The 72,089-nt window shown below is 34.6% G+C and overlaps 4 protein-coding genes across 7 annotated transcripts; 1 reads left to right on the top strand and 3 right to left on the bottom strand.

The window, feature by feature from the left end:
* Window positions 1–17,971: 17,971 nt before the first annotated feature.
* Window positions 17,972–28,311, bottom strand: LOC106780644 (acyl-coenzyme A oxidase 3, peroxisomal). The gene is made up of 13 exons (XM_014668941.2): window positions 27,766–28,311; window positions 26,200–26,317; window positions 25,987–26,094; window positions 25,682–25,854; window positions 25,496–25,595; window positions 25,309–25,383; window positions 25,057–25,187; window positions 24,605–24,740; window positions 24,408–24,527; window positions 20,791–20,937; window positions 20,600–20,704; window positions 20,418–20,519; window positions 17,972–18,478 (listed from the first exon to the last, which is right to left on the bottom strand). Exons 1-13 carry the CDS (start codon window positions 28,227–28,229, stop codon window positions 18,233–18,235), a joined length of 2,025 nt encoding a protein of 674 aa, XP_014524427.1. The 5' UTR covers window positions 28,230–28,311; the 3' UTR covers window positions 17,972–18,232.
* Window positions 28,312–35,682: 7,371 nt separating this feature from the next.
* LOC106780642 (ras-related protein RABA1f) lies at window positions 35,683–39,068 on the bottom strand. Its single transcript, XM_014668938.2, has 2 exons — window positions 38,564–39,068; window positions 35,683–36,527 (listed from the first exon to the last, which is right to left on the bottom strand). Exons 1-2 carry the CDS (start codon window positions 38,782–38,784, stop codon window positions 36,095–36,097), a joined length of 654 nt encoding a protein of 217 aa, XP_014524424.1. The 5' UTR covers window positions 38,785–39,068; the 3' UTR covers window positions 35,683–36,094.
* A 2,995-nt stretch (window positions 39,069–42,063) lies between these two features.
* LOC106780613 (formin-like protein 20) lies at window positions 42,064–43,790 on the top strand. The gene is made up of 4 exons (XM_014668908.1): window positions 42,064–42,321; window positions 42,921–43,131; window positions 43,279–43,440; window positions 43,756–43,790. Exons 1-4 carry the CDS (start codon window positions 42,064–42,066, stop codon window positions 43,788–43,790), a joined length of 666 nt encoding a protein of 221 aa, XP_014524394.1.
* Window positions 43,791–46,873: 3,083 nt separating this feature from the next.
* On the bottom strand, window positions 46,874–64,244 carry LOC106780634 (GTP-binding protein TypA/BipA homolog). Of its 4 annotated transcripts, XM_022777046.1 has the most exons (20): window positions 63,900–64,243; window positions 63,718–63,792; window positions 62,838–62,988; window positions 62,315–62,383; window positions 62,040–62,208; window positions 59,109–59,181; window positions 58,768–58,905; window positions 57,639–57,764; window positions 57,123–57,221; window positions 56,773–56,893; window positions 56,604–56,667; window positions 55,831–55,885; window positions 55,622–55,746; window positions 49,340–49,413; window positions 49,008–49,057; window positions 48,805–48,891; window positions 48,106–48,156; window positions 47,947–48,030; window positions 47,302–47,352; window positions 46,874–47,148 (listed from the first exon to the last, which is right to left on the bottom strand). In XM_022777046.1, exons 1-20 carry the CDS (start codon window positions 64,215–64,217, stop codon window positions 47,065–47,067), a joined length of 2,064 nt encoding a protein of 687 aa, XP_022632767.1. In that variant the 5' UTR covers window positions 64,218–64,243; the 3' UTR covers window positions 46,874–47,064. The 4 variants fall into 4 exon arrangements, 3 of the variants coding, with proteins under 3 accessions (XP_022632767.1, XP_014524414.1, XP_022632768.1); XM_014668928.2 differs by lacking the exon at window positions 59,109–59,181 and having other exon boundaries at window positions 62,036–62,208; window positions 63,900–64,217; XR_002666606.1 differs by lacking the exons at window positions 46,874–47,148; window positions 47,302–47,352; window positions 47,947–48,030; window positions 48,106–48,156; window positions 48,805–48,891 and adding an exon at window positions 54,616–54,803 and having other exon boundaries at window positions 49,006–49,057; window positions 63,900–64,244.
* Window positions 64,245–72,089: the final 7,845 nt, after the last annotated feature.

Genomic DNA, 72,089 nt, shown 5'->3' with positions numbered 1-72,089 from the left:
TTCACGAAGGATGAAACACCTCCTCCGAATACTTCACGAAGGATTATCCTCTTCCAAACACCTCCTCAGACGCACCAAGGATGAACCGACTATTTCCTCTGTCACCGTAGCAGCACTTCACCAGCTCCACAGACAAGAGTTTTACAAGCCGAACAAGAACACACACTTTTCAAGAGTTTCTGAGTTCTTAAGCACAAGGGAAGAGTTGTTGTTGATGGATAAAGAGAGCCTATTTATAGACTCAAGCAAAAACTCTTCCATTTTTCGTAACTGGCCTTTTAACGCTTTTGATTGATTAATATTAATGTTAGTACAACGGCTAGTTTTCAAAAACCAGAAAACTCCAACGGCTAGTTTCAATCGATTATTCTCTAGATTAACTAGTCGACTAAAAAAGGTATTAATCGATTATTCCCTTGCTAGTTGACTTTTCAGTACCTGTAATATTTTAATCGATTAATACTTGATTTAATCGATTAAAACCGTGTGTTAAACTGACTTTTGTCGCCTAAAATCAGAACAAACTAGATTTCCCCACTAATGAAGTATAGGGACAACCTAGGTATCAATCCAAGGACTCGGTATAATTAAAATTAAAGTGTAGAGTTAATCTTGCTTTTTATTCTATTATTTACTATTAACTAACTCAAGACAAGGTGGGGAAAAAAATGAAACTAAAAAGAAAATTAAAATGAAATGAAATGAAATAAAAGAAATCAATATTCTAAACTACCTAAAACAGACATAGAACCTAAACTAATATGTGAATTAAATGCAATCAAAATAATCAAAAATCAGAACTGTAAACAAACAACTGGAATTGGAAATTAAAACTAAACAAATCCTAAAAGCTAAATGAATATCTACAAATGAGAGGTAATTGAAATTTAATGTTGCAGACAGAATTGTAAAATCTACAGTGAAGAACAAGAAATACCTAGAGCTAATGATTAAAGGCAAAGAATCAGGTGAGAAACTCATGAATCAGAACTAACTCCAATCATTGCTAACAGAATATAACCTAAACTACTAAACATAACAAGATCAGTGAGTAAAAGATCACAATTTTGAACTAAACTACTAAACAGAATAAAGTTGTTGGATAAAAGTCACAAAGTTGAACTAAATTTGCTTGCAATGGCATATCAATTGAATTATTATTATACAGGAAGACATCGCGTTCATAAATTGCCCACCTCGGGGTCTCAAGTTCTAATATAGAACATAAAATGAATAACAATCAATTGATTTACCAAATCAAAACAAATTCAATTCCAAATCTACAAACAACAACTCACAGAAACTAAAAGAACATGAATTTAAATATTTTTTTCATTGATTGAACTCTTATCTGGCTCAGGAAGACATCTCGTTCACTTACGCCCACCTCGGGGTCATATAATTCCAGAAAGGAATTTCAATATGCAGATTTATGAGTTCAAATCAATTTTCCTTTAAAAACAACACAAGAACACAATCACATAAGAACACAAGAACGAAAAGCAATCATCATAACAGAATAGTAAAGCAATTAACACCGAGAAAATTAAAGTAACCGAGAGTTTATTGATAAGAATGAAGTTTACAAGAGAGATTACCGAAGCAATTGCGATCATCACGGTTGTCACTTACCGTGAATGTTCGGTCAAACGCAAGAGAAACGAGAATCTACTCTTATGGAAAGCGTAAACTCAAACCCTAAGCTCTCGATCACTCAAACTACTCTTCAGAAACTAAAAACTAAAAAATGTAAACTGTCAAAGAATGTGAAAAGTGTCTAAGAGTCTGTGTAAAAAAATCTCTTTATAATACAAAAGCCCCTTTTTATATAGGGTCAGAAAAAGATGAAAGAAAATAAAACTAAAAAGGGAACCTTGCTTCTCTCACACGCTTCAATCTTTGCCCTCCACGTGGCATTTCCGGTCAGCATCTTCTTTCTCACCAGCCATCTTCTCCGGGTAGCTACTTTGGTCACGTGCCTCCAACTGTTGCTTCTCTCGTTCTCTCATGAACTAAGCCCTAGCTTTGGGTTTTCTCTCTTTTCCTCCAATGAATTTCTCGAGAGCTTGTGTGAATGAAGATGAGGTTCAAAGACCCCTGCAACAGCAAATTCAGTCTCTTCACCAAAACGGTGTCGTTCTACTTAGGCCCGTTGTGCAATCAATAACCTGCCAACCCAATTCCATTTTCTTCAGATCAGCACCAATGAATTGTTTAAGTGTAGTAGATGTTCAGTGTAGCAGTCCAGCAGCGGCCCAAGTTTCTTTCAATAAACCCAATCTGCTTCTCACTAAATCAACCAGCCTCCAAAACGCACAGCAACGCAGGCTTAATTCCCCAAATGTGTGGTAACAACATTTCTTTTTCTTCAGAGCAGCAGCTACTTAACTCCATGCATTGGCCCAATCTTGAAATCAACCCAATTATTAAAGGCCTATCCTGCAGTAAAGAAAAAAAATTGAATTAAGGCTCATCAACAATTAAAAACATATTTCAGCAATTCAAAAATAAAGAAAACAATTAAAAACAATTTTTATTAAAAGATTTTCTAAAAAATTAAATACCTAATTATTTACAAATATCAAAAAATACTCCTAAAAACCTATTTTTAACTAAAATTTTATAAAACTACAATTTTAAAGAAAAATTCTAAAACTAAGCTAACTCTATACAATTAAGAGCAAATAGAAGTTAAGAAAGACTCTCTAAACACAAAAAAATATGTAAAGTTGGAGAGTTATCACCGTGCGTTTATGATTCTGAATAACAAATATAAAGTATGAAGGTACAAGAATCAAAACCTACTACAAATCTAAGTCCTAAACATTTAAACTATAATTATTACAAAAACTTTTAATAACAAAAATAAATCTTCAAAGGATCTTCGTGAATCTTGATATATCCTGACTTGATTTGAACATTATCAAAACTTCATCTTCATCATTTTGCTAACATTCTCCCCCTTTTTTATGATGATCAAAACCTCCTCTAAATTAAAGCTTTTAGTAATAATCTGAGTAAAAACACAACTTATAGAGGAAAAAAGCATTAGAGAATAATAATAAGCTTTAAACCTTTTCTCCCCCTTTTTTATCATAATTAAAAAGTTGTGTTTCATGTTGTCCCCCTAAGATAATACTCCCCCTTAGTAAAAGCATGTATGCATATGAGCTAAATATATTCCAAAATTAAGGATTTATTCAAACATACACAATAGGAGATTTAAAACATTTAATTTTAGGATAAAGAACTTTAAAAATCATACATTGAACCATACAAGATAGGAATTTTAAAACACACAAAAAAATATGGTTAGTTTTTTTTTAGAAAAAAAAATACACAAGAATGCACAAAATGGACCAAAAATGCAATCCTAAGAGATTTATAAAATTCCTAGATCTCTTGTAAAGTTTACCCCTTTAGATATGTCTCCAAATTCGTAAAGATAAATTGTTGAGATCTTAAGGATTGTCATAATTTTTCTCTTCTTTTGTTGTCTTCTGCAAGTCTTCATCATTACCTGCATCTAATTTAACTGACTCAAGAGGTTTTGTCTCAAGGTCCACAATTTTATCAAAGACAACATGCTTGGAATAAGAAATTTTCTAAAATTGTTTAAAAAAAATTAAAATAAAAAAATTTAAATTGTAAATTTTATATTTTAAAATTCTTGGAATGAAATCATTTTACAACCCAAATATATCTAACACTTGGAACACCGAAATGCTTAATTTTACATTTATTTGAAGTATGACCCTTTTTCATACAATAAAAACATGATATAAAATTTGTGTTCCTATAAGCTGTTCCTTTTTCTACCCATGTTCTATGGATTATATTATTATGCTTATTTTTAATTTTAGGAACATACTTATTTTTAACAACCTTATTTTCATTATTTTTACTGCATTCTTCTAAGGTTGTGTTGTTTAGGAGTTTCTTAAAATTTTCACAAGAAGCACATTCATCACTACTAATATATTTACCTTTTTCAAAAAATAAAATTTTTTTTTTCAAATTTTTATTCTCTTCAATAATATTTTCAAAATTTGATTTTAAATTTTTATTTTCCTCATAAATATTTTCAAAATCTAATTTTAAATTTTTATTTTCTTCTGAAATATTTTCAAAATTTAATTTTAAATTTTTGAAATCCTTTTTCAATTTCTTATGAGCTTTATCTAATTTTCTGATTCAACTATTAAAGCAGCACAAGTTTCATGCAATTCACTTTCACTAAATTGACTATAATTATCAGAATCGCTAGATGAACTTACTTGGCTTCGAGCGTCGTCTTCTGCCACTAAACAAATGTTTGCCTCTTCATCAGATTCGCTCAAATCAAAAATTGTTTCATTGTCATCGTCCCATGCGATGTAGGCTTTCTTTTTCTTGAAGAATTTATTTTCTTTTATTTCTTCATGCTTCTTTTGATTTGGGCAGTCAGCTTTTAAGTGCTCCCTTGTTGTTGATGGATAAAGAGAGCCTATTTATAGACTCAAGCAAAAACTCTTCCATTCTTCGTAACTGGCCATTTAACGCATTTAATCGATTAATATTAATGTTAATCGATTAAAATGAGTACAGCGGCTAGTTTTCAAAAACTAGAAAACTCCAACGGCTAGTTTTAATCGATTATTCTCTCGATTAACTAATCGATTAAAAAAGGTATTAATCGATTAATACTTGATTTAATTGATTAAAACCGTGCGTTTATGATTTTGAACAACAAATATAAAGTATGAAGGTACAAGAATCAAAACCTACTACAAATCTAAGTCCTAAACATTTAAACTACAATTATTACAAAAGCTTTTAATAACAAAAATAAATCTTCAAAGGATCTTCGTGAATCTTGATATATCCTGACTTGATTTGGACATCATCAAAACTTCATCTTCATCATTTTTCTAACACTACGAAGGTTGAAATTAAAACTGTCACAGTAGAAAAAAGTTTGTGAAAATTGTCCTGCTCATATTGAAAAGATAAGTTACTTGACTAGCACGCTAGCTAAGTCTACTCAAGGTAGAGACAATTTAAATGTTGTTTTAAAATCATCTGGCAAAGCTATATACAAGCAAGAAATTGGTTACAAAGCTCAATCTAATAGAACCAATGCTAAGAAATTTATTGATTTAAGTAAACCTGCTAGAAATGCATGTTTCTATTGTAATTGTGTTGGCCATACTATTAGAAACTATTATTACAGAAATTTTGTTGTTCCTAAAGGATTATATGTTTGGATACCAAAGGAACAAGTAACAAGGACTGACAATCATGGACCCAAAGTTAAATGGGTACCAGCATCCAAAACTTAATCTATTTTGCTGGATACATTGCACATGCAATTGATCTCAAGGATGAATCAATTAGGGAATACATAAAAAATCTTGAGTATCTACAACTGGTAACACTGTATTAATCTACTGCATTATGTTTGATATGAATGGTTGTGATTATGTGATTGCAAAAATATCTAGTTTGAATTGATTGTCTGGTTGTTTGATTGTTTGAATTGAAACTCTGTTTTTCATGTGTCTTAGTCGACTATCTGAGTAATTCATTCAATTATGTTCTGAATATGTCTTTATATTTTTGATTCGTGTCTATAAAAGATCTGATGTCTAGCACTGACTCATATCACACAACCATCCTAAACCCTTGTTTACTTTGAGAGACACTACTCTGTTGTCCTCTGAAATGACTTCGTCTTCATCAAAGCGACTCAAGAATATCTCAACTGCTGAAAGAAAGGCTGATCCTACAGGATGGATAAGTGATGATGATGACCGAGAAAGATTTACTCATGGAGCTATAATGATTGTCGCTACCCCAAAGTTCATTGATCTAAGTCTATTTGAAAGAGAATGATTCATATTTCCAAGTTGGTTGCAGTCTCATGATCTTTCATTATTGGTTCAATTGAAAGGTTGGTGGTACCCTGACCTTGTGAAAGTATTCTATCACAACTTGAAACTGATAGACGAGAACATTCACTCTAGAGTCAAAGGAGTTGACATTGTGATTGACAACAATACCTGGTTTGATACAATTGGTTTAACAGTCGAAAATGAGCCCACTCACTTAATGTTATCTCAGGAAGATAGTTTACTAAGGAAGAAAGACATATACAAAGAATGGCAAATACTTCCTAACAATCGTTATGTTATAAGAAACTTTGAACATGAAGGGCTCAAAATTGAAGAAAGAGTAATGGCTCACATTCTGGCCTCTGTAATTCTACCTAGAAGAATATTTGATTCAAGAATGACAACTGACAACATCTTTCTGCTATATGTGCTTAAGAATAATATTCCCACCAATTGGGTAAGAGTACTAAAAGATCATATGATTAAAGGTGCATTGAAAAAGTCAATTTACTTACCTTATGCAATATTGGTAAGTAAGTTCTTGAAGAGCAGGGAGTCAACTTGATAGAAGAAAGAAAGTCCAAGTGTAACTGTTTAAACGCAATAAATCAGAATACTCTGATCTCATTTGGACTAACAAGAACACTGAGAGGATAGTGCTACAAAGGTGAAGAAAATATATTATATTAGTATGGAAATACTTCTGTCACTCCTAAATAGAGAAACATTGCTCACTCCTACAATTGTTGTATAAAGTTTGCTACCAATCAGCTTTAGAACATTGAGAACAAGCTTGATCGACTTGAAGAAAAAGTTGATTTGTTAGTACAAAAGGGAACTAAAGGAGAAAGAAATGAAGGCAACATTATGCACTCTCATGTGTAACAAGAACTTACTTGGTTGAGTGATAGGATCTGAGCTATCAATCAGAATAAAGTTCTGTTTACCCTGTTTTGTCTAGAGTCATAGGCTGTCTTTTGTTTCCTCTTTTGTGCATGGCTTATAATGCCATCTTTTGTTGTTTTTTTTTTCTTTTCCTTGTTTGATCTTCTCCTTGTAATATCTTCTTCCAAGGAATGAAAATAGTATTTTGAATCAATATCAATTGCTTTAATACGAGTGATTAATATCTGATCTACTGATTGATTAATTCAACTGTGTTTTGAGTGAAGTCAACTATGCTTAACTTGTTTTACATCTTTACATTTTGACTTCTGTTACTATTAATTATATTTCTTGCTTAACTAAACTGCTTGATCTGGAAAAGATCTTTGAAAGGAGGGACTAAATCTAAAATCTCATGATAGTTGGGGGACTAAAAACATATTTACCCCTAATATTTTTCAAATATTTTATAAAATGAAAAATATAAAATTAGGTCCAAATTTCAACGCATGGATAAAAATTAGGTTTAAATTTTAGTTTATTATGACTAAAATTTTGACTTAAAAACAAAGTTTAGTTGGGTAATTCTTTTGACAAGGGGTGAGTTTTTGGGATTTTCTTTTAAAATAAGGTTTAATAATCGATTAATCATTGGCTTTTTGTTGTACTTCAGAAACTCTTTCATTGTTTAGAAGTCTAAGTAATAAATAGTTTTATGTAACTCTTATGAGACCAAATATTGTGTGCTTGCTTCTAAAACCAATGAACTATAGTGGCTCACGTATCTTCTTCAAGACTTTGGCATGTCCTTTACATAATGAGAAATGCCTAAACAATGAAAGGAGAAGGCATGAGTAATGGACCACGACATTAGTAATGGAGTAAGGCACGACCTTGATGAACATGCGACAAAGACTGAAACACGTCACCAACAATGGCAATGGAGAAGGGCTTTAGAGAGTAAGGAGACCGACAATGGCCTATTCAATAAAAATGGAGATGGGAGAGGGTAGTTTTTCACAAGGGTAGGAGATACAAAGGTTCTACATTAACACAATGTTGTGGCAGGGAAGTAACTTTTCTAAAAATTTAACCTTAGGCAGAAGAATAAGCTTTGGTTCTTTGGAGAACCGAAGCTTATAGTTTAGCAAATGTTTTCAAAAATGTCACTACGTCATTATAGGCTTTGGTTCTTTAAGAACTGAAACCTATAGTTGTATAAATAATTTCAAAAATGTCATTACGTTTTGAAAGGTTTTGTTTTTCTTGAAATTGAATCCTATTAGGCAAAGTTAAATCATCATTATGCACTAGTGCAAGCATCTACAGTCTAAGCTGGGAATGAAAAACATTTATTTCCAACTTAGGGGGATGATAAACTCTTTTTCTATTCCTTTGCCCAACGACTTTGCGTACCACCTAACAACTTCATGCTTAGCTTAAGCATATGTGTATTCACTGTGCGTTTTCTTTTTTATTTATTAGTTTTTTTTTGTTGCCTTTTTTTCTTTTATAAACTCTTTTATATGTATATGTGAGATATCTTGCATTTTATGTTAATTATGGAAACATAGACTTTTGATATTGATAAATATTGTTTCTTTAACAATATATTGTATTTACCATATTTATTTTTGATTTGCAAATATATTTATATCATTCTTCATTATAAATATATTACCCTATCTGTAGTTTAGACACAAGGGAGATTAACGATATACCTAGTTTAACCATATTCAATATTATATCAAAGCCTAAAGCTTTTGATAGTCAACATTTGAATTTGAATTCATTGAGAGAGGATTATATTGGTTCTTATCATAGAACATGAGTTCTTATCAAAGATTGAGATCTTTGTGGAAAATCTTCTGTGACTCATCAATTTGCTAGATTATGACATCTCCATCTCTGTCTTATTTCTTCGTTCTTTTGTGTTATTTTATCCTACTGGAGGAAAAAAATTCAGAAATGATTGTACTCTTTCCTAAATAAGATTGTAGCATTTTTGCAACAATCAACTACGCTGAAGTTGCCTCCTTCTCCTCCTTTAGGATTTATGCTTATTGCCTTTATTGGAAAACTTAAGTGTTTTAGGGATTTCCTCTCTCTTCTTCCGTGTTGTCTTCCAGCATCTCTTCTACCACTAAGGTGTCTGACCCATCAGTCTTTACTAATAATGTCAATGTGCACTTGACCATTGATAAGTTAAATGACATTAATTATGCGACGTAAATGTCAAACATTAAGCTTTGGCTTGAGAGTCACGAGTATCTTGATCATCTAATTCAAAAACTGACTGATATTGCTCTCAGTGACTTTTAAACTAGAAGAAAATTGATGCTCAATTATGTATGGTTCTCATGAATAACATCCAATCTTCTTTAAAACAAATGTTTCGTGCCTACATTACATGCTTTGAAGTCTAGGAACATACCAAATTATTATACACCAATGATACTCAACATCTTTATGGTGTTTGTCACGATCTTTTCAATGTTTTTGGTCCTTAAAATCGGGATTCTATGACTAATTATTTGGATACGATCCATGCTCCTTTTCATGAATTTAATGAGGTTTTACCTCTTGCCTCTACTTTAGCTTGAGAAATAGAAGAACGATAAAAGTTCTTCATGGTATTGGCTTTACATGAACATGCTAATAAATATTTTGAAGTCCGTGATCAAATTTTGGGTTCCCTTATTATACCCAAATTTATTTCTACTTGTTCCACCCTTTTGCATGTTCCAAGTAAACCTATAAGTAACATACTTGTTTTTGTCGATGATTCCTCTACTTCGGTATCTCAATATGATGATCTTTAAAATGTAAGCAAGCCCAAAAATCAACTTGGTTTGCATTCCACTCAAGAATCAAGTTTAAAAAGCCAAAACTAACATTTTGTCTTGATTGGAATAATAAATTATTTGGTAAAATAATCAATTATTTCAGAGACCGATCCTAATAGATGGCCAAAATACACTGGAATAATCAATTATTGGGAGAAAAAATAATTATTTCAAAGGCTGGTTCAAAAAAATGGTTAGAATATAAGCTTAAATGAAATGAAACCTTGGCCCAAATACAAGGCCTAAAGAAATTACTTATTTACATATTTATAAGGGTTAAAAGAAGGGAAGATATTTTAATAAAGTATCCTCCATAAGAGTTGAGTTCTTTGAAGTCCTTCTTTCTCTTCCAATCTCCTAGCCTTGGTTCAAGTTGTTGTTCCTTGGATGGGTCTCCATCAAGCTTTCTCGATGTGTCTTCGTCATACCTTCCCTCTTGAAAATGATTTTTCCTCAGATTGGAAAGATATCTAAGGGACCACAACTTTGGTTATTTATTTCCTCTAGAATCAAAGATGTACCTACAATAACCTTCAAACAAAAATTGAATGAGTTTTTGTACCAAAGTAAGAAAATATCTAAAGTAAATAACAAATGAATAAAGCCTTTTTGTATTTTTGAAATGATTTTTCTTAAGAAAGTTTTTTTTATCCTTCGTGAAAGAAAGTTATTTTATTGGTGTACATGGATAGACCTATGGTCATATTGTCACGGCCTACCAAGTAAGGTATGTTTAGTTTCCATAGCAACAATGTAACATAAAAAGCTTTCATCAAAATTGCCTATAGAAATGGGTATATTGAATTGGTCTTTAACTCTTATACCACTGTCATCTTTAATCCACTCAAGTTTGTAAGACTTTGGATGGGGTTTAGTAGTCAAATCTAACTTTTCCACCAACATTGAACTATAACAATTAAAATTATAGGTATCATCAACAATAGCAAAAACAATTGTCATAAAAAATGTTACATCTTGTGTGCAAGAGATTCTCTTGTTGTTATTGTTTTAATTCAATTGGATGGCTTCCAAGAAGTTTTCACACCAATGATAACTTTCCCTCACAAGGAAGAATTTCCTCTATAGGATCTAAAACTTCTTTATCCTTAGGTGAAGAATGAGATTCATTCAGGCTTTCAGTGTGTTAATCCTTTAAAGAAATTGTTATTTTGTAGGGACGCTCAAAAGGAATGTGCCCTCTTTCAAAACACTTGAAGCACTAAACACCTCTTATTCTAGTTTCTTTATACTTTTCTTTAAAATAATAAGACATACTTTACAAAAAATGTTGTCTACTTTGAGTTATTTGTAGCTTCTTTAAGCAACAAGTCAAAGTATGATTTTACAAAAGCTATTAAGGAGTTTAAAGCAATGGAGAGTGTAATTGGAGTTAAAAAGTCTGTAAGAGTAAAGGTTGGAATTAAGAAATGATAATCATGAATCAAATTATAAGACTTCAAATATTGGAAAACTCCCTTTAAAACTCTTAAATCAATTATAATTTTGAGAGTGGAATGTGCCTTCAATAACACTTCCTCCTTGAGTAAGATTTCTTCCTTCTCCATGACTCTTATCTCAATTTCTTCTTTCTCTTTCTTCTCTCTCTCCTCCCTTTCTCTTCTCTCATTTTCTTCTTTCTCTTTCTTTGTGCTCCCTCCAATTTCTGTTCTAGTTTCCTCCTCTCTAATTCTTTTAGCTTTATCAATTCAAGCTCTTAGAATTTCCTCTTCTCTATCTCTTAGAGCCTTTCTCTTTTTCCTTCCAAGTTAGTTGCATTTAATCTTGTTTTTCTCTTGCTCTTCTAGTTTCTTTAGCTTTAGCTTTTAGAATTTCTTTTTCTCTATTTAGTAGAGCTTCCTTCTCATTTTCTTTCTTTTCAACATCTCTTGCTCTTATTTAGCTCTAGTTGTATTTGTTTCTTTTTCTTTCTTTTAATATCTCTTCTCTCCTCATCCCTCAAGAGCTTTTCAAATTTCTCTTCAAACTTATTTTCCTTATGATAGAACTCTATTTAACTTATAATGAATTCTCTATCTCTCTCCATGAGTTCTCTTCTTTCATGTTTAAGCTTTTGATTTCTTTTAAAAAAGGTGGAACAAATTTTCTTCTCATGCAAATCATGTCAATCTCTAATTGGTGATCTTTTACCCCTTTCAACACCATACTATGTTTGATGCCACCACTCACATGCATGCCCTATAAACCTAAATGTACACAAGCTAACTATATGATATTTAATAAACCTAACAATGAATAGATGAAGTTTTTCAACCTTTTTCTTCCAAGCTAAGTATGACATTGGGTCAACTTTACTACCAAAATGTGAATTCATTCTCAACTCTCAAATGCAACTTATCATCACTATACCTATAATGCAAACTACTATGATTCCAAAAACTATCATGCAAACTAAATTTATTCGAATGATCACTCATGTTGTTGTGAGAAGAAAATTTTTCGCAAAGGTTTTCAATTTTCACAACTATAAATGATAAAGATTTTAATAAAAGATTTTCTTTTTGGTGGTAGATTTCTAATAAAACTAATGATGAAAGTGTTCCAAGTAACTCCCAATAAAGAGAAGTGAGTCACAAGTAGACAAGCTTAGAAACCAAGTCTTCCCAAATAGATTTTCCTTAGATTACTTTTACCAAAGCTTCTAAGTAAAAAGCTTCCAAAACAATTTTTATAATAGTGTGTAAAGTGTTCCTAGAAACTAAAGAAAGATTTATCTACTTGCAAACAAGGAAACACCCTATATACCACATAGACCTAAAAAAGGAAACAAGGATTAAAAGAATAAAACAAATGTAAAGGAAAGGTAAAATGTTTCACTAAAAGTGCAAGTGAAACTTAGAGTCCCTTAACACACTTCCATTTATAATGTGCATGTAACTACTACAATGTTTTAGCCAAGAAGATGGAATTACACCAAAGGCATTTTCTCAAGTCACCAAACCAAAGAAGAAAATGAACAAAACTTTACAAATTAGTAAAGAAAAATACACAAATGTTCTGTGATACAAGTGAAAAGAAATAAAGCTTAACATTATTTTGTTCTTCCATTCCACAAGTGTTTACTCTCTTTGTGTCACTCCAATGTTCCTCTTTGTAGCCTCCTTTGTTAAGTCTACTAAGATAAGGTCTTTATCAAGCTTCTTCCTACTTTTGGGATGCTACATTAAAAAGTTAGTCAAACTCCAAAAGAAAAACAATTCCACGGATGTAATCCACTTAAAAAGCCAAAGGAAGAAAAGCAACAAAAGCATAATTTGAAAATTTAAACTAAAAGTGAATATAAATGAGACAAGACAAATAGAATTCCAAGAAAAGAAAAACTAAAGATAAGGCACAAAAGGAAGTAGATACTCAAAAGGAAATCCTAAGAATGGGTTTAGAATAGATTAGAAAAACCAAAACAAACTTAGAATGCAAACGATGTTAATGTATTTATCATTTTCGAGTTTCAAAGGTTAAGGAACGAAAACTTCAAGGAAGATCCCCACTAGACATGAATATTTAACCAAGAACGATTATATAAGTGTGAAGGTTCACTTCTAAGAACAAATTCAATTTTAATGGATTTTAATGGTTGATGTTTTAATCAATTACCTATTGTTATTAATCGATTATCACATCATATTCACACATATTTCAATTATTTTCCCTTCTTTTGGATTTTTCTTATCTTTTTTTTCAATTTTCTAGAGGGGATTTGCCTTTTTCTATATGTATCAATTCCAAAAAAAAAAAACAACATTAACATGTGATATTGGTTTGAACTTTAGGTTTCTCATGATCAAAGGCAAAGAATAAAATATAATGAGAGATAATCCTAAAGAGACAAGTATATTCAAAAAACATCAAGAAAACTAATTATAATACTAACTCTAAAGAACTTTTTATGACATTAAAAACAAGAATGAACTCAAGATGTAACACAAAAACACAAAAAGCTCAACAAGAGTCAAGTATTTTGTAGATGTTAGATGTTAATGTTGTGAAAAAAAAATAAAAAGGGTAAACCAAAAAGTGAAGAGTATTTGGACTAAACATGACATTAGACAAAACATCAAGATCATAAAATTGTTTTAAAAAAACACACAAAACAGCAAATGTTGCACATTAAAACAAAAAAAATGAAATCATATTGCATATACATGGACGACTCAAGAAGAACAAATGTGTTTGAACCAAATTTGAAGACAAATGAGACACATATATCAGACAATACTTCTGTTCAAAAGTGATCTTTAATCCTCTATCACACAGCTGACTGATGCTTAGTAGATTGTGCTTTAACCCTTCAACAAGAAGTACATTTCTAATCTCATAAGAAGAGGGAATTTTGATTTTACCTATACTGATGATCTTCCCTTTGTTGTTGTCACCGTATGTAACATGACTAGAAGTCTTGTAAAAAAATGCTTGAAAATTTGGTAGGATCCCCTATCATGTGTCTTGAGCATCCATTGTCCAGGTATCACATGGAGCTTTTTGTTCCTTGTTTCAGATTCGTTTCTGCAGGGTCAGATTTTGCCATCATAATAAGATCATTTTCAGATATAGTCTTTTTGTTATTATTTTGACTCCTTTGACTTTTCTTTTCATTGAGAAATCTTGTAAATCTATCAACATGCATATTGATTCTTTGTGATCTGGGACCAGACTTATCACCATAAGTTGCCTTGTCTCGCAAGATCCTCGTTTCAAAAGATCCATAGAATCCTCGTTTCTATGTCCATCCCTAAATCTATCAGTAATGCCTTAGCCCATCCTAGTTGGTGTTAGGTCGTGCTAGATTAATTGTGTGCTTTTTAGGATCGTGGAAGTTGGGAGCTCATCCCATAACTGTTGGGAAGTCTATTGTTGGTTGCAGGTGGGGTTTTTTTATCAAAGTTAGCCCTAATGGTAATATTCATCGCCTAAAAGCTCAACTTGTAGCCAAAGGCTACACACAAATTTTTGGATTGGATTATGGAGATATGTTTTCTCTGGTGGAAAAAATGGTTTTTGTTTATTTATTTCTGGCCATGGCTACTTTTCAACAATGGTCTCTTTATCAACTAGATGTTAAAAATGTTTTCCTCAATGGAGATTTGCAAGAAGAAATTTATATGGAGCAATCTTCCAAATTTGTTGTTCAGATGGAGTCTTCTAGATCGGTATGTTGTCTTTGCAAATCATGATATAACCTAAAACAGTCTCCTAGGGCCTGGCTTGGCAAATTTAGCAACATGGTTCAACAATTTGGCATCACTCGAAGTGAGACTAATCATTCAGTCTTTTAACCTTACCCAAGTGTTGGATGTGTCTATTTGACAGTGTATGTTGGTGAAATGGTTCTTACGGCAGTGACCACCATGGCATCTCCCAAATGGAACAACACTTTTGTCATTATTTTCAGACCAAGGATTTTTGAAAACTTAGATACTTCTTAGGTTTGAGGTAGCACAATCCAACAATGGTATTGTAATATCTATAAGAAAGTATGCATTAGATGTTTTGGACAAAATTAGGTTGATGAATTTAAAACCTATTTACACACTGATCCTAATACTAAACCCCTACTAAATTAAGAGGAGCCTATTTCAAATCTTGAGCAATATAGAAGATTGTTTGGGATATTAAATTATGTAACAGTTACTCATTTTGAACATTTCTTAAGCAGTTAGTGTTGTGAGTCAATTTCTCAATTCTTTATATGATGATCATTCATATATTAAAGTACATTAAAGGATCTTCTGGAAAAGGTTTGTTATATGGTTCCCATAATCATTCAAAAGTTATTTCGGGTATTGTTTCTTCATTGGCAGTGACTTAATTTTTTTGAAGAGCAAAAAATAAAGTGTTGCGGCAAAATCTAGTGTAAAAGCATAATATTGAGCTATGACTTTAATCACTTGTGAACTTGTTTGACTTAAGCAATTGCTTAAAGAGTTAAAATTTGAAGATGTTACTCAACTAACACTTATACATGACAATCAGGCGACTCTTCATATCAGTTTTAATCCTGTCTTTCATGAAATAACCAAACACATTAAGATATCATTTCATTCTATAGAAGATTGTAATCAAGATCGAATTCGTTAGGTCAAATAATTAGTTACTTAACATATATTTTCACTAAATCTTTAAATAACCAAGAATTAATTATATTTATAATAAATTTGATACATAGGATTATATGCATCACCTTAAAAAGGAATATTAAATATACTATATTTTATGTTAATTAAGAAAACGTAAACTTTTCATATTATTTGATATTAGTAGATGTTATTGTATTGTTTTTTAACAATATCTTATATTTACTCTATTTATGTTTTTTTAATAGTATTACCTGTATTATAGAAACGAGGAATATCCATCGTAGAAATGAATAATAATAACACGTTTATTCTCTTTCTTTTCTCTCAAACTCTGTGTTCGTAACCTTTCTTTTCGCCCAAACTCTGTTCGGTACCTTTCTTTTCTCCCAAACTCTGTTCGCTACCTTTCTTTTCAGTAACATCTTCACTTATTAATTGATTTTAATGGTTGACCATGGCATGCGTGTTATTTTCCAAAATTAAACTACATTGTTTAATTTATTTCATAAATTAAATAAAATGTTTAAAACTAGATGAATTAAATTAATTTTACTTTCGTAGAATTAAGAATTTTAAATTGTTTAAAATAATAGTTTAGTTTCCGTGAGAAAATAATTTAAATTGTTTAAAATTAAAGGAAATAAATTATTTAAGTTTTTAAATTGTTTAGATTACATGGACTAAGTTATAAAAATTACAGGAATTAAATTATATATTTATTCTTTAGAGTAAATTATAAAATCTACAAACTACTAGGAAATGTGTACATGTTGAATTGATGTTTTGTATTTATTTGTGTTGAACTTAATTCAACTTATTCAACCAGTTATTGACACAAAAGGCAAAAATATAACTGAAATTTCGACAATATTATTAAGGTTGAGATAGATATATTTGTGATTACAGTAAAACAACAAAGATTTTGGAGTAAATAATTGTGTTTTTTCATTACATTTTATTACTAGATGCAATAGAGAAACTTTCATGTTAATTATGTTTCCTATAATTTTAACAATTACATTTAACAAGTACTTTGACAAATTAAGTATGAAGTAAATGAATACATAGACATGAATTTGTTAATATATTCAAGATTTTAGAAACACCAAGTTTCCAATACATACATATAAATGAATAAATAAATAAATAAATAAATATATATATATATATATATATATATATATATATAATTCCGTGCTGTTGGATCTATCAAGGAAGAGATGCTAAAAAACAGTGACTCACACCAATAATAATTGTGGAAAATTTTTATTAAATCTATTTTACTCTTCAATCCATTGTGGATAATTTTTATTAAATCTTGGTAATCTTTAAATAGGTGCAAATCGAACCTTAGGCTAAGTACAAATAATAAAAACTGACAATAAAATATCAACTTACTTAAAAATAAAATTTGCTTATTTTATCATAAAATAATATTCTACTTAGATAAACAGAAAATTACAACTACCCATTCCTATTTTATCTCTATCAAATCAAATATTACTTGACCGAAAACTAATAAAATAAGATTTAAACAAAATAATTGATAAAACTTTAATATTTAAGTTTATTCCAACACATTTTTATTTTATTTTGTATGCTTTATTAGTCGGCTTTTGTTATTATACGTAGGTTTCGTTGGCAGTCAAATGTCCTTTTATGAAATGACTAACTTTTGGTGTGAATTTACTCATTAAATTTCTTGTGTTACATCACTTTTTAAACCTTATTATTGAAGTCGCTATTGAGTTTTAGCTTAAAGAAAATTCCTCAACATCTCTTATTAGTAATATTTTTTTTTAACTTTTAGACTTTTGTTAATCAGTATCCCAAGAATAGTATTTAAAAAATAAATAAATAACTCAAAAAATCATAAAACGCATTTCCCAATCACAATTACTTTTTTTTTTAAATTCTTAATCACCATTTACCTCCTTTATATTAGTTATGCATGTCAGTTGAAGAAAGATTTCCAAAATAATTATTCCACTTTTTTCTTATTAATTTCTATTTATCTCATAAGCGTATCTTTTCTACTTCTGTTTTCCTTCAGTATTTATTCCTCCTATTCCTTTATTTAATGTTTCACTCCTCTTCAAAGCAAAAATAAGGTTTCTTTGTACAATTTGTGTTGGTTAGGTAGCCTGTGTAAACATATGAAAAAACTGATGCCTGCGTAAACATAAATACAGACCACATCAACAGTAACATAAACTAACTTTAACTCAACGGATGTCAAGACAAGAATAAACGAATTCATGTTCAAGAATTTAAAGGTACTTTAATAAGAAATATTAGGCATTGGAATTTCTTATTCAACAAAATATAAAGATGTAATTGAGGTACATTTATCGGATTCAAATAACTTAACTGCTATTTACTAAATGGTACAGAAATAATTGATGAAACTCAATCCGAATGATCTGGCCTTGGTTTCCCTCATATACCAACTTTTTATTTTGTTCTTTAACGTTTTATTCACCCAATAACATGCAACAAAGACACTATTTCAAATGCAGAGATTTGCATAAGCTTGCTAAAGTTGAGAAGACCAAGAATTTGAATCAAGCCAGTTATATGCAATAGGGCTCAGAAAAGCATCAGGAATACCAAAGGAACTGACCAAGGCAAGTGCATGTGGTCGAAGTTCAGCGCATAGTTTTGGCACTTCTTTCCTCACTGCATAAGCATTCTCTTTTGACAAGTATCCATATCGAAGAAAGGAAGCATCTTCATCCACACTTATCACAGCATACAACGATCTCAATAGACCCAACACATTCTACACAGAAGACAAATAAAAGTAAAGAGATCTATTAATGGATATGTTACACATTTTTACCCTACAAATAATTGCACAAGAAACACATGGCGCTGTAGCAGTACAAAAATGCTAACATAGTCTCCACAACACACCCTTTAGAATATACTGTATTGAATACTAAAGTTTGAGTTCTATTCAGAAAAGTTACGCTAACAATAGATTAAATATATTTTTGATTCCTTTATTTTTCGTGACAATTAAAATTAATCCTTTTTTTTTTAAATTTTGGATCAATTTAGTCCTTTATCTTTAGAATTATTGAATTTATTTCTTTTAACTAAATTTTGTTAAATTCATTAGATGTTTCAAACACGTTTCTCAACTAACATATGTCAATCAGTGTAAACTACTCAAACGTTATCATGAAAGACAATTGAAACATCATGTACTGGTCGACCGGGTGAACCGGACGAACCAAAGAAATCACTCCAAAAGCCACACCAACAATAAGAATTAAGATCAGCCGGAACGGCTGGACGACCATGCAAAGCACATTGACCATGTAAAACCTAGGACCGGACGGTCGTTAAGAGGTTAAACATTGATATGGTTAATTAAGATAAGTTGTGATTATTAAGAATGGACCTAGATTGGGCCATGATTAAGAAATCACTAAACACGGCCCATGATAAAAACCTATAAGTAGCGAGCACGGGGGATTCTGAGCATTTATTACACCATTAATATTGCCTCTTACTGACTTGAGCGTTGGAGTATTTATGACAAGTACCGACCAGACGGTAACAAATTATAGACCGGATTCTTAAGCCAAAGAGAGCCAGGATTGGAAGATCTCGAGGAGAAATTGTGTAGGTCAGAAGTAACTCGTCTCCATACCGAAACACATCATATAAACTTAACAAAATTTAATTAACTTATTTCTACAAAACTTAACAAAACTAAATTCACTTATTTCTACAATTGAATGACTAAATTGAACCAAAGTTTCAAAAAGAAAATAATTTCAATTTTCACATAAAATTAAGACACCAAAAACATATTTAACCCTTCTATTAATACTCATGCAAAAAAAAATTATAAATAAACATCTCTCCAATAAATTTCACTTAAGTATTATTAAAATCAGCTTGTGAAGAAGTTACCGTTCCTTAATTCCTACAAAAAAAAAAATAATAATAATTTTAACTTGAAATAAATTTTGCTAAAAAAATAATTTATCTATTTTTTCAATGAATTTTAATAGAAAAACTTACCCAAACAAGGTCTTGCTAAAAATCACAAAAATTGTGTGGATCCCAAGTCTTAACAAGTCCAACTAGTGATTTTGTAATTTCTAGCACAACTTAACCAATAGTGAATGTCACGGCGTTTGGAGCCGGACCGATTTAACCAGGAACTAGTTTCTTATCCGGTTTGATTTAGTGCAAAGCAAGTAATACATAAACCAGAAAAACCGGTCCAAAAATTGGTCAAACCGGTTCAATAAAAAATTTAATAAATTACAATTTTAACGTTTTAATCTTATAAAATAGAAATCAACTTAAATATTAGTCAATTTCTTTATTCTAGATATAATTTTGCTATTATTAATAAATCTTGGAAGTATATTATTGAAATTTCAATTTGAGCATGATGCACTTATTTTATTTAAACTTTTTTATATATATTTTAATGTTAAGAGCCTGTGAATTTGTTTTATTTTAGCTTCTACAATCATAAATTTATGATATTATACATCTTTAACATTACTTTTGTGTATTTTTAATGAATTTTATTAATAAAGGTTCAATTCCGGACCTCGGTTAAACAAACCATTCAACCTTGATCAAGTGCCATGACAGGATCAATGACTTCCAGATTTAAATAAATAGTAAAAAACACGTTATAGAGAGCGTTTTACCAGTACTATTTTATAGCAAGCAGTAATATAATTTACCTTCAATGAACAAGCTGGTAAAGTTGACTCGACATCAATGAAGGTTTTCAGTATTGCTCGTTCCGAGAAAGCTCTGCCCAAGTCTTCTGCTAGCTGATAACTCTGGAACAGAAAAGTGTTCCAAATTTAAACACAATGAAAAGATGGAAGGAAAAAACAAAAGGACCAGGTAGAATCCTCACTAGAATGAAAGCAGACTCTTTACTTTCTCCACGAGCTTGGTATTCTACCACCTCTTCAGCAAAGCGCCTCAATAGGTCTCGCTCTCTTAGGTGGAACAGATCAATCTGTGTGAGTGAGAGGCAATGTAAGAAACAGATAGATGCTTCTATATGGCTTCTCCAAATTTCAACAGGCATAATCAAATGATTACCTGAAATTCACTGCTCCTAATGGTTGGAGTTGTTAGGTGAGATGGGATAGCAGGCAAAGGTTTGTTCATGTGCTCTAATCCTAAACCACTGAAAGGTTTGTTTTGCTTATGACATGTTACGTATTCTGCAAAGAGTGCCTTGCTAATCTGAAATGTAATGAAGAACACGTGAAAATTCATTCACATTCAATAAAATGGAAAGAACTAGCCTAAATTTCACACGAATTTTCATGCTACTTTTAAGTCTTCCAGTGAGCATGCAAAAAGTAATAGCTAGAAAGTCTAATTGAAAAAGGTTATCCTAAAAGAAAAGAAAAACGGTTGGTTATAGAAGCCTAAAGTCAACTACACAATTAAAACAAAAATAGTTCTTTAAACATAATAAGTTACGTTTCATCAAATATCTCTATAAAGAAATAAAAACAAATTGTCCCTGACAAAGGATACACTAACCTATACCTTTTTGGAGAAATCTCAATTAATAAAAATCAAAAGTCACAAGGATCAAAATTCTAACATCGGAACAAAAGGCCTAAGTACTAATTTTAGAAATCAAACAACCCAAAGTTAAATGCCTTTTGATGAAGGCCCATTTAGTATCCTAAGTTGGATTTTGTATAACTATTTCATATTAATTACTATGTTAGGTTCCTCTGTCTAGAACCCACTCACACACAAGCAATTAGGCACATAACACCCAAAATAGAAGAAAGAATGATCAATGATTGTATTGAAAGAAAGTATACAACCTATGTCATGTGAGAGCATAACCTCCCCCTCAGGAATAATGGATTCCTGTCAACTCTATACAAAACAACTGACTGCTTTGCACAACTATTCAATTAGCTATTTATACAATGCTAATACCCCGCTCCTCCTAACTGCCCAAACAGTTAGGCATCCCCCTTTCTATTCTTTCACATAAACCCTCCAACTCCTAACATTACACTCCTCTTCTTCAATAACCTTGTCCCTAAGGTTGAGCTCATGATGATCCTAGATAGTCACCAAGTATATAACTCCAATTCTCACAAACCCGAATTGTTGTTCCAGAAGAATCCCAATGAATACCAGACTCAACATGCTAGCAAGGAAATGAATGATCCCAACGTGTAACCAATTGCAAATGACAAGTCTCCATCCTTGCTGTCCGATAACAACATTATCACACTGAAGGGCTCCCATCTTGGTCAATGTTGAAGAAGAAAGACCAAGCAACAAATTCTCCTGCATAGGTTCAAAAGAGAACCTTCCATGGAACTTGGCCACACAGCCACCTTGGAAACCAGGGTTATTCTTGGGACAATAATTGATGTACATGGAAATAACAAAAACAACAATATTAGCAACCACAAACAAAGGAACCAACCATGATGTTCCTGGTTCTCCCACCTCCAATCTCAAGATCTCTTCTGGCCATAATTTTTTTCCTCTCGATCAAACCCAATTTCCAAGTCTCAAACTTTATTTTGTAAGGTTGCTTTATATCAGGAGGTGGTGGTAAGCCTTGCATCTCTCCAAGTGCACGATAGTGCACTTGCAGCACCTCTTCTAAATTAACTTTATGTGATTCTGTCAAATCATCAGGCTACTCACAATCCACCTGCTTCTCCACTAAGCATCTTATCTGAATCCTTTTACCCTCTAGGTAATACACAATGGTCATCTCTCCCCAATTAATCACTATTTCTCCCAACTTAGCTAGCCATGCAACACCTAATATGACATCGACCCCGCCCAAATCGAACACATAAAATTCTTCCTCCACGGTAGCTTCTTCCAAATTGATTCTAACCTTCTCGCAACGCCCTCAAGTCATCCTCCGATGCCCATCACCTAGACTCATCGGATACGGTGGTGTGTCGGTTATGGGAAGTTTCAGCTCCTCCGTCATCCTTTGATTGATGTAGTTGTGGCTTGCACCACTATCTATGAGTACGACCACGCTTCGTTCTCCGATCTTCCTTGTCAGCTTCAAGGTTTTGGGCGATGTCAACCCTTCCGCAAAGCAAACTAACAATTCCATGGGCTTCTCCTCCTGGTCTACTACTTCTTCTCCAATGTCTCCCTCCTCGTCTTCCGCTAGCAGCAGCACGCGCAAGCTTCTCTCGGCGCAGCGGTGGCCAGGAGCAAACGGCCCCCCACATCAAAAACACCTGCCTTCCTCCTTCCTCTTAAGGAATTTTGGGTATGTAACATTTCTCACCATTCTTTCACTGTTATCGTTTTCCCCCACGGTGTTCATCCTTGCCGTCGAATTGGTTGCGACTCCTCTCCGCGTCGACCCCACACTCTCAGCTCCTCTGGACTGGTTCATCGTGGGTCTAAGAGGTTCTGATCGCACCACTACCCCCGTCAATCGCGACCCAGACTAGTTAATCTTGAACCCATTCCAGTTGCCCCCCTTCACGCATAACATCACGTCCTCCACGTCGCGAGCGACACGCATGGCCACCATCAACTCATGAGGATCTTGGATCCTCACTTGTCCCTTGATGTCCTCGCGTAATCCGACGAGAAAATAGCCCAAAACTTGTTCTTCTAGTACACTCTGGTCTGCCCCATCAAAATCTCGAATTCGCGAACGAATTCCTCCACCGTCCCTTCTTGGCGCAGTGTCGCCAATCTCTCAAACACCAGTTGATCAATGTTGTCTTCAGGCCCTCCCAAGAACGGCTCTTGGCCTTTTCTTTCCAGAATTTGAACCAGTACGCTGCACTTCCCTCCATGCTAACGTAAGCCAGTTCCACTTTTTCTTCGTCTTTGTTCACCTTCTGAATTTCAAAGAACCTCTCTGCCCTATTGATCCAACTCAAGGGCTCCACTCCTTCAAATCTAGGCAAATCCACCCTTTTCCACCACGGTCTTTGATCGTCATTACATGCTCCACCTCCTCTGCCTCCAGTTTCCCCCACATGTCGAAGCGGATTTTCATTCACCGAACTATCGTCAGAATGCCCTCCACGTTGTTGGCGTTCGTTCCTAAGATCCTCATTATCTACTGCAAATCCCTTCGTACCGCAGCTAATTCAGCTTTCATTCCCTCCATGGTAATCTCTATCGCCTCCAACCTTTCCTTCCTATCTTTATCCATTCTTGCTAACGTGCCCAATTTGGTATCTGACAGGTCGGACCAAATTGTTAGGTTTCTCTATCTAGAACCCACTCACACACAAGCAATTAGGCACACAACACACCCAAAACAAAAGAAAGAATGATCAACGATTGTATTGAAAGAAAGTATACAGCGTATGTCACTATGAGAGCATAACCTCCCCTTCAGGAATAATGGATTCCTGTCAACTCTATACAAAACAACTGATTGCTTTGCACAACTATTCAATTAGCTATTTATACAATGCTAATACCCCACTCCTCCTAACTGCCCAAACAGTTAGGCATCTCCCTTTCTATTCCTTTTCACATAAACCCTCCAACTCCTAACATACTATTACACTGCTTAAAAGTCAAATGAAAATAAACAAAAACAACTTATTAGGAACCAATTAATGATTTGCACAATGAAACCAGCTCATCGTATTACCTGGGTTTGATAATAAAAACTATTGTGCTCGATTATTAATCAAATTTCATATTTAACTGAATATTCATTTTACCTGCTGCATCAGAACATTGTTGTCCCCCTCAAATGTCGATTGCACATCAAATTCACCCATAAATTGACCAACACGATTTTCAGATTTAACTCCTTGGCCTCCGCAGGCTTCCCGACATTCCTAGTTCAAGCATTAATAGAACCTTAGAGAGGGAAACAGCATACAATACTACCTATCAAACCCCAGGAAAAACTTACCTGGAGAGTACGCATATTATTCCAAGTAAAAGTAGCCTTGTATGCACTAGAAATAATATGAATTGCTTTGTTTGACTTCGGTGTTCTTTTAACATACATCATTTTGAGGTCATTTGCAGAAAAACTCATTGCATATCTGAACCAAAAAAGTAAAGAAATGAACATATAAGGTATTGTCTTGGTCTATTTATATTCAATAATTGGTTAAACTAGGGTATCCATACGCGAAAATGACCACTATACTTTTGTAAAAATTAACTAGTCCTGTAATATTGAGCATACTTTTAAAGATTGTCTTAACATTTTGGTAAGAAAAACAAAAGGCAACTCACATTGAGGAATATATTCAAAATGGAAAACCTAAGCTTCAGTTTCCCATAAAGAATGGAATCATTTTTATTTTTGAGGTCTGATCAAATAGATATCAAAATGCCTGTAACTAGAGGACTTACACCTTTGCAAGTAAAGGTAACAGACGCCGTTGATGACTAGGGTAATCAAGCAGTAAAACTTCAGGCCCATCTGGTGTCATGGAGAATGCCCGCCTTGACAATGCATATCTTATAGCAATGGCCAAGCTAATCTAAGGACAAATAAATGACACGATAAGTTAAGATATCAAATGTTAAATGAGTTAGTTAAATACAAAGAAAATAAAATACATAGACAAACATGAAATCCACAAATATAGATGGTCTCACTACCTTAGACATGTAAACAGCACTAACAGCAATAGTAACCCGACCACTGGTTAGAGGGGCTAAGAAAGCAGCAAACCTCTGTCACAAGAATAACATACAACAAAAGATATGTGAACAAGCTTCTCAAAGGGAATAAAGAAGACCACAAGGAGAGCAAAGATAATATCATCTCTCTGTAAAAGCAAATCACCTGATCAACATTTTTTATGGCACTCAAATATTGACCAGTTGGGGAAACATCAGCCACAGAATTCAACAAATTCTCCCGTGGTATCCTCACATTATCAAACCTGAGGATCCGTATCCAGAGTTTCTGAGATCATTCACTTATATGAAATTCATTTTTCAGACACTTATTTGAAAATGCATATATTACCAGATACGGCCATTATCAACACCATTTAAACCAATTTTGTGACCACAATCGGCTATTCGAATGTTAGGACATATGTTTCCATCTGAATCCCTGATTTGGGCAATGAAAGCATGCACCCCTTGATTGCTTCCATTTATATAGAGCTGTGAAAAGACTATAGTATGTGTAGCATGCTGGATAGGAGAACAAGTTAATAAAAAGAGGGTTAATATATACAAAGTTGGAGCAGGAGAAAAATATGAGCACCCAATCATATCATGTCTAGGCTTTTAAATAATTATCATTTATACAAAAAGAATCATTACATTTGCTGCACCACCAATCCAATACTTCTGACCAGATTCACATGGAGTATTGACTACAAATTCTCCAGTGTTTGAATCATAAGTAGTGATTGTTTCAATTCCTCGCACCTGTAAAAATTAGTACGGAAAGAATTATTAAAGGTGACAAGGAAAAATCATAAGAAATTAATTGTGGACCAAATTAACACAACTAATGTAGCAACCTTCACATACATTACTTCCATGGCCCAATTCAGACATAGCAAAACAACCCTTCATGTCATAGTTTTCAGTAGCACTTAACCACTTGTCATGATGGCGCTTGGTTCCCAAAAACTTCACGGCCCCGCCCCTGAAATCCATTATCCATCATTCAGTTCTTTTTTTCCAAAATGCCGCACCAAAAAAATAAGAAAAAAACAATAGGAGAAATTAAACTAGTTAATTTATTTACGTTTCAATTCCTCCAAGGGCTTGCGTGCTTTAAAGGGCACAGAATATCATTACACTATAGGTCCTGGAAGTTTGTCTGGCAAAGGACGTGTTCATTAGAAGAAAGTCCAGGTATGTGCTAAAAGTCAAAAGCTTTCCTTTACAAGAAGAATTTGAACACTTGAATTCAACCTTCAGAACCCTCTCCAAACAAAATACACACAATATACATAATCAAGGCTTGGTCTCACTAATGCAAGACCATCAAGTTTTCTTCGTCAAGAACATAGTGATATTTAAACTTAAAATTCTGATTGAAAAGCAACCTCTTATAGGAAAAGTGTAGAAACATGTAGCGTGAGCTTTGTCAGATATTAAAATATACATAACCCTTCATAATTGGTTTGAAACATAGAACAAGTGTAACTAAACCAAATCATAAAAGTTTAATCACTGCTGCTTCCATCATTTTAAAAAACAATTAGCTTGAAAAAGGTACTTTAGGGACCAACTTGATATTGTTTTCTAACTTTTACCAACTCGAAGAAAAAGGAAAAATCACGTTTGTGCTCCTTAAAAGTGTTTGGAAAAGGATTTGCAATCCGTTAATCACATCAGTCCCACCATTACAAGTATGCAATACAGCATTATTCGTGACATTAGTATATCCTCCCTATCATTGCTGGTTGGTTACTTGTCAGCACAGCTTTAGTTTACAATGTATTTGGAACAACTCAATGAATTTTAACAGCTTCATGCATTTCGAAGCCCCCATCCAAAATGAGTGTTGTACACAGAGCTGAGAAGAGAGGGAATTCTAGTAATCACTTTTTCAATTTTAGAACCGCTTACTAAATTTAGTAGATTTTTTAGGATATTGCAGCCTTTTCAGAGACTAGTGCCAGCAACTACAAAATGTTACACAATTCATCCAACAATACCTAACTTGAATTATATAGCTACCAAACAATCAAATCCAAATAACAAAGTGTTGAACAGTGTGTGTATAAAAAGCCTAACTTGAATTATATAGCTACCAAATGACAAACCTAACTTGTATTTTTTTGAACTCGGTAAAATAAATTTTTGCATGTTAAAATTAATCTTTTAGAAAGCTAATAAAAATTATTTCTGCAAATTAATTTATGCAAAAGCTAAATGTAGGAAATCGTATGAATATTTTGACTTTCTTCTCCCAAAATACTAACAAAGAAGTCCAAACTGATGGTTGTCGTAGCAATGGTTTCAGATGAGTTGAAATTATAAAACTATTCAAACTACCACTGCATAGAAATTAAGCTCTTATTCAAATTCCCACTACTCTCAAGAAGAAAACGATAGAAAAAGAAAAGAGAAAACATAACCAACCAGAGGAAGTAGTGAACCCCAAGCTTAACAGCAAGGGAGTGATCATACATCCCTATAACCTCATGGAGCGCGAGTTTCCTCAGCTCCTCCTCCGGGCCGTCGCCAGTGAGCCACCCTCGGAAAACCCCTCTCTCCACAAGATACTCGATGCGCCTCAAGGTGGCTTCGCGCTGCTGCTCCATGGACTGGTTGTAGTCGGGGCAGACGAAGATTCTGCCGCCGCGCTCGCGACGGTTGAAGAGTGCGCTCTGCACGATAACGGAAAAGAGCCAATCGCGGTCCTCCAGATTGTGCCCGTCCATTAACCTCCGCATCTCCCGCAAGTCGAACGCGAATTCGTTGGAGAGCTCGGGAGGGGAGTAGCTCAGGCAGCGGTGGGGCTGAATAACGGATGAATGCGGCGGTGCACGACGGAGGAGGTGGTTGGTTAAGATCTCGGTTCGGCGGGAGACGCGGTGATCCATGGCGAGAGAGCTGGGGAATGGTGGACGGTAGTTGACGACGAGCCAGAACTCAGTGAGTCTATGAGAAAGAAATTACGTGTGACTCTTTTCTATATATATATATATATATATATATATATATATATATATATATAATGTATTAAAAAGTCGTGTTAGAAAATGTGGTTAATTTTTTTCCAACTACATAAGCTAAATTATTTCGTAGATATATGTTTTAAGGATATTAATGAAAAATTATTAAATAAAATTAATCAATAATTAAATTTTTTTATTTTAATTTTAATAAGTTGTTTAATTATACTTAATATATTTTTTATTACTAATGGTCCTATAAAAAGTTCTTCTATAAACATATTTTAATTAAAAAATATAAAATAATTATTTCATAAATCATGTTTCTTTAGTCTTAGTTTGTACTTATTTATTATCTCTATATTTTCTATTACGTCAATCCATTATTGATTTTTTTGGTTATGTGTAATACAGAATGTTTGGTAATCAACAACTAAATGCGGGTTCTTCTATTAATTGAAATTTATTAAAAATCATAAATTTTTGTTTAACATGTCTTAAACAAATATCTTTTCCGTTTTATAATTTTTAGTAAAATTTATATTCTTAACAAACAAATTAATCTTTAATTTTTATATTTTTATGTTAGGTTCACACTTTAAAATTTAATATTTATTCACGGCCATTTAATTTCTCTCTCATCTTATCATAGTAGCACATTTTAGACTGTACTCCAATTTTCTTAATTTAATTATGGCTTAAATATGTTTTTAGTCTCTATACTTTGAAGCGATTTTGGTTTTAGTCTCTCTTTCAAACTATAGTACAATTTAGTCCTTCAATTTTAGAAAACTCTGGTTTTAGTCCCTCTTTCAAACTATAGTACAATTTAGTCTTTCAACTTTAGAAAACTCTGGTTTTAGTCATTTTTACCAAATTTTTTAAACTTTATTTGCTGTTTCAAGCACGTTACATTATAGCATTTGGATTGTTTACACTGTTTGACCAAAATCGCCCCAAAGTATAAAGACTAAAAACATATTTAACCCTTTAATTATTATTACTTATTAGAAAAAAAGATGTAATCCAAATTATTTCTATAATAATTAAATTAATTATCTTCCACTTTTATGTCGTGTTATTGGTGTGAAATACTTATAAACTTCAATGTTGGTTAATCTTCGTCAAAAAAAAAATCTAAATGACCACTTTTAATAAAAGTTTTCCTTCTAGAATAGTAAAATGCATGAACTAGGTTAAATTATTATAAAACTTAATTAAAATTCAATAAAACTTATATGTTTTAATAAATTGAAATGAATATATTAAGGAAATTGTTTATTTAGTTAAGATATAATGAAAATTGTTTCAGGGTCGAGAATCTTCACAAAACATTCCTTCATATTTTAAGTTTGTTTATATATTTTTTATCATTTTTAGTTAAGATCCTTTCTTGTTTACATTCCAAACGGTCCGAGTATACTTGTCAAAGGCATTTTGATGTTCAAGTCAGTGATTAATCAAACTGGGGATCATAATAAAATCTTAAATTCACAATAAATATAATCATCTACCTCCTTATCTTTGACATTTATTTATAAGTTTCTAGATGGGCTTGTGATTAGTGAAATCCTAATCACGGTCCAATCATGGCTCATTACCTACTAAACAACTTTTACTAGTAATTTTGGTTAGGAACAATTTTTAGGAGTCTTCACTACTGGAGGTCATTTGTCCGGTCCATCTGTTCAATTTATTAAAACATATAAGTTTTATTGAATTTTAATTAAGTTTTATAATAATTTAACCTAGTTCATGCATTTTACTATTCTAGAAGGAAAACTTTTATTAAAAGTGGTCATTTAGATTTTTTTTTTGACGAAGATTAACCAACATTGAAGTTTATAAGTATTTCACACCAATAACACGACATAAAAGTGGAAGATAATTAATTTAATTATTATAGAAATAATTTGGATTACATCTTTTTTTCTAATAAGTAATAATAATTAAAGGGTTAAATATGTTTTTAGTCTCTATACTTTGGGACGATTTTGGTTTTAGTCTCTCTTTCAAGCTAAGGTATAATTTAGTCCTTCAACTTTAGAAAACTTTGGTTTTAGTCCTTTTTATCAAATTTTTTTAACTTTATTTGCTGTTTCAAGCATGTTTCATTATAGCATTTGAATTGTTTACACTGTTTGACACATTTTTGCTTCAATGTTAATTGAGAAACGCGTTTGAAACAACAAATAAAGTTAAGAAAATTTGATAAAAAAGACTAAAACCAGAGTTTTCTAAAGTTGAAAGACTAAATTGTACCTTAGTTTGAAAGAGAGACTAAAACCAAAATCGTCCCAAAATACAAGGAGTAAAAACATATTTAACCCTATTTTAAATTGTGTTCACTACAATATGTTATATTAATTATTTACATTTATTATATTCATATTAATATTTTGCAAATATTTTATAAAATGAAAAATATAAAAGTTAGGTCCAAATTTCAACTATATTTTTAGCATGGATAAAAATTAGGTTCAAAATTTAGTTTATTAAGACTCAAAATTTGACTTAAAAAACAGTTGGTTATTCTTTCGACAAAGGGTGATTTTTGGATTTTTTTTAAATGGTTTAAAAGGAAAAACTGAGTGTTAATATTTTATCATATTTACAAATATTTATTATTATGTTTTACGAAGTAGTCTGTTGAAAAAAGTTTCTGTCTTGTAAATCTTTTATTTATAATTAGTTTAATATTTTTTTAAAAAAATATTATTTCACGTATCTAAATTTTTTACATTCATTTAATATTATCTTTATTTATTTTTTACTTTTTAAAAAAAATATAAAAGTTTACATTTTTATAATTATTTGACTTTTTTATTACGTATGAAATAAATGTAAAAGAGTGTCATGATACCATTATTCAATTTTAAAATAATGTTTACGTAAAAAAATGAATATAAGTCTGAATTCAACTCTTAGGAAAACTCTATTCCAATTTGGTTACGTAATGCTTAAGGGTTAGGTTAAGTGATGTTTGAATTGCGATCACAAGTTATCTGAAAAGAATAGAAAGTCAAAAAATGCAGAAGACGTGCTTCTGCGTAAAACTTTCACGATAATATTTTTTATGGTTTGCAATATGAACATTACAACAACAAAAATAAAGTATTATATTAGTTTATATTTTTGTGTCTATTATTTTACCAAGATTATATTTTATATAAGGAAATATTGATTTTGTAACGTTATAGCAGTATAATTTGATTAATTAATTCAATTACTAAATATGTTATTTGTTATGCATAATTGTTTTTAATATCTTTCAAAGTTGAGTTTTTATCTGTTGTTATTGCGAAATTCCACACGACAAAAATATTTCTAAACAATGAACCTTCTATAAAGAAATTTAAAAGGATGAATATTTTGGTAAAGCTATGTCGTGAAAAAGTAAATTGAGGAACTATGATTTTAGTTAATCTTTTTGTTAATTAAGTAAATTTGTTTGAGCGAGTCTTCACTCTTCTAAGCATTTCATAGTCTTTCAAATTCTTCCTCAAATATAGGTCAAGTTATTGAATTTTTGAGAAAGAATACAAAGTGTTGAATAAATAATTGATCCCTTAGTTGTCAATAACTACATATATATATATATATATATTAAAATGTATTCCCAATATCTTTTAATTAAACAATTTAAAATTCAAAATAAAAATCTTAATTAGGAGAATTTATTTTGAATTTCAAAGTTTGTAGGTACAGATTGAAATTCTGGGAGTGCAAAATAAAAATGCTGAGACCTCATATTTATTGATCTCCTTGTTGTATTGGATTAAACTTTGTCATTTGGACTTATCTATAGATTAGAATGTTACATTTATGACAATTTCTTTTTTCACCTTCATATACGTTTTCTCACACCTCCATAAATTTGTTATTCTTAATTCTATAGTTTAAAATATAATTTAGTATTATGAAGTATATAATTTAAAATACACTTTTATTCCGTATTTTAGAATGTACAATCTGAAATATATATTCTTATTTTGAAATATAAAAATGATATTTTAAAATATACGATCCAAATTGTATTTTTTACTTTTTATTTTGAAATGTATTATTTTAGATAAAATAAATAATTTATTCCAGATTTAGGAACACAAAAATTTATAGAGATGGAGGTCCAGGAAAAATGGCCTGAATCTATTCATACAGTCTTCTTTTCTCTTCAACTCATTCATTTTATTTGTTGACAAAATTTATTTTTGTGCTCTAGAAATATTATGATATATACCATTGTTTCTATAATGCATAAGTTAATTGCAAAACCCTACTCTTCCAAACCTTATTATAGGACACCATTAACCTGTGATTAAAAAATTATAAGTAAGATATTGATATTTATAATTTTTTTTTAAAATATTAACCTACCTATTTTATCTTTAACGATAAAAAGAATAATCTTTTCTTTTAATTAAAAATATTAATTTTCATGATAATATACGTGACATAAGAATAGAAAAAATAAGTAAATTACAATTTCGATTATATATCTCCTCATAAAATAGAAACTTTGAAACAGATACCAAAAATATTTAACGAGAGAAAATAAACAAAAAATAAAAAAAATATATATAATTGAAAGTATAAAGTATGTTATAAAATAATGGCTTAATAGTATCGATAGTTTCAATTTTTATGTTTTGTTCGAAATGATGCTAATTTTTATAAAATGTTTAATGTAGTTTTAAAGATTGTAATTTATGTTCAATTTAGGCAAATGTTGTTTAAATGGTTAAGCGCCAAATGTTCAGTTCTACAATCAATGACACATCATCCTTGACACGTCATCATCATTTCCTATCTCCATAAACCCTAATTTTCCCCAACTCATAAACCCTAGTCACCACCTAACCCTAACCACCACCGCCACGGTCATAGCCAACCACCATCTTCAGACCTCCATCATCTTCTCCGTCCAGCAACCACCTAAAAACACCACCCATGGCCACCTACCAGCACCTTCATTGACACCACCCGTGCATCCAACAACAATCACCACAGAACCCATTATCGCGGCGAATCAAATGAACCCAAAACGAAAAAACAAATTCATAGAAAAAGATCAAGAAAGGACCACCCCTAATCATGATCACTAGAACCAACATCCTTCCAAAGAACAAATAAGATACATACTCTAAAAGAAAATTCCAAGTTCAGAAACCCTAACATTCCCAATCTGAACACTCATCCCCCACTTCATAAAACCCAAACTTGCAAGGAAGAACAAAATCCCTAACCACTCGCAAAACAGAGAAGAAACAAAAATTCCCCAAACAATTTTGAAACTAAAACCATATATTCCAATTTGCAAAAACCAGATAACACAACAAAAACCCCCAAATCGAAACCCTCAATCACGAGTCCTATTGCCGCAAAACCGCCTAAGAACGGTGAGCTTCTCGCATCGCAACAACGTTGGAGATTGAACCTTCGCAAAGGCACTGCCACTGCAACCCTTACCGCGTCGTGAGAAAGGAGTTCACTCTCGTTTTTGCGAAACTCCGACAGACCCACCATGGTCAGTTGGACCATCGCAAGCTTCAATTTTCCTCTGGCGGCGCATGCATAAGGACGTCTTCCCCCCTTGCATTCTGAAACCCTAATTTTTTGGGTGGGGAATAGGCTACCATGTGGCAGCCCCTCATTGACTGCGTCATGTTTCAGACATGACAGGTCAATAGTTAAATGACATGTCATTCACTTATTGCACAGTTGGACAGTTGGTCATTAACCATTTAAACAACCTTTGCAAAAAGGACTAAATTGAATACAAATTACAATCTTTAGGACTACATTGAACATTTTAAACAAAGCTAACAAAAATTAAGACCATCAATGCTATTAAGCCTAAAATAATTATATAAAATTTCTAGAAAATTGCTTTTAATAAAGATCAAAGAGAATATTTTGGTGAGATCTATAAGAAGTGAAAAAGAAAATATACACCAGATATGGCATGAGAGAGACATCACAGATTTCAGAGAAGAATGAAACAAACGCTGCTAATCACTTTATATAAGTTATTCCATCTTCTGATTGTGTTGTACAAGTTTTGATGTAATTTTTTTGTTTACCAGTACCTTATGCTAGTTTAGATGATGATGATGATGATGATGATGATGATGATAATAATAAGGGTTAAATATGCTTTTAGTCTCTATACTATCAAGTGGTTTTTGGTTTTAGTCCCTCTTACAAAGTAAGGTACATTTTAGTCCTCCTCTTTAAAGAAACTTTAATTTTAGTCCTTCAAAACTAACACCGTTAACTTTTCGCTGACTTGGCTAACGGTGTGTCAATGTTTCATGCCACGTTGTAAATTGAAAATCTCTGATTCTCAAACTTGACTCTCTAACCAAACCCGCTCCACTCTACGGGGTGCATCCCTTCACCACTCCTTGCTTTTGGAAAATATTCAATGCCCTCACTGCACAAGACCTATTTCTAAGAACATGGTGGTGACGGCGCGAAGGGTTCGTCGCAACACTCACAATTTAGGGTTCGTCGCAGCACTCGCGATTTGGGATTTCCCTTGGCCGTTGTTCGCGATTGGTTGGAGCGAACTTTGTTTCTGCGTTTCTGCCTTGGTTTCCATTTCCTGCAGGTTGCCATGGATAGTGGCGTGGTGTGCGGAGATGGTGCGCGAAAGGCTTCTGGTGGCACTATTGGGCTGTTGTTTCTGTGTTTGATTAGCGTCCATGGAGTTTGGATGAGAACGAAGGTGTTGTGGTGGCGGCTTCAATGGAGTTTATGTTCGATATCGCATTTTAGTGGTGCAGAGGTGGCAAGCTCCCATGGAGGCGTAGCTGTTGACGACGACGACTTGACTTGCCGGAAGTTTCATTCATTGATTTCATTTAAACATGATTTTTACTTGTTTAAATTGAAATGAAGAAATTCAAGAATGAGTTGTTCTCTGATTTTATTGTTTAACTTAATATTTGTGTTGCTAAATGAGATGTTCACAAGAGATCTCTATTTTTGTAATGTATTTTGATATGAAAAGTGTTGAAAATGGAGCTTGGAAGTTTCATCACACTACTAGGTTTTGACTTTTCATTAAAATATACAACATGGCAAACGTTAGCATCATCAGATGTGGCAAGACGTTAGCCAAGTCAGCAAAAAGTTAACGGTGTTAGTTTTGAAAGACTAAAATTAAAGTTTTCTTAAGAAGGAGAACTAAAATGTACCTTACTTTGAAAGAGAGACTAAACCCAAAAACGCTTGATAGTTAGAGAACTAAAAACATATTTAACCCTAATAATAATAATAATAATAATAATAATAATAATAATAATAATAATAATAATAAATTAACAGAAAGAAAAGGGCAACAAGAGAAAAGACTAGTATTGTTATGTTGTGCAAGTAATGCAATTGCTATGAGATGCTGCCATATCAAGAAGCCATAACTCTTTCAGAATTGAATAACACTAACTATCTATCAAAGTTTTTGTCTTGTTCCAGTGGAATGGAAACTGAGAAAGAATGATGAGATTGTAACAACTTCTGAATCAATCAATCAATCTAAGAACCAGAAGTAGCTCTCACTCAATACAAAACAGCAAATTCTGTGTATATCTAAGGGCAACATGACATCATTCCTATGAACAAACCATGCTTACATGAAAAGAAAAGAGAGAAAAAAGAAAACAACAAACTTGGCAAGATATGAGGGAGAAATTACATAAAAAGATAAGTGTAAGTATTAAAAGCTTTCACTTGGTTGCTTGAATCATGCAGAAATAGATATAGCATTGTGGTGCAAAAGGGTTGCGAAATTATGCAGAGCAGCATCCAGCCTTTTTGACAGCTGAGACATCATCCTTGGAGCCAACATTGATGGTCTGGCCCTTAGGTAACGCTGCAGGGTCATCTCCAATCTCAAGAGTCTTCCTACTAACAACACGATATATCTGAGTCAGCACTTCTGTGAAGGCATTGTCAACATTCAACGACTCAAGAGCAGATGTTTCCATGAAGAATGTGTTTTCTCGCTCGGCGAATGCCTTCGCGTCGTCCGTCGCCACCGCTCTTAGGTGGCGCAGATCCGCCTTGTTCCCTACCAGCATGATTACAATGTTTGCATCTGTGTGATCACGAAGCTCCTTTAACCATCTCTCCACGTTTTCAAAAGTCACATGTCTGGTAACATCATACACAAGCAATGCTCCAACGGCCCCTCGATAATACGCGCTTGTTATTGCACGATATCTGTGGGAAATACCAAAAATCAGACCTGATATGTGCAGCATTATGATGGAATGACCACCTCATAGGCAAAAATCATTGCAAGTGTAGACTTCAAAGTAAAGCTAAGTTACAAAAAAAAAAAATCATTGTAAAAGTGTCTTGAAAAAACATTGAATCTTTCAGCTTCTTTTAAGTTTGACATCATGTTAGTCCCTTCTCAATCACGAAAACTGATATCAAATACATTGCAGAGCTAGATTGATGTCATTTTCTGCTGTTAATAGACTAAATTGATATTAACTTCTACAGTTAAGAGACTAAATTAATGTCATATGTTGCTTTAGGGTCCGCATTAATGTAACTATTCGTTACTGAAGAACTAGACATTAATTTTCTTTGAAGGACCAAGGTGACGTTCTTGAATCCAGTTTCTCTGCAAGGTTTTTTTGTACTGTCCTCTGCTGTCAAAATACACTACTTTTGGTATATTAAAAAGATTTTTAAAACATCAACATCAATGTATTTTAAAAACACAGCATAGGACAGCCAATAAAAAAGAGCAGAGAATCCAAATTCGAAGTTACTTATACCTTTTGGGGACTAAAATGGATTGGCTTCCTATACATCTTGTGAGACAAAGTTTGGTGGTTGTTGCTATATTTAGTACAGCCAAAACTGGCTCCTTTCCACTATTACTGTGTTGCACCATTTTGTGCATATGTATAGTATACCATTCTCATTGGCAAATAAAACCTAACCAAAGGATCACATTAAATCACACTCCCAGATAGAAATAATTATCCTTGTCCTACATTACACTTCATACAGCTACCATATTCCACCTCATTAAGTATTTCTCAGAAAATTTGAAACAGTCATATTTTAGATTTAATCACTCACATACAAAAATCTCAGTCTCATTTCATTTCAAAAAAGTGCCTGACATATGAACCAAATAAAGCAAGCCAAACTTGAGAAGTCAAGTTGTTCTGTCGACTTTTTCTGAAGGGAGCAATGGTAAAGTAAGTCATTTTCAATGTTGATAACATGCACATAATTTGTTATGCATGCATATGTAATAATATCAACATTTAATTTTCCTGATAAACAATTAATATTATTTTATCTTCTGAAATGAGTTACTCACTTTAAAGGAGTCAGATCAAAGAAAGAAATGAAGATTTTGTAAGAATCAATGGATCTGGAAGCAATAGACATTTTCACACTCATCCATTATTTCACACATACATTTATACTCTAAATTTTGGACCACTCTTCAATAATTCATCCACAGAACAATCTTAAACCCATTTCATTACTTTTCAGATTCATCAATTTCATGATTTCAACAATTTCAGAATACGCATCCACAGTACCATAAATAGCATGAAATAGCAAAATTCTCCATACTATAACAAAAAGCTCAATGAATAATCTCATGCTTGCATACTTAAAGATACAAAAAATAAAAAAAGTTAGATCAAAAGCAAGAACCCCACAACCACAAAAAAAAAACAAAATCTCATGTTACCTACATAATTCATCATTGCAAAATCAAATCACACACCATTATTAAAAAAAACAATAACAAAACACATTAAACTTTAATCAAACCCCCACAAAACTATGGTCCACCCAATGCAGCCCCAATCATCAAACAACCAACCATACCCTATGTTTGCTAGGGTGGAAGACAATAAAAGGAAAAGTTAGAAATCTAAATTGAAGAAAAACCAAAATAAAAATACTAAAAATTCAATATTTATGTGCCAAAAGAAAAACGATCTTTTCCAGACTCTTTCTTTCTTTTGTTGCATCTTTATTTTCATTCCCCTCGTTCAAATCCAAAAAAAAAAAAAGAAAATAGAAATCTGATATGAGATGAAATTAAATAGTTCCGTCCCAAAATAATTTGAGCAGTCACTTTCGAAACATAATTACCCACTAAACATAAACGCGTTTTTTTTTCACGAAATTTTAAAATCTTGGTTACGTTCACCGTAAGAAACCAACCCTTTCCAAACGTCTAAAAAGACAAAAATAGAAAAAGCAGTGACCTTTCTTGGCCCGCGGTGTCCCAAATTTGCGCCTTTACGATCTTGTCGTCGACGTGGATGCTACGGGTGGCGAATTCAACGCCAATGGTGGATTTAGATTCCAAACTGAATTCGTTCTTCGTGAATCGAGACAAGAGGTTCGATTTCCCAACGCCGGAGTCTCCGATCAACACCACCTTGAACAAGTAGTCGTAATCATCGTCCGCTCTATACGCACCCATTTTCCCTCTTCCTTCTCACACGATCCGTGCCTTCAAAAGATCCTCACTTGATGGTTTTTTCTTCAATTCTCTTGCGGGAATTCAATTGGGTCAGTGTCTATGAACCCTGCAAGTTTCAGCATTGGAAATGAAGAAGAGAGAGAAAGAGGATGGTGTTGATGTTGTAATGGCAGAAGGGTATGGAGGGAGAAGCATTCAAAGAAAGAATGGAATGAATGATATCAAACGATCATAACAATCAAAATGGCTTTGCTTCCATTTACCTTTTTCACCCTCATCCATACATCTTATTATTATTTTTTTCTTTTGGAGTGAGAAAATGAAGGAAAAACCTTCAAATTTAACTTTATATTTTTGTGTGGATTTAACTAATTGGAGTTTAATATAATATTTAAGAGTTTAAATATTCATTTATGATTAAATAATATGTAATGTAATTTTAAAAGCTTTTTAACTCATCCAAAGTTAATTAAAACAATTTAATATCAACTTATTCATATATATGATGATATTAATGATATGACTTTTGGATAATTACTTTAAAATTTAGTAAACTTATTTTTTATAATTTTTAATTGGGTAATTGTGTAAAAGAAAAACTATAAAATTTAAGTACATATATTCTTTATTTATTTATAAATAATCTAGGTTAAATTATAATTTTATTCTTCTAAATTTCTTCACCATATTTTTTCACTTATACATTATTTAATATGTTACATTTTATAATAGTGTATATTAATAATTTTTTAACTTTATCTTTTAAATTTCAAAAATATCATTTCACGGGATAACCATACTTATCGAACTTATTGAATTTACGAGATGACCATAATTATCTTGGACAAATTTAAAAAATATTAAATTTATTTATGTAAATATTATTTTTTAAATTTATTATTATTAAAAAATAAATTAAAAAATCTCACACGGGTCAAGATACTAGTACTCATGGAAAAACAATCCCAAAATAGGTCATGAAAAATATTAGGTTAGAAGTGTAATTGTGAAACATTGTTTGTAATATTTGAATTTTGCTTACCATATATAATTATTAGAAGCAAAAATAGAGTAATATTTGGTGGAGCTAGAAATCATGGTAGCCTTGTGACATAAATAAAAAGTGTCACTGTACTTTACTAATGTAGTTGGAGTGTTAGCTTGGAATTTAAATTCCATTCTTCAATGCTCATTCATCATTAATAATTTTGCTGTTCATTGATGTGAATCCAGCTTCTTCAATGTCACTTTTGTTTCCCAAATTTCATATATTTAAATTAAATTTTAAAATGTTGTTTCAAACATACGTTCAGAGTAATTTCTAAAGTAAATTTCTTAATCCAACTTCCATTTAAGAGTAAACTTGATTTCAGGTTAATATACAATAGAGATGTTAAAGCAATGGTAATCCCTGTCATCGTGAGTTTATCTATAAAAATTGTTTAAAGAATAAAAAATAATATAAAAAATTATTAACTATAATTAATTTATTCGTTAGATATAGTATAATTTTTTTTTGGCTTTCATAAATATTTATAGAAAAAAAATCATGAAAACTAGTTCTGTAATATCTCTAGCAGAAAATGTTTAGCACTTGTTGTTTTGGATTATTCGAAATAATTTTCCTACTGGATTAGACGACACTTCAAAATCATTTAAAAAAATTATCTCTTTAAGCAACTTAACTTTAAAAATAATAAATTATATGGTATATAATAATCAAATATAATTTTAAAAAGTATAAAATTATAAGTTGTCTCAAATTTTTTAAAATGTTTTTCATAGGAGCATAATTATACACAAACCCATCAATTTCTTTTCTTTATAACAATGTAACTTAATAGAAACCATAAATTACTATTTTTAATACATGAAACCTATCTGTATTACATAATAAACCTTTTTTCTTTAAAAGCTTTGAATATCGATGTGTATGACCGAATCCAATATAAAAAAACAACTATATATTTGCAATTTAATTTTCATGTTTTAGTATAGTTTTTTTCCCACCACCAAAATATATTAAGAAAACTAAGAGTCATCTCGTCTAAAATTCGATAACATTTTGATCACGTTTCAATTATTAATTAAATATTATAATCTAATAACTTTAACTAATAATAGAAAATTTTAGACTGAATTAAGATTTTAGAAATTTTCAAATTGAGTCTGAGTCTAAAATTTTTATAATCTTTTGAGTACTAAAGTAAATTATATTTTTCATTTGAATCACTATTTTTTATTTTCTGTTAAATAGGTAAATTACAAAAGATTAATAAAAGTTTAATTTAAAAAATTAAATTTATCAGGAAACTTAATAAAGTCAAAATTTTAATAACCTGTCTCAATTTTTTTAAGACTCACTTGCAGTCACGTGGCTGTGAATTTCTAACTAGGCTGCTGCTAAATTTAACATCTGTTATGTGGTCAATGAATTAAATAACACAATGCATTGAAACATTTGACCCTTCCGCAGAACCTAAGAGAAAAGCACAAGTCAAGAAAGACGTTCACTTCAGTTTTATAGCAAAAGTAGATACAATAGATTATGACCATTTCTAGACATTAAATACTTTTCAAAGAGAAACTATATGAAGAAACTTGTTGAAAGTAACTTATACATAAACTACTTTTAACATAAGAAAAATCTCATTCATCTTTTTTAGAAGGTCTAAGTCCAACCATGCCTTAAAAAGATGGTAAACATTGGCTTTTGTTTTGGTGAGGACAAAGTAAAGGAAACGTCAGAGTAAACCATTATTACAAAGCAGATACAGTTTAATCTTTTGAACAAACGTTTTTGATATTGCAGCATCACCATGAGCAACTTGTTCCATGGCCAATTATTAACCTCTATTGTGGAAATACAAAATTGAGTTAACTTATCACTACAAAATAATGTTGTAATATGGGATAATACATGTAGAATCTTCTTAATTATAAGATATAGATACACAATATTTTATTTTATTTTATTTTTTCCTAGGTTTTTTAGTTTCCTTATTTTCCTTTTTAGGAGAACTAGATTATTACAAATAGAAGGTTTGAGAATGTATTTTTCATGATTGAGAATAATAATAAGTCTCATTTTCAACTTGGTGTCAGAACTCCTATCTTAGGGGCTAGATTCCGCTGCAACAAAGCGCACCGCTGCCGCTATCCGACCACCGCCGCCGCCATTGTCGCCGGTTGGAGTCGTCGATAGGACAGAAAGGTGCGCCCAACACCGGTGATTACAAAACCGGAAGTCGCTCCGTGAACGGAGCTCCATGCACCTCCATGCGCCGCCACGCACCGCCACCATCGCCGGCGCGTGTAGCCCACGCGCCCACCTTTGGCGAGACCCACTCGCCGCCGCCGCCGCCACAAACAGGGTCGCCGAAGCCCCCTGAGTCCATTCCTAGGGTCGGTGACGACTCGTTTGGGCTGTATTTGAGCAGATCTGACTTTTATGATTTGCTCCCCTTTCCCAGCGAGACCTACTCGCCGCCGCCGCCACAGACAGGGTCGCCGGAGCCTCCTGATTCTGTTCCTTGGGTTGGTGACGACCCGTTTGGCCTTTATTTGAGTAGATCTGAGTTTGAAGTTTTTGCCTCTTTTTTCTTGGGTACGGGATGTCTGAAGAAAAAAGTAATCCTTTGGGGGTACCCAATGACTTACCAAATATAGGAAGTACCTCGTGGTTGGATGGTCATAATTACTTACAATGGAACCAATTTATTTCAAGGATTCTCAAGGGTCGTTCAAAACTTGATCACATACATGGAGGAGGACCAGCACCAAACGACAAACATTTTTCAATTTGGGACAAGGAAGATTCATTAATTATGACTTGGATGTGGCAATCCATGACTCCCGAGATAAGGAAAAATTATATGTTTCATTCTTCTGCAAAAGAAATATGAGATGATTTACAGAGTACTTTTTCTTTAAAAAAGGATCTTGCTGCTACCTATGATATCAAGAACAAGATATTTAATACAAAACAGGGCTTTCTTTCCGTATCAGAATATCACGGGATCCTGAATGGTCTTTGGATGGAACTTGATCAGATCTAAACAATAAAGATGTGTAAAACAAATGTTGCCGCTCTTGCTGAATTCATTGAAGGGGAAAAAATCTTTAAATTTCTCCAGGGCCTTAATCATGAGTACGACCCAATCCGGGTTCAAATTTTTGGGATAGAAAAATTACCACCCCTGTCAGAAGTCTTTTTTATGGTAAGAGGAGAAGAAACTCGGAGATCTGTCATGCTTCATGGAGGGATCTCCAACACAGGCTCTGCCATGACAATTAGAAAGGGAGTCCACAAGGGAACAAATGCTGGGGGAAAAACGTTTGAAAGAGGTACTCATGGGGACTATTGTTCATACTGTAAAAGATCTGGACATACCAAGGAAATATGCTTCAAACTCCATGGAAGAAAGAATGTTCTCGAGCGCATGGGAAACAACAAAGGGCCTACTTAAAAATGGGTAAATCATACTACCTCAGAACAGGAAGCCACCAATCTATCTAGTCCGTCCCAGTCTAATCCACCACCCCCACCACCACCAGATCTTGATATGAAAGCTTATAAGGAGAAACTCGAGCGCTTGGAAGCAATGATTGAATCAATGAGTAAGCCCTTTGGATCATGTACTCTGTCCATAAAAGGTAAGATTTGTCTCAATACTATTGGTCATGTGTCTTAAGGTATTTGGATCCTTGATTCGGGTGCAACTAATCATATGACACCTTTTAGTGGGAATTTCGACTCATATAGCAAGAGCAATAAAGAACAACTTATTACAGTTGCAAATGGACAGGGTATACCTGTATGCAACTCTAGGAATATTCTTGGACTCATCTATTATATTGAAGAATGTTTTACATGTTCCTCAATTAGCTAATAGTCTTATATCTGTGCAAAAATTCATAAAGGATTTAAATTGTTCAGTAATATTTTTTCCAACTTATTGTGTTTTTCAGGATCTTGTCACGGGGAAGACGATTTTAACTGCTAAGGAGCAAAGTGGGTTGTATTTTTTAGAGTTTAATGACCAAAGCAACACACAAATCATGAGTCAACAAGCTACGTCTGAGACGTGGGCAAAATCTCAAATATGGTTACATCATCAAAGGCTTGGGCATCCATCATTTAGTCTTATCAAGTCCCTGTTTTCCCATTTGTTTACCAAGGAGTTTGTTGAGTCTTTTAATTGTGATATTTGTCAATTATCAAAACACCATCGTGCATCTTATCCTATTAGTAATAAAAAGAGTATTTCTCCATTTGATTTAATTCACTATGATGTTTGGGGTCTTGTCATAGATTCTATTTCCAGAGCCAAATGGTTTGTTACCTTTATTGACGATTGTACTCGTGTCACGTGGACATACCTTATGAAAAATAAATCTGAAGTTTTTCAAATTTTTGTTAATTTTTTCCGTCTTGTCCAAACTCAATTTGGAAAAAATATAAAAAAAAAATTAGGTCTGATAATGGTACTGAATATGTGAATCATTAATTTCTCAATTTTTTGTCTCATAATGGTATTGTTCATGAACTAACCTGTGTTAACACCCCTCAACAAAATGGGGTTGCTGAAAGAAAGAATCGTCATCTTCTTGAGGTAACTAGAGCTCTTCTTTTTCAAATGTCTGTTCCCAAAAATTACTGGGGAGAAGCTGTGTTAACTGCCACATATCTCATCAATAGATTACCCACTCGTATCTTAAATGGCATTAGTCTTATAGAGTCTCTATTATCTTTTGTTCCTTCTTTTTCCCTCACAACGAGTCTACCTAGTCGAGTCTTTGGATGTGTTGTTTTTGTTCACTCTCATCCTCCTAACCGTGGTAAATTAGATCCCAGAGCCCTTAAATGTGTCTTTATTGGGTATCCTTCTAATAAAAAAGGGTACAAATGTTATCATCCTCAAATTCATCGCGTCTTTATCACCATGGATGTCACCTTTCATGAAACAAAATCCTTTTATGTCAGTCCACCACTTCAGGGGGAGAAAGCACTTGAAGTGGATGAACTCTCCTTCTTGTCATTACCATGTTTGTCTTTGCAGGATGCCCAAGACCTGAGCAATGAAGCTACCATAGTCCACAGTGAGGACGAAGAGGAAGACAAATTTTTTGGCAAAAAATATGCAAAAAGAGAACAACCCACTTCGACTCTAGAGCAAGAAAAATTGTCTGATCCAGAGGTGAGAATCCCTGAAGATATCAATGAGAAGGAGGTAAGTATTACTGAGGATTTACCCATTGCATTGAGAAAGGGAAGAAGATCATGTGCTAAATATCCTATTTCTAAGTATGTTTGCACTAACAATATCTTTGATAAGCACAAAAGTTTTATTGCTGCCATTGATGCCACAGAAATTCCTACCTCAATCCAGGAGGCCATAAAACTTGAACATTGGAATCAAGCCATGAAAGAAGAGATGAATGTTTTAGAAAGAAATTCAACTTGGGAGATTGTTGATAAGCCAAGAGACAAGAAGGCAGTAGGGTGTAGATGGATATTCACAGTGAAACATAAGGCAGATGGGACAATAGAAAGATATAAAGCTAGATTGGTGGCAAAAGGATATACCCANACATATGGGATTGATTATGAGGAGACATTTGCCCNAGTGGCAAAGATGAATACAGTTCGAGTTATTCTCGCTTTGGCTGTCCATTTTGGATGGGACTTACACCAGTTGGATGTGAAGAATGCCTTTCTTCATGGAGATCTAGATGAGGAAGTGTACATGGAGATTCCCCCAGGTTTTGAAGTGAAAAATGAAAGAAACAATGTCTCCTAAAGAAAGCATTGTATTGTCTTAAGCAATCCCCTAGAGCATGGTTTGGAAGATTTACAAAAGCAATGGTTTCCTTGGGATACAGACAAAGCCAAGGAGATCATACTCTATTCATAAAGCACTCTTCTGCAGGTAAACTCACTCTATTGTTTGTCTATGTGGATGATATGATTATTGTAGGAGATGATGAAACAGAAAAATTGACATTAAAAGAAAAATTGGCAGCTCAATTTGAAATGAAAGACCTAGGAAAACTCAAATATTTTCTTGGAATAGGGGTTGCCTACTCCAAGAATGGAATTTTCATCTCCCAAAGGAAATATGTACTTGATCTCCTCAAAGAAATAGGAAAGTTGGGATGTAGAACCTCAATTTTTCCTATAGAACAGAATCATAGAATTGGAAGTGAAGAAAGTGCTCCTGTAGAGAAGGCCCAATATCAGAGATTGGTGGGAAAATTGATTTATCTATCACACACAAGACCAGACATTGCTTATGCAGTTAGTGTAGTGAGCCAATTTATGCATGATCCAAGAGAGAGCCATATGCAAGCAGTTGACAAAATTCTCCAATACTTGAAGTCAAGTCCAGGAAAAGGGCTATTATTCAAAAGGGAAGACACATTGAATATGAAGATATATACTGATGTTGACTATGCAGGTTCTATTACGGATAGAAAATCTATTTCTTGGTATTGTGTATTTCTTGGAAATAGTTTGGTAACATGGAGAAGCAAAAAGCAAGATAGAGTATCCCGTTCTAGTGTAGAAGCTGAATTTCAAGCCCTTGCTCAAGGAATGTGTGAAGGACTCTGGATGAAAATCATCTTGGATGATGTTAAAGTTAAAGCGGAGCACCCGGTGCAATTACACTGTGACAATAAGTCTGCTATGAGCATAGCCCATAATCCAGTACAACATGACAGAACCAAACACATTAAAATTGACAGATATTTCATCAAAGATAATCTTGACAAATGCTTTGTGATTACAACTCATGTTCCTACAGAACTTCAAATAGCATATATCTTCACAAAAGGACTTTCTCCGGGTAGATTTCAAGATCTTGTAAGCAAGTTGGGAATGATTGATATTCATTTACCAACTTAAGGAGGAATATTGTAATATGAAATAATATCTGTAGAATCTTCCTAATTATAGGAAATTGATACACAATATTTTATTTTATTTTATTTTTTCCTAAGTTTCCTAATTTCCCTATTTCCCTTTTTAGGAGAACTAGATTATTACAAATAGAAAGTTTGAGAATGTATTTTTCATGATTGAAAATAATAATAAGTCTCATTTTCAACTAAAAATATTTCTTTCTGCGTAATCTGTAATACAATCAATACTTTAATTATGCAAGAACCTGGTAAGAAAAAAATTGCTTGTAAAAACTATATCGTACACTGAATTTTACAAAATTTAATCGAGGATAAACTCTTCATTCCTCTGCCCTTCTACTTTATGTCGTCTCTTCACTCCTTTGGCCTTCTACTCATAACTTTCCGCTTGTTAACATCAAGGTATTTCTTGCGTAAACGAATGGCTTTTGGTGTAACCTTCAGGAACAAAATTAAACGTACGAGAAATGCAACAGTGAGAACAATTAACAAATGTTATTGATGTCAAATGAATATCACCACAAACGTTAAAACTTTAAAGAACAAAAAAGTAACATCTTTTACGACAATAAACTGCATGCAGATATTTACCTCAATAAGCTCATCGGAAGCTACATAACCTATAGCTTCTTCAAGTGTCATCTGCAACCACACCACATCAGATGTAAGTACACAAGGTACAACCATTACAATATAGCTGCCTTTCCGCTAACTACTTTTCAATTACATACTAAATACAGCCTAAAAGTGATGATGCCAAGTCTGAAACATAAATGCATGGTGGAATCCAAGAAGCCAAAAGGACATGGTTAATTGAATATTGATAGTCACAATTCGATATCAGACTTCAAAATTATTCTATGTTTCATAAGCTTTCGTATTTGAAAACTGTGACAAAAAGTTAAGAAAATATTTTTCGGTTATGAAGATTATCTAAAGAAATTATTGTATATGATCTCTGACAACCAACAAACAACAAAAAATTTCATGGTTCAGGCGAGGTAAAGATTTATTTGAATTTTGTTCTTCCAGTGGGATACTTAAAAATATCAGGGCATGTGAACTCCTAACTAGATCTAATCAAATGATCAGTCCTAAAATTAATTGTTGGATAATATGCATGAATGAATAGAAATCATGAACCCTACTAGGTTATGTAGTTATTAGTATTAGAATTCTCATTGTCTAAAAATAAGCAAGTCGTAACAGCATAATTTTGCCAGACAAAATACATACCAGGCGAGGGGGAGTTAGCCTAACGGTGTCATCTTTGTTAGCAGTACGGATATTGTTAAGTTTTTTTGCGTTTGCTGGATTCACCTGAAATATCAGTATTTGTTAGCGAGTCACCAACTTTGATATAGAACTAGCATTCAGGCTAAGAATACTTCTTACATCAAGATCTGTATCCCGTGAATGCTCTCCAACAATCATTCCATCATACGTCTGGAAACCAAGTCAGTAAATATTGTAGCCAGCATAGCTTATATATGCAATAAAAGAAAAAGAAAAAAGCTAGATGCACATTGTTATTATGTTGTTAAATTTACAGCCTCAAATGCAAGGTCAAAGTATTTAACCACAATTTAACATAAAATACTCAATTTTTGGGAAGAAAAATCATAGCTAGATTGATAGAAAAATATATATTTTACTTGGAAATCATCTTTTAAATTTATCTTTAGCAGTCCCAAACTCCCTAGATGAAATAATAAGAATAAAAAGATTTCTAACTACATGGTCTCGAGCAGTTAATGCAATGCATTGACTATTCTGATAAATGGTAACTAAGTATAGGCAAGAAAAACACATGTGCAAAATGATTGCTATCAGAAAGTCATCTTGGATCATAATGAAATTAAAAAATAAAAAATCATCTTGAATATGTGTACAGCAAACACATCATTAACCCATAGTTGGCAAAACATTATGCGAAGAGGTAACAAAGACTATTTTATTTTTTTGAGAGGAACTAGGAAGATTAAAAAATTGAAAACTATAATGGAGACACTAGCCCCACATTTACAAATATAAGAACTAACGTTACATATAAATTATAAATTATATTTCATGAAAAACATGCCAAATTCTAACCTCCATTCCAGGATTTACAAAAAGAGTGCCTCGAGCTTCTAAGGTCAGCAATGCATAAGCTGTGATAGCACCAAAACCCACGGACACCTGTTCAATTAAGTAAACAAAGCTTAATGATTCAAAACACGATGCATATCGTGTAGTAGTAATTAAATGTAGTTTAGTTATTGTTAAGTCCTTTAAGGATGGGCAGCCAAACATACCAGTACTCCTTTCCTGACATTGCCAAGAGGGCCTCGAAATTGTTCATATGCTGCAACATTACAATAACATGCATATTATGATAAAATAAAATAATTAAAGAAGACTTCTGATACCAAACTAAGCCGGTTGCAAGAAGGGGGGTCAAACAAAGTGTGGAGAGTTAGTAGAATAAGACAGTAAGCATAAGCTCTGTTGACACTTAATAAGCAAAACCTCATGGGAGCAATTAAATAACATGATTTGCAAAAACATAAAGCAAACAAATTGAAAACTCACAGCATTACATGCCAGTTCAAAGAAAAAGATATTAATTTATGCAGAGAATTTATACCATAGAAAGCACGATGCATGAATCCAGTTCCACGTGTGTCACTGCTGAACACACTCCTGTACCCAACCAGACCCCTGAACAAACAAATTCAAGAAGTTATGGAAGTTCTTACATGCTTCATAAGATTTGACTTCACTAGAACCATCATACCAAAGCAGTTAGGGAATAACAAATTGATAGGGATAAGAAAAGGTGGCTAGTGTATGAGAGGAGGAATAAGCGTAACTGAATATAACAAACTAACTGTCTAGGACAGTTAGAGGTGAGCGTGGGAGATTGTATAAATAGAGGCTGGGTAGAAGGGACGGGGGTTGTTGATTTGTTTAGTTGTTAACGGGTACATACCTGTTGAAGAGGGTTATGCCTCTGTGTTCTATCTGTACAGACATTCTTTTGTGAATAACATTCAGTTTTCCCATTCTTTCTGTGTTTCTTGGAGTGAAAGTGAGAGTTGCAATTAGGTTCCCAATTCAGGAACCTAACATTTGGTCCGACCTGCCGGATCCCCAATCGGAGTGTTTCGCACGTACTGATGGAGGGAAGAATGGTGGTAGTCAAAGGGCACTTAGAGGCGGTCGAAGTGGCAATCGCCGAGACGAAAGCTGATACGGGGTCGTTGCGTCAGGAGACGGCGGCGATACGCCAGGACGTCCAAGCAATCTTGAAGGCGCTTGGGGAACGTAATCACAATAACCACGGGACGCGACAAAGGGAGAATCAGTCGTCGGTAAACGATAATGGGGGTGGTCCTAACGGCGGAGGAGGAAGAGGTGGAGAAGGTAACCAAGGAGGTTTGAGCCAATGGAGGAAGCGAGTCAAATTACCAGCCTTTGAGGGGGGCGAACCTTGGGTATGGATAGGCCGAACGGAGAAATTTTTCGAGGTCCAAAAGGTGGCGAAGGAGGAGAAGTTGGAATTGGCCTTTATCAGCATGGATGGCTACGCCGAAAGTTGGTTCCGATTCTGGCGAGAGAAAACCAAGAACCTTTCTTGGGATGGGTTGAAGAGGGCTCAAGGTATCCGATTTGGGGGAGGAACGCGAGGAACGGTGTACGAGAGGCTCTCAACCATACGACAGGCGGGGCCGGTGGAGGAGTACATACGCAACTTTGAAGTTCTGGTGGGGCAAACGACCTAGATACCCAAGGAGCAGATCATGGGGTATTTTCTGTCCAGCTTAAGGGAAGAGGTGGGCGATCATGTCCGGCCACATGACCCACCAGATTTGATGACCGCCATGCGGGTGACGAGAGATGTGGAGAAACTGTGTGCGAAGACGGGAGGAGGATGGGTGTCCAAGAATCAAAGTTCTTGGGGAAGAGCATCGAGGTCGGTGATGAAAGTTGAGGCGAACCGCGACATGACGGTGCGAGGAGGATCAGCGGAAAGTGTCGGGTCGGTGAAGAAAGGGGCGACTATCAGAGGAAATAACATGCGAGCCAAGGGCGGAGGAAGTGAACGAGGGGTCCGCAATCTCCCCTACTCAGAGTATCTTAAACGACGGGAAGAGGGGAAATGTTTCACGTGCGGGGGACCTTTCAGGCCGGGTCATCGTTGCCCGGAGAGGGGGTTAAGGATGTTGATTTTGGCAGAAGAGGAGAAAGAGTCAGAAAACGAGGGGGAAGAAGAGTTGAACGTCGCTATTATGGAGCTATCGGCCCTTTCGGCCGGCGGTCTCACGTCGCCTAGAACGATGAAGCTACGAGGACGAATGGGTCATCGGGAAGTGTTGGTTTTGATTGACAGTGGCGCTAGCCACAACTTTGTCAGTCGCCGGCTGATGATGGAGACTCAACCGTATCTGGTAAGTTTGGGGGACGGTCAAAGGAAGAGAATCAGCGGCTGCTGTGAACAGGTAGCACTTGAGATGGGTGAGGCTAAAGTCGTTGAACGTTTCTACCTTTTTGAGCTTGGAGGGGTGGAGGTCATTTTGGGGGTAGAGTGGCTAGAAAAACTTGGGGAAGTGACGGTGGACTGGAGGGAGCTAACAATGAAGTACCGACAAGGAGATAAGAGGATAACACTTAAAGGGGATCCCACTTTAGAACGAAGGGTGGTGGGCCCCCAAGCTTTACAAAAAATAGACGAGGTGGCAGTGTGGTTATTGGTCTGGAAGTTGAGCTCATGTGAGACCCATACGAGCGGCCCAAAGTGCTCGGGCATGACCGAACGGCAAAGGCAACAGAGGTGCTCGGCCATGACCGAACAACAGATGTGCTCGGGCTTGACTGAACGGCAAAAGCAATAGATGGAGATTTTACTAGAACAGCATGGCATGGTGTTCACGGAGCTTGTGGGGTTGCCACCTAGCAGGGAGACGGTGCATCAGATACCCCTTAAAGAAGGAATAGATCCGATCAATGTCAGGCCGTATCGGTACCCACAGGTAATGAAAGATGAAATCGAGCAGCAAGTTTCGGAGATGCTCCGAGCGGGGGTGGTCCGTCCGAGCCATAGCCCGTATTCGAGCCCAGTAATTTTAGTCAAGAAAAAAGATGGCAGCTGGCATTTTTGTATAGACTACAGAGCCCTAAATCGAGCGACGGTGCCGGATAAGTTCCCCATACCAGTGATAGAGGAGCTGCTGGATGGGTTAGGGAGGGCTTCCTACTTTTCTAAGGTGGATTTGAAGGCTGGGTACCACCAAATCCGAATGGCCGAGAAGGACATTGAGAAGACTGCGTTCCGCACACACCAAGGACATTACGAGTTCGTTGTGATGCCTTTCGGGCTCACCAACGCGCCGGCAACTTTCCAGAGCACTATGAACCATCTCTTCAAGCCCTATCTGCGGAAGTTTGTGCTCGTATTCTTCGACGATATACTGGTTTACAGTCGAACCTGGGATGAGCACTTGAAGCAGGTCGGGAAAGTTTTGTCAACACTGAGGCGGGACCCGTGGGTGGCCAATCGGAGGAAGTGTGAGTTCGGGCAAACCCAAGTCAAATACTTGGGACACATTATCTCGCACAAAGGCGTGGAGATGGACGACGAAAAGGTAAAGGCGGTGGTGGATTGGGAACGGCCAAAATCAGTGAAGGGTTTGAGGGGATTTCTGGGTTTGTCGGGGTTTGTCGGGGTATTATCGGAGGTTCATTAGGGACTATGGCAAAATTGCCAGACCCCTAACGGAATTATTGAAAAAGGGGGGATTTGCCAGGAATGAGAAAGCAGAGGAGGCATGGCAAACTCTGAAGACAACCGTCACGACAGCCCCAGTGTTGTCCTTACCCAATTTTCAACAACCCTTTCACATTGAGTGTGACGCGTCGGGCAAGGGAGTTGGCGCAGTATTGATGCAGGGGAAGAAACCGATAGCCTTTTTCAACAAGGCATTATCAGAAGGAACTCTCAGCAAATCATTTACGAAAAAGAGTTGATGGCTCTGGTGTTAACGATCCAGCACTGGCGTCCTTATCTTCTGGGATAGAGATTCATAGTACACACGGACCAAAGGAGCCTTCGGTATTTCTTGGAGCAGCGAATCACGACGCAGAACCAACAAAATTGATAACTAAATTGCTGGGATACGATTTTGAAATTGTGTATAAGACGGGGACGACCAACCGAGTTGCAGATGCGTTGTCCCGAAGAGATGAGGGTGAGAACGACGAAGATAAGGAGTTGTCGATGATAGCCAGGCCCTACTGGCAAGATTTTGAAGAAGTCACGAAGGAGGTAGCGAAGGACGAGAAACTACGAAAGGTGATGGAAGAGATTGAAGTGGACCCAAATTCCCACCCAGCGTACACGATGGAACACGGAAGATTGCACTACAAGGGGAGGTTAGTGTTGTCGGCACAGTCTTCGTGGTTACCTAGATTAATGGCAGAGTTTCACCAAACGCAAACAAGGGTCCATTCGGGAGTTTACCGGACGTACAGGAGGATAGCTCAGTCCTTATTTTGGATGGGAATGAAGAAGGACATCACAGAGTTTGTGGCTAAATGTCTTGTGTGCCAACAACACAAGTATTTAGCATCATCACCGCAAGGATTATTACAGCCCTTGCTAGTTCCAAACGCAGTATGGGAAGAGCTTAGCATGGATTTCGTGGTGCGGTTGCCTAAGTCCCAGGGGTACGACGCTATCTTGGTGGTGGTGCATCGGTTGAGCAAGTATGCCCATTTCATACCGCTCAAGCATCCTTATTCGGCAAGGACAGTGGCTGAGATTTTCCTAAGAGAAGTAGTACGATTGCATGGGATTCCAAAATCCATCGTGATAGACAGGGACCCATTGTTCTTAAGAATGTTTTGGAATGAATTGTTCAAGAGCCAAGGGACGCAGTTGAAAATGAGCACCGCGTATCACCCTGAGACGGACGGGCAGACGGAGGTGGTGAACCGTGTGTTAGAGGGTTATCTCAGGTGTTTCTGTTCAGAGCAGCCTAAAGGGTGGATGACTGTGCTATCGTGGGCGGAGTTTTGGTATAACACGAGCTACCAACGGGCAATCCGGTGTACCCCTTTTGAGGCTGTTTACGGGCGAGCACCTCCCTCTTTGCATAGATTCATTCCTGATGAATCTCTAGTGGAGGCTGTGAATCAAGAACTTCAAACCCGAGATGAAGCTTTGAAACAATTGAGGTTCCATCTTGAACGACCGCAAGATCTTATGGTGCGACAAGCTAATAAAAAGAGGAGGGTTGTGAACGTAGAAGTAGGGGACTGGGTGTATTTGAAGATACGACCCCATAGGCAATCCTCGATGCCTACCAGACTCCACCCAAAGTTGTCAGCCAGATACTTTGGGCCGTTTCGGGTGATTCAAAAGGTGGGGGAAGCAGCTTGTAAGCTGCAGCTGCCAGAGACAGCTCGAGTCCATCCTTTGTTTCATGTTTCACAGGTAAAGAAGGCGATAGGAGAACACCGGGTGGAGAGGGAGCTGCCGCCGGACCTACAGGCAGAGGGGCCTTCGTTTTGGCCTGTGAATATTTTGGGAAGGAGGCAGAGGTCCGAAGAAGAAAGAAGTGTACTGCAGCTGCTAGTCGAATGGCAACAAGGAGGACCAGAAGGGGCCACCTGGGAAGATGAAATAACCATCCAGGAGTAGTACCCCGATTTCAACCTTGGGGACAAGGTTGATGATCAAGGGGAGGGTATTGATAGGGATAAGAAAAGGTGGCTAGTGTATGAGAGGAGGAATAAGCGTAACTAAATATAACAAACTAACTGTCTAGGACAGTTAGAGGTGAGCGTGGGAGATTGTATAAATAGAGGTTGGGTAGAAGGGACGGGGGTTGTTGATTTGTTTAGTTGTTAACAGGTACATACCTATTGAAGAGGGTTATGCCTCTGTGTTCTATCTGTACAGACATTCTTCTGTGAATAACATTCAGTTTTCCCATTCTTTCTGTGTTTCTTGGAGTGAAAGTGAGAGTTGCAATTAGGTTCCCAATTCAGGAACCTAACACAAATTCAAGTTATGAAAGTTCTTGCATGCTTCATAAGATCTGACATCACTAGAACCACCATACCAAAGCAGTTATATATCCATTGATGACAAACGTCCACGAACAGAATTTCAGAAATTACTCAAGTTACAGCCACAATAGGGAAGCAACCAGAAATCTGGACTATTAATTAGTGAGATATGCCTTCTGGATTCAACGATGATACCAGAAGCTATTTATGACAGATAATAATTATAGAAAAATTAAACGTGTGTTTAACTGATGCCCAATAATTGAAAAGATTCATTCCATTTTATCTCTTTCCTGGTCCTCCAAGAGAAAGATTACTTTGGAAAGCCACCAGGATCACAAGTGGTTATCATCTCCCCCGACATGGCAAAGGAAAGGATAATAAGAAAGAAACGAGACCTGAGAATGCAATTTCTTCAAAACAATGCAACGATAGTATTTCCATTAAATACAAATATATTTTACCTATGACGATATGATAGGTTTGATACAGTTTACAAAAGAAGGAAAAAAGGTAGTTAGTACAGTTGTAATTACATAACTGTAGTAGACTATTATAAATATTCTTATTAGGAGGTGAACAGGGAATTCTTTTGAGGCTTTTGGCAGACAAGGGGAACTAGGAGAGTTAGGATCCTTTCGAAAGACCTTTGTATTCTGCTATCCTCTGTTGTTGTGTTCCTACCACATTGGTAGGATAGTTCTGTTCCTAATAAAACATTCAGGAATCTGTCTTGGTATTTTCTGTAATTCTGGGTGTTCTATCACTATACAATTAGAAAATTAGTAGCATTTAAGTGCTGGGTGAAAAACAGATCAAAACGATAACTTCAAGAGAGAAAGATAACTCAGCTAACCTTGATGGACAAGTCAAAGACAATCTAGTTCGACCAACAGTTCCAGGGACAGGACCCATGTCAGTAACCTCAGCTCGTCTATGAGATAAGGCCTTCATTACCAAGCCAACATGCTCATCATTTACCTGGTATAGATCCATTAAGTTTTTACAACATAGAAGCCCAAACTCTTGGAAAACCATACTATGAATGGCAAGTTGAATTATTACCTCAATTGTAACTTCTTCTACGGGCTCAAGCTTTTGACCACTTTCAGTTTTATACCTAACAAATCCATAGAAAAAGTTCACTAAACCAGCATACAAAAACATAAAAAGATACACGAGCAATGTATCACTTCACATCCAGAACCATTAAACCAACAAAAAGTACCAAAAACATGGCTAGGTCAAATATTTTAAATAGGTAGACCTTTTACAAGATCTATTAGATGAGAAGAAAAATCCATACAGTGTGATGGCATGGAAAACAAAAATAAAAGATCAGCCTTCACAACTATGCTAAAAGACGCAAGTTCCATGCTTCTTGGAAGTTATTCATGAACTTCATTATTTGCTGATAGAAATTAGAATCTTGCTGTTTCAGGAATCATATTAGCATTGTTATGTGGCAGGGACATGTACATTACCTAGAATAGCAGGTATAATACACAGGGACTATTAGCGTTTTGTATCACATCATATTGTCACATTACTACTATATCTCTAATATCCTTTTGTATCTTTTTCAATAATTTCGGTTAGATTCGAAACCATTCCTCAGGCCTCAATTATTTCAAAGATGGTATTATTAGACTTCTATAACTAAGCACTTAAGTATTTGATTCTTTCAAATATACAGTAAATACAAGGCTTCCAGCATTTACTCAATATTTAAATAGCATGCAAAACCCTTATTGAGTGCTAGACAAGCAAGACCACATCGTGCCAAAGCTGATAATAAGACGAATAATTTGGAGCTTGTTCAGTCCTTGGAAACTCACATGACTTTAGGTGGAGAGACAGATAACTCAAATCCTTCACGTCTCATGTTCTCAATCAAAATACCTGTTAAAAAAGATGCCATAAACAGCTGTGTAAGCACAGCAAATCATGGAGTTTTTGTATGAATACAACCGAGGATCATACAATTTAAAAGAAACAGGAACAAACCTAGCTGTAGCTCTCCTCTTCCCTGAACTTCAAACGATTCTGATAAGCCAGGAAGCACATTAATGGCAAGGTTGGTTTCAGCTTCAGCCATTAGTCGATCACCAATTTTCCCCCCAGTCAACTACGAAACAAGTTCATTATTAACCTATACTCACTAAAGTAACCAACAAGTACAAACATATCATAATTTTTATGGAAAAGCTAGAAAATACTGCTTTAATTCAAAGAAAACAAAGGGTAGGTGTGAGTTGGGAAGTTGGGATTTGTGAAGCATACCCAGAGCTTTTTACACAAGCAACAGATGGAAGAAAACGAAAGTAAAAGGAAGACAAACACCAAAAACCACTTACATGAGTGCCATCACGACCAGCCAATGGGGAGTCATTCACACCGAAAGTCATAGAAATTGTTGGAGGGTCCAATTCAACTGTTGGCAAAGCAGACATAATCTGGGATAAGAAAACATTTACTCAAATTACGAATTACATGCTAGAAAAGTTCATGAAATACAAAACACTTAGTTGGTATTAAATTGAATATAAATTTAATAAAATATAACCCAGTAAAAAAATGCCCATTTTGTTAGGAAACTTATTGAAAAAAAAAAAGTATTACTTGAACAAACAGTAAATGCCCAGTTACATATTAAAGTACATTTGTGATTAAACTTTAAATTGTCATACTGAGATTAAGTTAGCTGAGAATATATTTTATAAAAATTAACCAAATACAAATAATTTTTATAAAGATATAAATAAATTTATCTATTCATTATCTTACAACTATTTAAAATAAAAAACTGCATTGGAAACATCAATGTCCATAAAAAATAAGGAGCCAAACCATATTTATATACTGAAAAATACCTCCACAGTTGCCACTGTATGGCCTATTGATGGACTGGACAGGCCAGCAATTGATATTATATCACCAGCTCCAGCACAATCAGTTAGAACCATGTTTATACCCTTCTTTTTCATCAGTTTCAGCACCTAAAAAATGAATAATCGTATAGAACTAGAGCTTCCAGTAGAAGGTCAAGATATCTTAATCTAATATAAGCTATTAATTTTTAGCAAAAAAAAAAAGAAACTACACTTCAGTTCAAGCTATTTGTAAATAATTAGTACTTTCAGGAATTTCTTAGTTGTTATGATTCCTCTACATTTTGAATATAACTATATGACTTTTAATTGCCAAGAGCGTAGAATAAATCTACATAACAAAAGAACATGAGTACCAGTAGAGTAACACACATTTACATTTATTTGACACAAATTACAAAGGTAAAATGGTCCAAAAAAAGTGAACTTTTGTATTTTTTTAAAAAAGAAGAGAGTAAAAGGCAAGAATGGTAGTGTCAAATGAATGTAAAAAATGTGTGTCAATGCATTATTTTTCAAAGAACATAAATATATACCTACATGTTTAAAAATCATAGATTATGTTCCAAAAAGAGTTGATTAAGAACATGAATGATATTTAGGCATGAAAATTACTGGCCTTTCCAAAGACACTAACTGTAAAATATTGATGTCAATGATGGATTTACTGTTGACTTGCCTGCTAGGCATAAAATTCAATGTGAATATATGTTTGGATGGAAATATTAGACATATATAATACAAAGGTTACTTGCTTATTACGTACTTTATTCTAGACCAGTAAAAAGTACGCATGTATAAAATATTTGGCAATAAAAGACACCCTACTAAGAATAAATGAAAACATTCTTCCTAAACAATAAATATTGTTGGAATTCAAAAGTGCACTATGTCAGATATTCTCATGACAGATAACACAGACAAACGTTTAAAATGTATGCAATAATACCACCACCTAGTTCTACAGAATACACCAATAGAATGTGAAAAATAAGAGTAATTACTGGTTTACTTCACAAATTACACATTATTTGAAGATTACCAACCATAATATTATTACTACCAGTCTATCCATCTATAATAGCAATTCCAAGCTTCTGGACCCACAAACCTTTCCATCTTCAATCTTTTCAGCACCAGAATCTTTATTCCGTAGCCCATGAACCCGGTCACCAACACGAACAACCCCAGATGATATGCGTCCAGTCAAAATTCGCCCAAGATAGAAATCAGGTTCCATCATTGAAACCTGAAAAGCACTATTAAGCCTGCTATTTCACTGATCCCAAGTATACATACGAAAAGTACAAGAAACAATAATTCAAAGAGGATACAAGAGAAACAGATTTCTAAAGCTATTATACTTTTAACCTATGGGCTCCTACAAGGCTAAAATTAACTGTAACTTGTATTATTTGTATAAAGTAGATTATATGAGTGATGAACAAGGACCCTTTGTAATGTCCACAATAGTCTGTGATCCACCGACATGCTCATGAATCCAGCGTATCCATATTGAAGACATCTAGCACAGATATGCCTAAAACACTTATATGCGGCGTGAATAACAAAAAAAAGATATGCAAATATCAGGCACAGAAATGCATAACAGCTTTAAATCAGAATAAATAGTCACAGATTTGAAGGATTAATTTTCTAATTTCTTTTAGATTGAGAGCATATAATAGAGTGGGCAGATACGCATAATAGAAATTGACAAACTAAGTTTCCTATCAGGCACAGATACGACAACAACTTTGAAGGATAAAATTACACACGTGAAATGTCACTTTCAATTTTCCATTAAAAATTACAGCAATGAAAATTATTTGATGTCGTGCAGCCATGAAAACAATTTGAAGGGGATAAAAAACTATTTGAAGCGGACAGAAAACTATTTGAAGCGGTGCTTATGTTCAATATTTTTATTCTTGTCAGTGTTTACAGGGAGTGCTTGACACAGTATATTTTGTCTCTTTTTTGTCTTCCTAAAGTTTTTTTCTTTCCTTTATAGACTGCTTTTTTCATTCTTTCCTATTATTTATTTATTTTAAACAGAGGCCGTAATATGATAGACACCAACTGGTATGAGAATAAGGACTGAATTTTATTCAATTGAACTGATATGGAATTACATATTACTAAGGAACTAAATAAAATTGATTGAGTGCAAAGGTTCCCTTCCAAGATGTCGAGAGCTTGGTTTTTCCCTTCCCGAAACCCACTTCAGAAAAAACCACTGATAAACTGTCCCCCAATACCCCTGTCCTCCTATTTTTTTATTATGCTTAGAGGCAGTTACACTTGTCCCTACCAATAACTGCTAAAATAATTAATAACTGTTAAAACAATTCAGTCATGTTAAAAAGTCTAAATCCTGACTCTCCCTTGATAATATTTACTTGGCCTAACAATGCACCCCGTCCCCACCAAACAAGAGCCACCTTGTCCTCAAGGTGAGAAGAAATATGCTTCATGATGGTTTCTACTGGTTCCCATGTGGCATCACATTTTGGCAGGTCAGTCCATTGAATAAGAACTTCGCAGTCCTGTGACCAGTGTTACGCACTGCTTTCACTCATTCATTCATTAAAAGAAATAAGTTGAATCCCAAAAGAGTTAAAGACTTGGTTTATGTGTGTAAGAAAGTGGGTTTAAAGCTAACTCAACCCCACAAAACTGGCTTGTAAGGTGAGGTTTGCACCTCACTTATATATTATAATTTGGCCTTATCTCTAGTCGATGTGGGACTTTCAACACACCCCCTTCACGCCGAGGTATAGACATCTCGTGCGTGATAGTAGAAATTGGGAGGTCCAATACCGGTCCGACAATGGGTGGAAACAGAAATACCCACTTAGAACTCGCTATGATAGGCTATAACCATGGCTCTGATAGCAGTGATATGATCGGTGGCGCCTGAGTCAAGGACCCAAGATCTGAGAGAGTGAGTCAGACCAACAAAAGGAGTACTTGTGCGTGTAACAGAAGCAGATGCAGTGGAACTAGAGTGCTGACGGTCCTCATAACATCTGAGAAATTCCTGAAAGAGTGCAGGGTTGTCTATGGTATTTGATGAAGTAGGATGGTCTGCAGACGGTGATCGGGGAGGTGGATCAGAATTAGCCATTGCTATAGGTCGAGGAGGACGTCCATGAAGTACAAAACATCTATCAATTTTGTGGCCTAGCTTGCCATAGTGGTCACATTTTGGACATCCTTTACGTGGCTGGCAAGACTGACTCCGATCATCACATTGGGCAGCCATGGAGAGGGAGAAACCCTAAAAATCCAAAGTGCTCCGATTGACACAACGACCACAGATCCAGAAAGAGGGTGAGGAGGCGATCACAACGGTGCTGGTCGGCGGCAGAACGCTCCGGCGACGCGCCGGCACGCGCGGTGGGAAGCGGCGGATTTGCGACTTTTGTGGCAGCGCGTGGGTGCTCCGATCGCCGCGATCTTTGGACCACGGTGGGTTGCCCGACCGAGACGATTCGGATGGGGTGGTCGCCGGTCGATTCTGGAACTCCGGCGGCGGTGACGGTGGCGACGGCGGCGATGGGTACCGGAGACTGTGGAGCTAGCTAGAACAAAACCTAAGCTCTGATACCATGTTAGAAAGTGGGTTTAAACCTAACTCAACCCCACAAAACCATCTTGTAAGGTGAGGTTTGCACCTCACTTATATATTATAATTTAGCCTTATCTCTAGTCGATGTGGGACTTCCAACAATGTGCATAGTAATTAGTAGCTTTTGGCTAGGAAAAATGTATATGACCAAGAGAGCACTAAAATGTGGGACATTAGTGGAGATGCATGGGATAACTTTGATGATGATGACAACCTTTGAGTGGCAACATTCTCTCTTGATGAACCAATTATGGAAGTTGTCCCATTTACAAAAAGGAAAGATATCAATACTATTCTTATTACTAGGTAGTAGGCAATTAGTAACAATTTACAATTTCTATTTTATGTTTACCAATGTCCAATTTGGATAATATTTAGTAATGATTTTCAAGTTTAGCATTACTTTTAAAAAGAATACAATAGCATTTATTTTATTTGGTGAATAATATAAATGCACAAATACATAATCCAAACATGGTCAAATACATTTCTCAAGATGAGACAAATCAACGTATCAAAGATGTGTTGTATCCGATACTAGTATAGCATCCATGCATCATAGGCAATGGTAATTAGAATTGAGTCATCAGAATCCTCATTAAAAATTGCACTTGATAAAAGAAATAAGTGTGTTGGAAACAAAAGGAAAGAAATAATGCATCAACAAGACAACTTCCCCAAAGAGCAACTCCTTAGGGAGAGAGAAAAATAAAAAAACAAACTTATCAAAATTCTAAATGCTAACCAACATTTGGAAAGGCGCATCAGTGTTTGCATTTGGTGGTGGGACATGTGTTACAACTGCATCAAGCAACTGTGACATATTTTTGGTCTCTGCAGGAGGATCCTTGGTAAACGTGGTGGACGCCCATCCTTCTTTAGCAGAAGCATAAAGAACAGGAAAGTCTAGTTGTTCCTCTATACACACAAGTACAATAATAATAAAATCCCAGGGAACAAAGTTTAGACTGCATAACATTCAAGTATAAACAAGTATAATTATAAGATATTTCCACTTTTTTACCTGTAGCACCCAGGTTGGCAAATAGATCAAACACCAGGCTCTCAACTTCATTACATGTCTCTTCAGTAACTGTATAAAAAAAAACTTAAAACTACAAGAGCTATGTCACAATTTATAGCTACCAAAGTACCCAATAGATACAGATAAGAAATATATAACCATCAACATAAATTTTATCAGCTTAACTGCATTTTAGGTCTACATATCATCTTCGTTTCTTGAATTTGAGCACCCCGATTTTTTCCTGAATTTGATCCCCTTATTAAAATCACATCCAATACTTTACACAAATGCTAATGTATATCAGAACTCTAATGAATGCCAAAAACTCCATTAAATATCAGATGTCAAGTTAATAAAGGACCAAACTAAACAATTCAAATAGTGGGAGATCAAAATTGCACAATAAAAAAAAAAAAAAAAAAGTGGGGGACTAAATTCAAGAAATTGATAGCAAGGGGTCCAATTGGGCTATTAAACCAATTCTGTTTCAAGTAACAGCTGAGAATCATGTGATGACTACCTGAAGGACGGTCTACTTTGTTTAAAAGAAGAACAGGTCGCAACCCATACTTCAAGGCCTTTGCCAAAACAAACTTCGTTTGTGCAAGTGGACCTTCACCAGCATCAACAACTAAAATTGCTCCCTCCACCATCCCAACAACACGCTCAACCTACACATCAACCAAACATAAAAATAAGATAAGCAACCAGATTGCACAATAACAGCATATAGGCCACCAATTAACAACTGTTCAATACTTTCAAATTCATATTTGCAGAAAACTTAAAACAAAAGGGCATCTTCAGTAACAATGACAAGCTTTGTTCAAATCATCACCTCTTTATAATAGTTTTGAATTAAAAGAAGCACTTTCCATTTTTGCAATCAAACATGATGAATTTCACTATAAACATTCAATAAGATAAAACTAACACGTACATTTTTTATTTTGAAGAAGCAGATACAATAAAACCTTCACAAGTTAGTATATGCATAAGTTAATTTTAATTTATAGAACAAACTTTATTTTGGACATGTGTGGACAAGCTTCTTCATAAACACTTTTAAGAGAGGGAGAGATATATGAAATAAGTTTTTCCATAAGCTAAAGTTAGCTTATACACAAGTTAATAACAATTTAGAACTTAAAGAAGCTATATGAAACAGTTGCTACAAAATTAGCTTCTAGCTTATGGAAATGGTGGTTTATCTTTTCCTTCTTATTTTTCTCTCTCCACTGTAAGTGCTTACAGAGAAACTGTTCCAAACAGCCTATTTCTTTTTATTTTCTTCTCTTAGAAGATTTATGAAAAAAAAAAAAAATCCATCAAAAAACATGATCTTAGGAACTACACGTAGTTCCAGATTAATTGGGAGAATGTTCCGTTGAAAACCTCACCTCTCCACCAAAATCAGCGTGCCCGGGAGTATCAACCATGTTCAGCTCGTTCTCCTTCCACGTAACAGACGTAACCTGAAAAATCAACCACGCGCCGTTAGTGTTCTCTGATCCATATCTATCTATCCGATTCGATGGAAAACGTGGTCGAGGCGCTGGATAATTGAAATTAGGAGGCGGACCTTAGAGGCAATGGTGATGCCGCGCTCGCGCTCCAGCGAGATGGAGTCCATGGCGCGCTCGTGGGGGATGTCGGCGCCGCACTGGCGGAGGAGGCGGTCCATAAGCGTTGTCTTGCCGTGGTCTACATGGGCGATCACGGCCACGTTGCGGAGGCGGCTGGGGTCGATGGAGGAGGCGCTGGTTGTGGCGGCGGGGTCGACGGCGGGAGCGGCAGCGAAGGCGCGTGACAAGAAGCGCGAGTGCGATAAAGGAGGGGAAGAAGGGGTGAAGGATTTTCTGGTAGAAGACCAGAGAGAACGAAGAATGGGACCCACCATAGTTTTGATCTGAGTTACAACGATGCAGAAAACACGATGGAAGTACCACAAGTTTAATTATTTTTTATTATTTAATAATAACTTACTAACAAAACACTTATGCTCCATTTATTATATTTTTAAAATTTAAAATAAACATGAACTATTAATTAAAATATATCAAAGAATATTTTTAAGAAAAAGTATTTTAATAATTTTATCCATTTCAACATGATAAAAAGATATGAATATTGAAGAAAAGATTAATCACTTATATTTAAGAGTAACATTGAAAATAAATAAATAAATATATATATATATATATAAATTATATTTATATTACTTTTCATCATAATTTTCATTTATGTAAAAATATATCTTTTTCATTAATTTCTTCTACCTTATTTCGTTTAAAAACAAATAAAACGTGTGTTTTTATAATATTTAAGTTACTTTTTCAAAATTAAATTACTTAATAGTATCTCATTTTGACACATTGCCATTAAGGAAATCATATGGAATTGATTCCATGCGGTAAAACTCATTCTCCAATGTATTGGTTTTTAGAATCTATATTGATTTTAACATCCAAAATTGATTCCTTCATTTTGGGAGTTTTACCCAATATATTTTCTTTTTTAATAAAAATTAAGGATAGTATTATACAAAGTCACTTCTCACCTACAAATCTCATCATTCTAAAGAAGAGGGGTGAGAGAGTAATCTTACAAATTTGTTTTCTCATTCACTCTTGTTTATGTATATAATTGAGTAGGACTTAGAGACACATTTTTCTATTGCCCGCTTCATGAGAGATACATGTTAAAAGCACTTCAACTCTCAAGTTAAATTTTAATCAACGAGCTTAATTGTAAATTAAGTACTGAAACTCAATAAAACTTGCTTACATTTGCGGTTTAACTTTCTATTTATAAGTATTTTATGGATCCTAAATTGTCATTGGCTCATTAAAACGGACTTACCTTTAAATTCGGTTTGTTACCAATAAATAGCTTCTGACAATTAGTTATCAATTTCTTTAATCATTTTCTTACTAATTTATTAATTGTTTCTCTATCCAAACCATTGGCCCAGTAATTATAACTTAAGCGCTGGCCCAATTATGGTATAACATCAATAACTTAAGGGCGTTGATCCCTCCACCTCCCCATTTCCATCCTCTACCTCCCCATTTTTTTTAACTTTTCTTTAATTACAAAAATAATCTTTCTTGTTTTTTTTACTTGTCTAACCCTGTTTAACTAAGTACCCTAACTTTTTACTTTCTACTTCAGTCAAACTTTCACAAACTTTCGAAGACTTTCATAGCAGCCCCACCTCCCCTTCTCGGATTCTCACCCCCCACGCTCCAAGTTTCATTTTCTAAAACTTTCCAACTCTCCCAGTCATCTCTTCTTGTGCTTTTAGCTTTTGGTGTGTGCGGCGGTGCGGCGGATGTGTGCGGCGGTGCGGCGCGGTGGTTGTTGCTTCGTTTCGTTTCTGCCTCTTGGTCTACAGAGGTTAGTTTCTTTCGTTGCGCATGATATAAGGTTGTGTTGATTTCTGCTTCGTTTGTAAATGTATGTAATATAGGGTTTAAGATTGTGTTGATTTATGCTCTGTGTGCGTGCGAGTTTTCTGTTGCTTCGTTTCGTTTCTTGCTTTGTTGTTCTTGTTGAGGTTTTTGTGTGCGTAGGAGGAAGAAGACGTCCAGGCCTTAACGGATGTCGCACATCCGTCGACGGATATCGACATCCGTTTCAGGGCCAAACGAATGTCGACATCCATATAGGGCCTGATTTTTTATTTTTAAGTTTTTAGTTTATTTTATAAGTAATTAATTTTTAACTTTTTATTTTCAAATAATTTTGTTACGTAATTATTTTGTTTTAATTTTTATTTTATTTTATTAGTTTATTGTATTTTTAATTAATTTATAGAGTATTTAAATTTAGTGTTATTTTATAATATGTTATTTAATTATATCTAAATTAAAATTATTTTAGTTAATAAAATAATTATTATTAAATTATTGAAAAAATATGATTAATTTAATGAAATAATTATTAATTTAATTAAAAATATTTTTGTCAGAAATGGTAAGAACATGAGGTGCATCTTTTAGTTCTCGAGGACAGAGTTCTCGAAGACAGAGTGCTCGAGGACAGAGTGCTCGAGGACAGAGTTCTCGAGGAGAGAGTTCTCGAGGAGAGAGTTCTGCACAGGATTTAGCTAGGAGACGACCTACAGCTTCGGCTCGGAGAGGGTGGGCAGCTCCTATTCAGGATGACCTTATCGTTGAGGATCGAGCGTTTGAGGAGGAGGCATATCAGGCCTACGAGGTCCTGTTCAGGAGGAAGCATTTGAGGCCTCTGATGACGATTATGAGGAGCAGGAACATGATGTTCCTGACATACAGGAGGAGGATGTCGGTGGATTTTCTGGAGGTCCACGTGATGCTTCTTTGTTGACGCACTATGTTCAGTATGTTGCTTATGGTATTTCACAGGGTCGGGTGAGTGCATAACTTAAATTTTAATTATTAATTTCTTTTTGAATATAATTTGTTAAATATTGTTGTGAAGGATCGAGGGGAGATGCTGAAATTGATCTCCCATGGTAAAAAAGTTAATAAGTTAGGACCGTGCGTTGAGGGAATTCAACACATTGTGTTGAATTCCTCTTTGATGCCTCACACACAGATCTGCTACGATTACGTTGATAAGGGCTTATTGCTCGGTTTCATAGAGAGATGGCACTTTGAGACGAGTAGTTTCCATCTCCCTGTAGGGGAGATGACGATCACTCTTGACGATGTCTCCACTTTACTTCATCTCCCGTGTTAGGACAGTTATGTGATTTGGAGGAGTTGGAGTTTGAGGAGGCTCGTACAACCCTCGTAGACCTGCTCGGCGTTGATGGTGGCACAGTTGGTGCTGAGATGGAGGATGCACATGGTACGAAAGTCAGACTCAGCTAGTTGAGAGACATATATGTTCAGAGGTGTTAGTCGCAGGATTGGGACTATGCTGCCAGAGCATATCTGTTGCATCTAGTAGGATGCACCATTTTTGCAAATAAAAGTACTAGTTCTATATATCTTACCTACTATTATTTAGAGACGTACACGCGTGTGGCAGATATGCTTGGGGCGTTGCTGCACTTGCCCATTTATACGAGCAGCTTGGGGATGCCAGTCTGGCTTCCACGAAGCAGATGGCTGGATATCTGACTCTTTTTCAGGTACAAACATAAACCTTGCACATTTATTTGATTTATTTATCTCCATGTTCAAAGATAGAAAATATTTAATTGAATAATTGTATTTTTAGAGTTGGATATACGAGCATTTCTCTAGCATGGGAAGGAGGCGGTTGGTGTCTTCTTATGATGACACCACACCACGTGCGACTAGGTGGCAGAGCCTTTGGCAGAGTTCGACTCTTGCAGAGATTCGATCGCAGTTGGATAGCCTGACATACAGTAGAGTTGTATGGCATCCATATGAGGGACATCAGGGCATTCATCCATTATTCGGAGTCTGTATGTATTCTGGATGGATTCGGATTGGTGACACCCTTTTCCCGTCATTTGCCTGAGCGTGTGATGAGACAGTTTGGGTTTTACCTGGAGATTCCACGTCCACCCACTGTCGTTGCAGATGCAGATGTAGTCACTATTGATTTTGCGTGGTTGCACTTAACAGATCACGTTATTACGAATGTGAGACAGGCATCAATACCATTCTGAATGTGTCGATGAATACATGGAACATTTAAACTAAAATGAAACAAGTGCCAAAATATTGTTATCCTCCTTTAATTGATATTTTCTCAAATATATCAATGATTATGGTAATTTATATATGTAATAGAAGCAAGGCCAAAAAAATTCTAACTTCTCTTTCCCAATGTGGCATGCAAGCTCCTCAGCCACAGCTTGACCAGGTGAATCCCCATCAGTGGCAAGTATAACCCGGGTTGCCTATCAATATAAATATTGACTAAACAAATAAAGTTTATGGAAATGATATATTTCAGCAAATTCAGAAAAAAAAAAATCTAACAAACCTTCTTTAGTTCATCTTTAGAGTTCCACAGATACTGATACTAAAATAATTACTTAATGTTAAAAAAATGATTATCAACATACCTTGAGATGAATAGTAAGACGAGTTCCTCTTGGAATCAGCTTCTCAGGATTTGTTTCCTCAGTTATGTTATATGAGCTAACATTTGCCTCTCCTTCCCAAGCTTCTTCCAGAGAGAAGACGCAGCGGAAATATGACAAAAACTCGAAGAAGAACAGAAACAGAGGATTAAACTTGATAGAAACCCTAGAATAAGAAGGAAACTTATTCTGGACTGATTGATCGGTGTAAATCAAAGTTGAACCAGTGGAAAAGGTTTCTAATGGTGAAAACAAGGTTTTAATCGGTGGAATCGAAGGAAAATGGTAGAAAGGAGAAGAAACCCCAACGGAGGGTTTAGATCTATCAATGATTCGGTGGAAAATGAAGGATAGAGGAAATGGAGATGATTGTGAAGAAGACTTACCATGATGATGAACGGCGTGCGACGAGGAGATCTCTCTCGGGAAAGAAGACGTCAGGAAACCGAAATGAAGAGAAATGAGAGGGAGGCTCTCTGATGTGAGAAATGAAAGTGCGAGTAAGAGGAAATGAAACGAGACCTCCAAGATGGCTGATTTTTAAAAATTTAAAGTGGAAGAGATATTATATCTGACTTTTAAAACTCCAATATAATACATTAATAATAGATTTTGAACTTATTTACAAGTTTGACACCGCATTTTATATTATAACTGATTTTTAAAATTACGTTATAGTATGTCTTAAACTTATTTACAAATTTACCACTGTGTTTCATATTATAACTGATTTACGAAACTACGTTATAATAAACCTCTATTATAACGGATAATTTTTGTATGTTATAATATAGATCGTTATAGAAAGCTATTTTTCCATTAGTGCTAATTGATAGGATTTTGTCACTCACTCTTTATTTTCTACCGGGAGGACATATAACACAGAAGGTAATAAAAATGAAATGGAGTTAATTGCTAGCTTTTGGTGTTCATTTGATAGTTTTGAAACCTGTTGTGGTCTTGTATGTAGTGTGTAGTATATCTGTGTCTTAATATTACAATTTACAAAGGAAAAGAGGTGGCTTTCGCTGATTAGTTAAACTACCTGTATACATCTATATGTAATCAACAATTCATTGTTCATGACTTTTAATATCGAGGGTAGTGAAGATTATTATCTTGTCACTGATTAATACCAAATTTTGGTTTTTGTTGCCAAAATGAACTTATAATCCACCCAATTTCTGTAGCACTGATGGGAACATATATGTTGAATTTGTTGGATACAGCGTGGTAGCTTAATGAAGTGACAAATGAAGAATGAAAAACGAGGAGAAGGATGGTGAGTTTTATGCTACCTCAGCAGGACATTATTAAAGATTAAGAAGCTTCTCCTTTTAGCATATGCAGGAATCGTGATATTTGGTGGATGTGGCTTATTTCTGTGCATAAGAAATAACTTTGTAAATTCTGAAGAATTAAGGAACATTGTTACCTTGTTTTATTTTGGCACGTAGCTTGCTAATTTCTCAAGCATAGGCTGTTGAATTTCCCTTTGTTCAGATGTAAAACAGAAAGAGAAGGAAAATATGATTTGACTCTTGAGAAACAGGGTTTGCTTGCATTTGATGAAGAAATGTTTTTTTGGAATCAGATGCTTTCTTTTTCTTTTTCTCTTTCAGCAAATGATGATGTGAAATTTGTGCTTACTAATAGAGTAAATGGAGTGTTTGAAAATAACATTTAATACTAGTCCCATTATTTTATTTTCTTAAAAAAAATGGCTTAATACCGCTTTTGGTCCCTAGTTTGGGAGGTTTTGTTCAATATGGTCCTACCTTTTTTTTAGTAACAATTGATCCCACTTTTTGAAAAAACTGTTCAATTGACTCCTTTTTGGTTTTGACGTCAATTTTCTAACGGTTCTGGTTACGACGTCAATAAGTTCTTTCATGCATTCACCTATCCAAATGTTATTTTAACAGTCCNGACATAATGTTATGTTAAAAATCATGTCATCATCGTATACAATAAGGACTATAATAAACAATAAACTTGAATATGGGACGATAATAAACAATTTAAACTTGAATATGGGACGATAATATTAGTATAAAGTTATTGTGTTTTAACTATTATATGGAATAGACGGGAATGAGACTACTCTGCTTTACAGTGTTTTAGAGACATTGAAAAAATAAAGGAAAAGTGTAATCATAATGTCATTTATAGAGATCAATTTATAAAAATAGAGATTACAATACCTACTAGATGTTTTACATAATCTTTTACAAATTCGATTTATAAAGTAAGTATTATGGATTGCTATCTTGTTTAACCAATTAAAACAATAATAATAATTTAACAATAATGATACTATTATAAATAGATGTCAACAAATTCATAAATATCACGAATAATCTAAGTCAACATAAGATTTCGTTACGTTCATCAACTGTGCAAATGCTTCCATCCTACTAATAGATGACCACGCTCGTGCCTGAGAATAACAGTGGGTTGAGGAGATGATATTCATCATGGGCAAAGGACAACCTTCTTGTAGCTTAACCTGCATTATACAAATTACAATAGTTAATGGAGTCATAAGTAATTTTCAAATGAAATCACAAATTAATATAATTACCTGCATGAAATGACATCCATGAACATGTCCTATACAAATTAAGCGATGTTGAGTAATATCAGAAGGTGGTGTGGAACGTAGTGGGAATATAGTATAATTTTGAGAGGATGACATACACACTAAAATGACATTATATCAGTTAGCAATTGCATAACCAATGTCTGGTAATGTCATCCACTTGTTCCTGTTAGCTTGTTATGAATAAAACAAGTTGTTAGATAAAATAAATATAATAAATAAAATACATAAAACGGGATACACACTTACTGTCGACTGTGGCTGCACCAACAAAGATTGTTTCAGTTTGTCTACTATATCAGTGCCTCCTACTAGTCTTCCGTATTCATCACGCCATTGACTGAGTTCTTTGTACAAATCATTTATGATAACGGGCCATGAATCTTCTCCGAGTCCTAACGACACAACAATGCATCTATATCCACAATGACCATCAGCCATAACATCAACAACGTCCACAATGAAGGGGTGAGTAATAGAATCAAACTGGTCTATCATTGGAACTTTTTTTTTCTTCACTACATTTAGCTTTGATTGTAATTTACTTTTCACAGATGAAGATTCCATGGTTGAATGAAAGGCATCAACATACTCAAAATATGATGGATCCCACGTAGTAGACCTTTCTGTTCGTTGAACTTTTCTCTTCTTTTTTTTTTGCACCCTTTGTCTTGACTTTATGTAATGGAGGGACCATTGATGTCAATGTAGGACAAGTAATGTCAAGTAACTTCTGCTTGATGGTGACTTTACCTCCAATGTCAACCTCATTGAATCGTTCTTCTACTTGTTTCAACATATCTTTAATGGATAGATGAGGCAATATTTCATTTAATTCAACATTTGAGAAATGCAATCTTCGCCACATGATATGAAATTCACCCACAGGGATCATCCCAGGATCATATCGTGCTAATTCACATGCACAGGGGACACCAAATGTATGTCTCAATACACATCCACACTTTGATGAGTCCAATCCTATCTGCTGCACCCTTTCCAATTCCTTGACAATGAGATCTAATGCATATCGAGATACACGCCTAATATGTTGTCTATACCTGTATCCTTTAAAAGGCTCACTTGTGAGCAACAAACTTTTTTCAAATGACGTCTTAATC

Source organism: Vigna radiata, unplaced genomic scaffold (assembly GCF_000741045.1).
Source record: "Vigna radiata var. radiata cultivar VC1973A unplaced genomic scaffold, Vradiata_ver6 scaffold_149, whole genome shotgun sequence".
NCBI lineage: Eukaryota > Viridiplantae > Streptophyta > Magnoliopsida > Fabales > Fabaceae > Vigna > Vigna radiata.
Note: the sequence above shows the minus strand (reverse complement) of the source record. Positions and strands in the feature narration are given on the sequence as shown.

Bases quoted from the DNA above. Each gene is read 5' to 3' on its own strand.
- LOC106780644 (XM_014668941.2), bottom strand. From the start codon at position 28,229: ATGGATCACCGCGTCTCCCGCCGAACCGAGATCTTAACCAACCACCTC. The intron at 20,705-20,790 runs GTAATCATTTGA...TCACTCACACAG, and splicing joins TTAGGAGCAGTGAATTTCAG to ATTGATCTGTTCCACCTAAG. The intron at 20,520-20,599 runs GTGAGGATTCTA...TTTCTGTTCCAG, and splicing joins AAGAGTCTGCTTTCATTCTA to AGTTATCAGCTAGCAGAAGA.
- LOC106780642 (XM_014668938.2), bottom strand. From the start codon at position 38,784: ATGGGTGCGTATAGAGCGGACGATGATTACGACTACTTGTTCAAGGTG. The intron at 36,528-38,563 runs GTCACTGCTTTT...TATTTCCCACAG, and splicing joins GACACCGCGGGCCAAGAAAG to ATATCGTGCAATAACAAGCG.
- LOC106780613 (XM_014668908.1), top strand. From the start codon at position 42,064: ATGCGCCGCCACGCACCGCCACCATCGCCGGCGCGTGTAGCCCACGCG. The intron at 43,132-43,278 runs GTACTCATGGGG...ATACTACCTCAG, and splicing joins GGGAAAAACGTTTGAAAGAG to AACAGGAAGCCACCAATCTA. The intron at 43,441-43,755 runs GTAAGATTTGTC...TGTGTTTTTCAG, and splicing joins ATGTACTCTGTCCATAAAAG to GATCTTGTCACGGGGAAGAC.
- LOC106780634 (XM_022777046.1), bottom strand. From the start codon at position 64,217: ATGGTGGGTCCCATTCTTCGTTCTCTCTGGTCTTCTACCAGAAAATCC. The intron at 55,886-56,603 runs GTGAGTTTCCAA...TGGATTTGTTAG, and splicing joins GTCTCTCCACCTAAAGTCAT to GTATAAAACTGAAAGTGGTC. The intron at 47,149-47,301 runs GTAAATATCTGC...TTGTTCCTGAAG, and splicing joins CTTCCGATGAGCTTATTGAG to GTTACACCAAAAGCCATTCG.